The sequence below is a fragment of the Bidens hawaiensis genome, unplaced genomic scaffold, assembly GCF_021521415.1.
Source record: "Bidens hawaiensis isolate Kalapana, Puna unplaced genomic scaffold, B.hawaiensis_p1.1 tig00023792_1, whole genome shotgun sequence".
Taxonomy (NCBI): domain Eukaryota; kingdom Viridiplantae; phylum Streptophyta; class Magnoliopsida; order Asterales; family Asteraceae; genus Bidens; species Bidens hawaiensis.
The window spans coordinates 101,958-174,046 of NW_027493736.1; the positions used below are offsets into that span (position 1 = coordinate 101,958).

The 72,089-nt window shown below is 37.1% G+C and overlaps 2 protein-coding genes and 5 pseudogenes across 3 annotated transcripts in view; 6 read left to right on the forward strand and 1 right to left on the reverse strand.

Annotated features, from left to right (window-relative positions):
• LOC143568021 (malonyl-coenzyme A:anthocyanin 3-O-glucoside-6''-O-malonyltransferase pseudogene) overlaps positions 1 to 3,163 on the forward strand; it is a 19,220-nt pseudogene extending 16,057 nt beyond the window's left edge. Inside the window, exon 2 of the transcript XR_013141511.1 lies at positions 2,971 to 3,163. The product of XR_013141511.1 is annotated as a malonyl-coenzyme A:anthocyanin 3-O-glucoside-6''-O-malonyltransferase pseudogene (transcript). The remainder of the gene's footprint in view (positions 1 to 2,970) is intronic.
• On the forward strand, positions 1,583 to 2,975 carry LOC143568031 (malonyl-coenzyme A:anthocyanin 3-O-glucoside-6''-O-malonyltransferase pseudogene; annotated as a pseudogene).
• A 7,812-nt stretch (positions 3,164 to 10,975) lies between the features above and the next one.
• Positions 10,976 to 31,289, forward strand: LOC143568032 (uncharacterized; annotated as a pseudogene).
• Positions 31,290 to 32,166: 877 nt separating this feature from the next.
• On the forward strand, positions 32,167 to 33,010 carry LOC143568033 (protein FAR1-RELATED SEQUENCE 5-like). Its single transcript, XM_077054284.1, has 2 exons — positions 32,167 to 32,185; positions 32,601 to 33,010. Exons 1-2 carry the CDS (start codon positions 32,167 to 32,169, stop codon positions 33,008 to 33,010), a joined length of 429 nt encoding a protein of 142 aa, XP_076910399.1.
• An 86-nt stretch (positions 33,011 to 33,096) lies between these two features.
• LOC143568034 (protein FAR1-RELATED SEQUENCE 5-like) lies at positions 33,097 to 33,578 on the forward strand. The gene is made up of 2 exons (XM_077054285.1): positions 33,097 to 33,377; positions 33,467 to 33,578. Exons 1-2 carry the CDS (start codon positions 33,097 to 33,099, stop codon positions 33,576 to 33,578), a joined length of 393 nt encoding a protein of 130 aa, XP_076910400.1.
• A 3,967-nt stretch (positions 33,579 to 37,545) lies between these two features.
• Positions 37,546 to 39,020, forward strand: LOC143568017 (malonyl-coenzyme A:anthocyanin 3-O-glucoside-6''-O-malonyltransferase pseudogene; annotated as a pseudogene).
• Positions 39,021 to 55,299: 16,279 nt separating this feature from the next.
• On the reverse strand, positions 55,300 to 56,884 carry LOC143568023 (malonyl-coenzyme A:anthocyanin 3-O-glucoside-6''-O-malonyltransferase pseudogene; annotated as a pseudogene).
• Between the last annotated feature and the right edge of the window lie 15,205 nt (positions 56,885 to 72,089).

Sequence of the window (72,089 nt, forward strand, 5' to 3'; positions counted from 1 at the left end):
CCATCACTATTGTTCTTTCCGTTACTGGGCAATCTTTGGCTCAGTTGTATTTTCTTGTTTGTGTTTATCTTATTTGTTGACAGGTAATTCGGGAAATTAGGGAATTTAGTGATGAGAGTAAAATGAAGTTCAAGAATAAAGACTTTATTTATTTTCTTTTAATTCAGTTTTTAATAAATGAGACTTAGGATTTCTTTCGGTTTGTTTGAACTCGTTGGTTTGGATTCTATTTCTTTCTTTCTAGTGAAGTTTGTTTGGTTTACAATATCTGTAATAGTAACACGTCAGCCTGCTCCGGATTGGGATGTTACAATTATGTAACAGAGTACAAAAACTGAAACCATATAAGTAAACATATTTAAACCGGAACATGCAATAAAGAGTACAAAATAAATAATCTATGCAAGCTACAAATATATATTATATAACATAACTAAACTCAAAATATAACTGACGGGTAACGAAAATCCGTACTACAAAGTAACGGTTTAGAATTTGTATTATGAGTGAAAGAAATCAGAAGCCGTACAATAAAGTAACGGACTATAATTAATATTAAGAGTAACAAAAACAGAAACCGTACCTTAATTGCGTAGATTCTTATTCTCTAATGTTGTGGTAGTTTAAGAATGTGTGTCAAAAACATAAACTCGGAATGACGGGAGATCAAAACATTGGCAGGAGGTCGAAGCAAAGCAAAGATGGGATTATTTTTATTATTCTTATTAGTATTAGCATATGAGTGATTCGTTCAAGAGGGTTCCAATTTATATTTTGAAAGAAGTGTCAACATATTGTTATCTACATATTCGATTTAAAATTTAAAACCTATATTAACTGTATTCATATAATATATCAACTTCTATAGTATATCCATATCAACTTATAATAATATATTTGAATAGTAGGTAACAATTTGTCATTTAAATTAATTGTTTGTTTATCATTCTTTAAAAAAAAAGATTAAATATTTAAATCCACTATCAAACGTAACTGTATATATCTACACTTATAAGTAATCTAACCCAAGAAAATGCTTCTCGAACTTTATGTTTAACAAACTAGTGAAATCAAATACGATAACTATTACTATTATAATATTTATTATATGATACAAATTAAAAGGTTCATCCCATTGTAGTTATCATTAAAGTAACAAATTACAAAACTATAACTAATACAAAATACGTATATATTAACTAACATTTCAAAATGATGATTTTACCTTTTTTTTATTATTATTAAACATTATAATTTTATTTTAGAAAAAGTTAGGGTGTTATAATACTACCCTTCTCTCTTTCTATATATATAAATATACAGTGTGACGTTATAAAAAGGGACTTCGAACAGTTTCCTACGTGGCGATGATTTGAAGGGGACATAGCCCCTCAATAGCGAACAACCAAACTGACTTTCCTATTATATGTTTAATTTATTTAATAATTAGACACTATTTTATTTAAAACACGTACATCCATACAACGTACAAGGCCAAAATGTAGAAATCTTTTATTCTCACCGACCATTCATAACTACATAAAAGTTAAGACCATTCATTTTTTTGGGGTATCCACAAGATATGGATTTCCATCCTACCTTGACTCTTCTTGAACAGTCACAAGTATCGCCACCACCGGCCACCGTAGGCCGGAAATCGCTACCACTAACTTTCTTCGACATTGGATGGTTAAATACTACCTCCGATCCGATACACACACTCTTCTTTTATGAGCTTCCGATCAATAAAACTCAGTTCACTGAAACCATTGTGCCCAATCTTAAACAACCTTTATCCATCACCTTACAACATTTTTTCCCTTTTGTTGGAAAACTCACCATATTCCCTAGTGGTGATAAAAACCCGGAAATCCGTTATGACGAAGGTGATTCTGTCGTGGTTACATTTGCAGATTGTAACCTTGACTTTAATGATCTTGTGGGAAATCATACACGTGAATGTAACCTTTTGTTGGAAAACTCACCATAATCTTATACCGATACTAGGACGCACTACTAGAGTGTCTGATTACATTACAATCCCAGTCTTCGCGGTTAAAGTGACGCCTTTCCCAAATTGTGGGATTTCTATTGGGATGACAAATCATCATAGCCTTTGTGATGCTAGCACCAGGTTTTGTTTTTTTAAGGCGTGGGCGTCGATTGCTCAATCCGGTGGTTCAGATGAGCCATTTTTGGCTAATGGAACTTTGCCGGTCTATGATAGATTGGTCAAGTTCCCGGAACTAGATGAAAGTTATATAAAGTATGCCAAGGTTGAAAAATTTAACGAAGAATACCAACTTCGAAGACTTTCTGGACCAACTGATAAGGTTCGAGCCACGTTTGTTCTGACTCGAACCACTATCAATGGGTTGAAAAAACTGGTTTCAAATCAACTTCCAACGTTAGCACATGCATCATCTTTTACCGTAGCATGTGGGTACATTTAGAGTTGCATAGCAAAATTATAAGAAGATGAGTTATACATGTTTGCATTCCGGGTAGATTGTAGGTCACGAATGGATCCACTTATCCCGTCCACTTACTTTGGAAACTGCGTCACGCCATGTTTGAATTTTGCAAGAACATCTGTTTTAAAAGGAAAGGAAGGATTCTTGACGGCTGCTAAATTGATCGGAGAGAATCTACACAAGATGTTAACCGATAAAGATGGAGTCGTTAAAGATTTAGGGCCTATTGAGAATTTGTTTCGTGATGGGGGGCCAACGAAGTTAATGGGAGTCGCGGGAACACCAAAGTTGAAGTTTTATGACTTAGATTTTGGATTCGGGAAGCCCATAAAGCACGAAACAATATCGATCGATTTTAGTGGATCAATATCTACTAGTGCCCGCAGAGAATGCAACGAAGATTTGGAGATTGGAGTGTGCCGTTCAGCTACTCAGATGGATTTATCACATTGTTGTATTTGGTGTCTTGTTCAATGGTTTGTTTTACTTCCTCAAGAATAATTATGTTTATGTGTTTGCAATATCTGAAACTATTTTACTTTATATATATATTTATTTACTATTAGAGATGACAAATGAATCCAAACCCGACCGATTGACCCACACACGACAAACAAACGAATGAGACATATTTTCGGGTATGTGCATGACTGGATATGAAATTAGTTTTAACTTTTTGAGGGTGTGGGGCAAGTATAAGAGAGATAATATCTGGCCCAATTACGAGGAACATGTGTACTAATTTACCCTTAAACATACACAGTAAACATTTTTTTTTGTCATTGAGTAATATAATAATCTACTAAATCATTAATTTTTATATTTTATTTTTCAATTTTTATTGGTTAAAGTAGTAAGGAATTTATCTAAAAATTCAACTAGTAATTTTTTAGCAAACTCACACCTATATACGATATTTGAGGGTATTGAACCGGATAAGCAACATGATACTATACTCAGATATAAGATTAAGATTAACAATACCCTACCAGACCTGACCCATTACCATATATAAACATTGGTCTAGATAGTCAACCACACCAAAGATCGAATGCAAACAAAGCTTTTCAATAACAACACGTCATGTGATAGTTTAAAGACGAGAAATAGTAAAAAAAAAAGATTCAATATTCAACCATAGCCCAGGTTAAAGATATTTAGCTACTCATAGTGTTTGATAGAGAAATAGACATGAAAACAATAGCAAACATCATGATGGACAAGTGTAAAACAAAAAAAATAAAGCAATAAGGAACCCAATTAACATGAACCCTATAAATCCAAACTTTAACAGGTTGGCTTATAATAGGTGAGTTTTTTTTAAACCCATCTAAACCGAACGGGTTGAACCGATTAACACCCCTGGTCCTCACTATAGTTTTGCGTCTTAGAAAGACTTGGAATGTGGTTGTTTTCGATCATAGTCCGATTAATATTTCAAAGCTTGTAGAAGACATCAATGTTTTCGGTTTTCTATTGATAAAAGCATGTCGAAGAGGTACGCTTTATCGTGGGAAGATTGGAGGTCTTTTAACTTATTTGGTTTGAGTGGTTAGTTTTGTTTTGTCTTTTGGTGTAAGTTTATGGTGCAATTTTGTTCGGCTTAGTATTTGTATGAAACATGTTAAAGTACTTCTCAAATCTGTAACTATCAAGAAATAAAAAATAGACCCCTCAAGACACTTTTCTTAAAAATATCGTGTAGGTCCCGAACTAACCGGATATAATATGTGATTCAAGAGCGCAATATACAGGCAAATCATGAACGCGCCGAGACCGAACAAGATAGATATAGTAGAAGAAGGAAGTCATGATCTTGAATGTGTAATAATAGATGAAACATGTAGAAATATTGATGGATCCCAAAACTCCTTAACGTGTGTGTTTTGTATAAATGATTATGAATCCACACTAGCTTAAAATAAATCATGCATATTTATAGTCTAGAGTCTAATTGAAACTTAGCGCCCAAAAAATTCTTGTACAACACTTCGACCAGCCAAATCTCTTTCTTGCGTTTTTATCTTGATCATGTTGTACGCTCGTTTGATATATGCGCAATCTCAATAATATTGGCCTTACAATCTCTCTTACATTGATGCTATAATAAACTCTTCAATTCGACATGATGAAAAACTTCGGATTTCAGAATCGGCATCCGATGCTCTAACAATAATGCCGACAACGAACCCACCACAACTGGTGGCCCAAGAGGAAGGTGAGATCAAGATGGGTTCCGTGGTCGGTGAACAAACAATAGATATGGATAATACATGAAGGGTTAATAAGAAACCCAAGTATCATGATACCAACAAAGCATGAAGTACAAAAAATATGATGCATAAAATGGAAGTAACCTCATTACCTCAACACACAAACTACATTTCATAATTGTTATTATATATACTTTGTGTATATTGAAGGCTTTGCAATACCCGAAACTAGATGAAAGTTATCTAAAGAACGCCAAGGTTGAAACGTTTAACGAAGAATACCAATTTCGAAGACTTTCTGGATCAAGTGATAAGGTTCGAGCCACGTTTGTTGGCTCGAACCACTATCAATGTGTTGAAAACACTGGTTTCAACCTAACTTCCAACGTTAGCATATGTATCGTCATTTACGATAGCATGTGCTTATGTCTTGAACTGTCTTGCAAATTTACACAACAATGAGCTAGTAGTATTTGTATTCCCACCGATTGTAGGTCACGAATGGATCCACCTATCCCGTTCGCTTACTTTGGCAACCCTGTCATTCCGTGCATGAGCATCGCAAGAACATCTTTTTTAAAAGGAAAGGAAGGATTCTTGACGGCTACTAAATTGATAGGAGATAATCTACATAAGATGTTAAATGATAAAGATGGAGTCGTGAAAGATTTAAAGCATATTGAGAATTTGTTTCCCAGCGGTTGGTATAGAGGTAGGGTAGCAAAAATGACTCATAAACCCTTGGAATATCACTCGCAGATGACTTCCTCAGAGGTACCTGCAGACGATGCGTAGTACCCGCATAATATATGGAGGGTACTCACCAAAAGGACACAAGTTCAAATAGCTATCCTAAAGGATAAGAACCTCCCGCAAATGCGAAAGCCTCACAAGCGCGGGAACGAAATTGATGACGTCAGTAAAGTCAGTTGTAACCAATTTCATTTTAGAAGATTGATTGAAATATTCCCTAAAAAAGACATTTCCTCCTTCATGAAGAGCACGTGATAGTGCGGCCAATCTGAGGACGACAACTAGACAGTTTGTTAGAATAATGGACATGGCTAGTTGTCATCAACTATAAAACTTCACCACGTGTCCTTTCAGGTAGAAGGAGCATCTTCTAGATAGTGACAGCTACACCAATCACATTCCTCTAACCACCGGCTATAAATACCCAACTTATGATCATGAGGTATTCATTCACTCTTCACATATTACATCAATCACTTAGTACTTTATATCTCATAAAAAATATATTTATTCTTACGCTAGTGGTGGTTATGGGAAGACCCCCAATCCTGTCCTTCTCGTAATGAGCTCATGGTGGTTCTGTTTTGCAGGTCATCTTCATCGGAATTGATTGGATATAGACTTAGTTAACCTAATTCTCATTTCATAACCCTTACCCCTATGGAAATATAGATCTAACCTATTCGGGTTCGGATTCGTGTTTCTTCATTGGCGTTATCCGTACTTTTTGCTAAAACAATGTTTTTCGTTGTGTTGGTTAACATGAGTCAGCACTAGTAGATTCCGGTGGAAACTCCTACGATGGTGGAACGATCTGCCGGTCCAGTTGGTCCTACTCCAGACGATGGTGGGTGAATAACGGTGGAGACTCGTCGAGGTCGTCGAATTCCAGATCTGGAGGAAAAATTTGGAAGTTCCTCTCAGCCGAGATATCAACGTCTTTTTTCAAGATCTGGAAGGATTCAAACTCTAGAAGAGTGGTTACATATGCAGTAAGACGATTTGCTGCAGAGTACGAGCGAATGTTGTGGGAGAATCGAGTTCGCACACGAACTTTGGCATATGAAGAATCTCCTCCTCTGCCTCCATCTCCCCATCGACAATTCGTCATAGTCAACTTCACGATAGTGTTAGGACTATGGCGTATTCTGATGGCATGGAGGAGGATGGAAGTCGCGATAGAGGTCGTAGGGTTGTGCTGAATATCTCCCACCGAATCGCAGATGATTAGCGCCGTGCTTCCCGTAGTCACCGAGATGTCACAAATCGTCATGATGATGATAGTTACTTCAACGAAGATAGTCAAGTCCATGGACGTGAAGAGACCAGTCGTCTGCGGGCAGTAGTCAGGCAGGCAGAGTACTGTAGAGATGCAGAAGAAGACTTCACTAAGACATACCGGCCCGCAGCCTTTGCAGAGAAATCTAAGTTCATCCCGCGAATCTCTACCGCACCATTTCCAGTAAATGTGAAGATTCCAAACTGTTTGGGTAAGTATAATGGAATGACGGATCCCAATGATCATCTACTTAATTTTACTACGGTTGATGGGGTTAGCGGTTGGAGTTTGCCATATTGGTGCCGTATGTTCATCCTCACTTTAACAGGAGCCGTTCGCGAGTGGTTTGAGAATCTGCCTGATGGGTAGATCCAAAGTTGGAATGATCTAGTGGCAAAATTTTCATATCACTTCAACCAATAGAGGAAACATACGTTTAATCCCGTAGAGGACTTGGATGCTATGAGGCGTGAAAATGAATCATTGATGTGGTCTAAAATATAAATATTATTATATAAATATTTCCAACACTTTTATGTACTTTTAAGTCATGTTTTTATTGGTTATTTTATTATTATTTGGTTCATATGTGAGGTTTTAAAGTTTCAAGAAACAATGAGCTAAAATAAGAAATTTTATTTACTAGATACGAGGACAGGTGAACATGTCTATTTAACCTATGCATTTTCTAAAGATTTATTTTAATTGTCACACTTGATATAGAAATTTAGTTATCTTTATTTGTTTAATAAAAACAATAATAATTTATATCAAAAAACAAAAAAATGTCGGGAACTTATATAAAATAAATTCTAAGCCATTATTGACATATATGAAAATTGAAAAGTTAATCAAAATAGGTAAACTAATAATTCTATGTTGTGGCAGGCAATATTAACGTACTAGTGATGGATATTAATTTTTATAGGCTTTTGGATGCAAGATTAGTTTTTGAGGGTGGGCCACCCTGTTGGTGTTCAACGAGAGAAGATAGAAGACAATGTAATATTATTATTGAAAAGGGGGTCGGCGGGGGGATACGAAGTCAAGGGTCTGCCCCCCCCCCCCCCCCCCCCCCCCCCCCCCCCCTTATGTGGCCATTGTTAATTCAAATAGAACAAGCAAGCAAGCTGGTCTAATATTCACGGCCAAAAAGAGAATTATTCAAGCAAGCAGGCTGTTCAATTAATTTAAACAGGCTAGTAGCTCAATCATATTTATTTCTTTTTACGATGAACCATAATACATATTTTATATTTGTTTCGTTCATAGTTATGATTGGCTAAACTATTAGACTGCGTGGGTTTGATGAATATTTGTTTGACTCGTTTTATTTTTGGTCTTGGATTATTTTTGATTGTTTCATGCTTTAGTAAAGTTTTTTTATTTATTTGATTGTGATGCATATGCGTATTTGGTAGTAATTTATTATCAATTTATTGTTCCATATGCGTCTTTGTGAATGTCTTTCATGTATGGATGCATATTAGGTTGTTTGCTGTGTGTTTACAACTAGTTTATGGTTTATTGTTAACGTATTCCATAGGAACGGTAATTGAGAGTTTAGAGATACCTTTTATTCAGTCACTTGAGAGACCGGGAGTTAATTAAGTGTCGTCTGTTTTGGTTTTTTGTGGGTTTGGGTAGTTATTGCACTGGAGTGAGTTACCCTAGACTTCTTTAGATTCTTACACATCCGAGTTTTAACCGAATTCAATAAGAATACTCTTTACGCCTTAGGGTGTTTTGTGATTAGAGAAACCGGGAGGTGATTAAATCTTTGGGTACCTTAGCATATTTAGGTAAGGTGAGACCGGGAGGTGATCTAGCATGCTTTAGTTATTCCTTAAGTTTCATATGTTTAGATCGGTTACCAATCATAAATCCAATTCCGAGAGTTTACGAGTTAGCTAGTAAGATTTTTTACCTAGGTAGTTGTTTCCCCTATTTGAGTTTCAGTCCGATTTGTTTGTGTCTAGTTTTCGTGTCATTTTAAGTGTTATTTAATTTATAGTTAATAATTAAAAAACACAAAAATCAGTTAAATCTAGTTATTTAAGTTATTAGTCAAAATCTAGTTAGGTGTCGCTAGTGTCATTTGGGTTCGATATCCGGACTTCATTAGGATTTACTACAGTCGATAGGTACACTCGCCTGTCTAGTGGTCTAGCATTAGGAGAGTCTAGGTTTATAAATTTAAAACTAGAGTGTCTAGGTTAGGTTATTTTTTTAATAGACCGTTTTGCACGTCAATCAGTAGAGGACTTCATTACTTGCTTTAATTATGAGAGTCTAAACACTGTCGGTATCAGTGAAGATATGTTGCGGGGTACTTTTAGGAAAAAATTTCGAAGTAAAGATTTGATTAGGTGTTTCACGTGGAGAGATGGAATGCCAAGAATTGGGATAAAATCATGTCAGCCACAAAATTTTTCGCGTCAATGGAAAAGGTTTTAGGACGTGACAATCCTAAACAGGCAACAAAAGCATATTTTAAAATGCCCGGTCAAACAAGCAAGTGCGGGGTTCTATCGGGTCTCGAATTCAACCACCCAAAGACTCTTCCAAACAGCTAGACGCAAGAAAATTAATTGGTCAGAAAGTAAAGACCGTAATTGGGGGAAAGACAAGCATAAGGGGACCCATTGACAAAGACTCCATGAGAAATTTTAACGACCGAAAATGTTGATTTCAAGAAATCACAACCAATTGTGCGAAGAACACATTTGAACTCAAACAAACAGTGCTTGCTTCATAATGATATCGGCCAGCATATCGATGATTGTGTAAGCTTCAGAAACGAAATAGAACATGCATTCAAGTCAGGAAAACTAGAGCATTTGTTGAAGAACGTGAGAGAAAGGGTCCGTAAGTAGCCCGCGCAAGCGGATAATGGCCCGCCAAATAAACAAGTGAAAGATATAAACGTTCACATGATCCAAGGAGGAAGACTCCACGGAAACAAAAGACTAAAATAGAAAATGATGAGCGGAAGGGTGAACCAGTAGTCTTTCCCAGGATTAAAGGCGGACCGTGCATGAAATATCATTCGATCATCACTGCACTCAGTATGTCTTCTTTATACATGAAGCACACGTGACATTATGTTTGAACAATGCTTTGAGCAACTCTACTATGAGGATAAAGCCCCGGTTGAAGCCTATTCATGTGCATGTCACGGGTTTTGGGTATGAAGTTATGCACCCGCGGGGTGTAATTTCTTTCCTGGTTACCCTTAGTGATGGAATTCATTCAAGAATGGAGGGTGTGGAATTTTTAGTGCTTCCCGCACGATCAAAACATGATGTGATTTTGGGAAGGGAAGCCATGCATTGGGTATTTCAATGCCAATCTTTCTGCTGCACATGGTGCGATAGGGATTCCAACGTGGACATGCACAAAAATCATTCATTTCAACAAACATTGCTTTGAGACCGAGAGTTCTAAACCAAGTAAGTCGCCAAAGTTGGTCACACACAGAACCTGGAAAGTGGGTGTTAAACCCAAAATTTCCTGAGCAGACAGTAACAATTGGGCCTACCATTTCGGAAATTATGAGAACATTTTTAAAACAGTTGCTTACTAAGAATGATGATGTGTTTGCCTGGAAACCCACGGATATGACCAGGGTCCCAAGAGAGATTGCAGAATATAAGTTACAGGTAAATCCAGTGTTTACTCCAATAGTTCAAAAGAAGCGAAAAATGGGTCCAGATCAAACCAAGGAAATGAACGAACATGTTCAGGATTTATTGCACGCGGGGATTATTAGAGAATTTCAGTATCAAATATGGGTCGCAAATCCGATGATAGTTCCCAAGAGCGATGGGACTTGGCGCATGTGTATCGACTTCAAAGATCTAAACAACGATTGTCCTAAAGATTGTTATCCTTTGTTAGAATTTGACCTGAAGGTCGATGAAGTAGCACCTTTTAAATTCAAGTGTTTTCTAGATTCGTACAACGAATACCACCGGATCCGCATGGCGGCTGGTGATAAAGACAAAACAGCTTTTCGTACCGATCAAGGAACATTTTGTTACAAGATGAGGACGTTCGGTTTAAAAAATGCGGGTGCAACGTATCAAGTTGGACAACGCATTTAAAGAATAGATTGGGCATGAGTTGGAGGTGTATATGAATGATCTGGTAATCAAGAGCATTGAGGAAGACCAAATGTTGCGGGACATTGAAGAGACATTCAAGACTTTGAAAAAGATAAATATGAAGCTTAACCCAATAAGGGCTCGTTTAGCATGGAAGAAGGGACGTTTTTGGGGGTTATAGTTACAAGTGAAGCTTTCAAGGCTAACTTAGATAAGGTTCAGGCTATCGACCCCATGCCTTCCCCTTCTTCCCTCAATGAAGTACCGACACTAAACGACATGTTGGTAGCTTTGAACAGACCATGCATCCAAGTCATTACCATTCGTTTCAATGATCCACAGCTGGTTAAAGAAGACACATTACAAGTGGACTATGGAAGCTGAGCAAGCGTTTGTAGTAGGTAAGAAGTGTTTAATGGAATTGCCAACATTGCCCGCACCTCACACAGGAGAACTGTCCAAACACCAATTTATTATGTTAGTCGAACATTAGCGGATGCTGAAACTCGTTATTCCATGTTAGATTAATTGGTGTTGGCGTTGGTTTATGTGTGTGACAATCGTCAATTCCAGGTTAACTCCGTTAACTCAACTCCGTCAATTCAAACTTTAAGATCGTTGAATCTATAACGCACACTTCATTACATTTAAACTAGGGTTTAAATGACGCTTAACACTCACTACATGGGTAGTCTTTCGGGATTTGCACCGAAACGCAAACGAGTTGACGCAAACGATTGATAAATAAACGACAAACGTAAAAACAATAATTATATGATTATTATGTGTTAGGATTATGTGCTATGTGATAATACTATGGTCATGTTAACTTATTGTCCAAGTATGATGGAATGTTCTAGAAAAACAACACTTGAAAGTAGAAGGACTAGAGTGTAACTTGTTTGCTTATAAATATATCCTAAACTAAACCCTAACCTATTATTATTATTCCTTCCAAATCCCGATCGGAGCTCTCACCTCCCCTCTCCAAGGCTGCCGTCACTTTCATACACACATACAAACCCTAATCAAGTGTTTAATCCAAGAACTAGGTGCTAGGAAGGTATAATTGATCATCCTTTACCTTCTTGTTGTTTAATTTTGATGTTTAATGGGTTAATTAAGAACCCTAGGCAGCCGATTTTGATAAGTATGTATGAGTTAACATGATGGTTGTTGAATTCATGATGATTGATAAACTAGATTGATATTGATACATGATTGATTGTTGTTCTTGATTTGAATTAAAACACAAACCCTAATCTTGTATGTATGGTGTGATTGATATGCATGGATAGTAGTTATAGTGTCTAGAGGGTTATATGGATGCATAATAGTTCATAGATTGTTATTTTGTTGAGTTTTGATGTGAACAGATTCTGGACAGAATGTATATACGATGTTTAACTGACTGTAACGAAGTGTAAACGTGAAAATTGATTGAGATTGTGGGTACTGCAGTAAACTAGGTTGAGTCTAGTTTCTATGAAGTATAAATTCGTAATTTTTGGATAAGTGGAAGTATACTTTTATGAGTTTACAAAAACGTGATGCAAAGCTGAGCTGTTAGACCTGCTGTTAGGTTATGTTGTAAATGTTATATCTCATGAACCACGAGACCAATTGGGTTGGTTCCACTTCTGGAAGTTGACTCACTGAGTTAGGAACCAAACCCAAGTGGTCTTGCATTTATTGGATTTTTCGTTTAACGGGAATTTCAAATAACATTCTGTTGCGCATGAATCTGACTGATATGAGTTTACTGTAGTGTTTTGATCATTATGAGCAATCTATATGGAATAAAAATAAGATAAAACATGTTCTGGAAACCTAAGATATGTATGCTTCTGTGGTAATTTTTGGTGAATTAATTGAGACGTTATAATCGGTGAACTAGTGTAATCTTTCAAGTAGAAATTCTGTCATAACGAAACTAGCTGCTGAGTTGTGTAGGAATGCATGAAATATGATAGTTTTTATATAATTGTTGTATTTTGACCAAAATACCCTTGCGGGGAATAGTTGCTAGTTTGATTGCCATGAATTGACCAAATTGCCCTTATGGGGAATAATGGTTAGTTAGTCTTTGTTTGTTGACCAAAATGCCCTTACGGGAATAATTGCTTGTAAGTATGTTATTAATTCATGACACGAAAGTAATTGCTCACTCGTGTATCGTATCACAATTGTACTTGTTTAAATAACACACGGTTCACAAACGAAACACGAAACATGATACGTGCATAGGTATTATGTGCCGAGTCTAGAGACTCGTTAAACGTTCCGATACTTAGAAAATCTCTTTGTTATTTTAGAACGCTAGAGAGTTTTCTACGACGCGCATCACTCGGTGATCTAATTTGGAATATTCTTCGCAAACAGTGAGTTCACTTACCCCGCTCTTTGAACTGTTTTCAAACGTTTTTCACTTGGGGGAGATAACATACTCCGATAAACGCATTTTTGAGATAAACACATATTTAAGATTTTGTTATAAATTATATATATCACTTGTAGAGGCTAAGCGGCACGTAACCCTTGAAGTCCCACGCATCGAACCGGTTAATATTTGGAATAGCGAGTCACTGTTGAGTAGTACTACTGGGTTTGACAAACCCCACCCGACGCTAAGCTCAACTGGAGGTTGAGTGGGTGTAATTTTTGGCTAACACTTACCATGGTCTGGGTTGACCTGGTGACGGGCACTTGATAAACAGTCAGCTTCGGTCTCGAACCACCTAGTAATACTTGTTGTATAGATTAGCTACCTATCGATATATAATTTGACATAACATTATCTGGTAACACTTAAACGCTGTAACGTGGTTACACACTTAAACGCTGTAACGTGGTTACACACTTAAACGCCGTAACGTGGTTACGCAAAACTTTTAAACGCCGTAACGTGGTTACGCAAAACACTTAACGAAAACGCTGAACTCAAACGCTAAACGATTTGTCTTATATAACTTGTGAACTCACCAACCTCGTGTTGACCCCTTTTAGTATGTTATTCTCAGGTAGCCGAGGCGGGCGCGCGGTTTAGGAGCATGCATTAATGAAAACACTTTTATTCTGCAAACTTAATTTTAACAGTTACATTTGGTTTTAAGTCGTCCTGCGTGACGCAACTTTTGAATTAAGGTTTTACGCTTCCGCATTTACTTTCATTTAAACGTTTTTCTTTGGTTTAGTTATAACTAATGAATCCGATCCTGCCAGTTCACACCCTCTGACGGTAAAACTCCGTTAGTGGATTTTGAGGGTGTGACAGATTGGTATCAGAGCCATTGGTTATAGCGAACTAGAAACTGCATGCATACTAGACTATAACCGCGACGACCCATTAGTTATAATGATACGCACTGCATAGGTTTGTGTAGTCTTGAAATCTTATTCCCTTACCTCCTTTACTCATACGCGCGCATATACACGGCTTACCTGTAGAAATGTCGACGCCACCCTCATCATCATCCGATTCGATGACGCATGCTCACGGGAAGGAACCGCAGTTACCTACTGCCTCGCCACCCCCGCGTAGTCCCGGAACTCGAAGCTCCTGCACCAAAGAGGTACCGCCTATCCGGAGGCTTGTATGACAACGACGTTAGCTGGGAGTGGTACCCCAACATGATCAGACGTATGGTCTACCGTGAACAAGTTCCCCCATTGCCTCACCCGAACCACCCTGCTTACCCTAACACTCTACCACCTATACCCGAACCTGTAGAGCGAGTTCTCGCAGCTGTCGTTTCTTGTTTGGAGCGTGATGTGGGTTACATGCGCTACACTAGAGAAAATGTTGCCAGACTGTTTAAAGATGGAACCGAGACTCAGGAGGAGATTGCCCGCATGGCAGCGGCAACGAAAGAAATGAAAGAGACTAGTGAGCAACAAACCAAGGTTATGATGAAGATGCAAGCCGAGATGATAGACTTGCAAGAGCAACTCCAAGAAGCAAGGACCCGAACCGAAATAGCATTAGAACGTTGCGATATCCTACAAATGCAACTTGCCCAGAACGCAGCAGAACCCGAGGCAGAGCCTGAAGAGGAACCTGAAGAAGATCCCGAAGAGGAGCCTGAGGAGGATCCCGAGGAAGATCCCGAAGAGGAGCCGGAGGAGGAACCGGCTGAGGAGGAGGCACATTCAGAGGTGTCCTCCGATGACGACATCTAGTGATGATGACACTTAGATGGAGGGGAAATGGCCGGAAGAAACGCTGGACGAGGACGTGGTAACATCAGCATGACTGCAGCTGAACTCCAAACCCTGCTGAATGACCATGTTGCTGCCGCTTTAGCTGCACACGTTCAAAATCAAACAGGAGGTCCGAATGGAACATGTACCTTCAAGAACTACCTTGACTGCAAGCCCAGTACGTTTAAGGGCACTGAGGGAGCTATAGGCTTCCTGCGTAGGGCTGAGAAGGCCGAGTCGGCCTTTGAGATGTGTAACTGTCCCCCTGCCAGTAGGGTCAAATTCACTGCTGGGACACTTGAGGATTCCGCCCTCACTTGGTGGAATTCGAACGTCCAGATCCTTGGATTGGAACTGGCTAACGCGATGAACTGGGAGGAGTTCAAAAACATGATGCGAGAGGAGTACTGTCCGAGGGAAGAAATTTCGAAGTTAGAGTCGGAGTTTTGGTCGTTGAAAATGGTGGGTTCAGAGATTGAAGCCTACACTACTCGTTCGCACGAGTTGGCAGTGATGTGTCCGCGGATGGTGGATCCGCCGAGCAAGAGAATAGAGATGTACATTGATGGGTTAGCACCACAGATTCAGGGTATGGTGACGTCTTCCAGACCAGCCACGATCCAACAAGCGATCCGTTTGGCTCACAAACTGACGGATCAGGCTGTGACCCAGGGTGCGTTACCACCGAGGGGTTCGACTGCTAAAGCCCGTGACAACCCGAGTAATGACCACGTCAGCAACAGTAACAACAACAGCAACCCGAACAGCGGGAAGAGAAAATTTGACAACACCAGATCTTCATCCTCAAACCTCCCACCGCAACACCACTACCGTAAGCCCGAATTTACTCGGAGTTTCAACACTCAGAATCACAACAACAACAACAACGGTAGCGGGCAGGTTTCGAGCGGATATGTTGGGAAGTATCCAAAGTGCAACAGGTGCAACTTTTATCATGTTGGTCAGTGTGACCGTGTCAAGTGTCAAAGATGTGGAAAGATAGGTCACCTAGCGAAGGACTGTAGAGGAGACCTTGCGGCAAAGGGTGCTCCTAAACAACCGATGACGACTAAGGGATGTTTTGAATGTGGACAGGAGGGTCATTTCCGGAAGGATTGCCCCAAGCTAAAACATAATGACAACAATGGGGGCAATGGAAGTGGCAGTAACGGTGGAGGAAATGGCAAAGGAAGAGCGTTTGTGATTGGATCGGGTCAAGCCCGCAGAGATCCACATGTGGTGTCTGGTAAGTTCCCTATAAACGATTGTTTTGCTTCTGTTTTGTTTGACACTGGAGCTGATAGGAGTTTTGTGTCAAAGGCCTTTAGCCAACTTTTAAACCTTACTCCAACCCCGTTAGACGCTGAGTTTCCTGTTGAATTAGCTAACGGTAAAACTGTAATAACAACTCATATACTTGCGGGATGTAAGTTGAAACTGTCAGGTCATGTCTTTGACATCGACCTTATTCCTTTTACGCTTAGTAGTTTCGATGTCGTTGTCGGCATGGACTGGTTATCTGAGAACCGAGCGGAGATTATATGCCATGATAAGATCGTCCATATTACCACCCCTTCTGGCGAGATCATTTCGGTCCGAGGCGAGAGAGGCGGCATGACCACCAGCGTCATTACCCTTATGAAGGCACAGAAGTATTTACGAAAGGGTCATCCGGCAATTTTGGCGCAGATTGTTGAGAAACCCGCGGAGGAGAAACGAATTGAAGACATACCGGTTGTGCGAGACTTTCCGGAAGTTTTCCCGGAGGATTTACCTGGACTCCCTCCTATTCGTCAAGTCGAATTTCAGATCGAGTTGACACCCGGTGCAGCACCCATAGCACGAGCCCCGTATCGGCTCGCACCGGCGGAACTTCAGGAGTTGTCCACCCAGTTGCAAGATTTGTTGGATAAAGGTTTTATCCGACCTAGCTCATCGCCATGGGGAGCCCCTGTCTTGTTTGTCCGAAAGAAAGACGGGACTTTCCGAATGTGCATCGACTACCGGGAGTTGAACAAGGTGACGGTCAAGAACCGTTATCCTTTACCCCGAATTGATGATTTGTTTGACCAGCTTCAGGGATCGAGTTACTACTCGAAGATCGATCTACGATCCGGTTATCACCAGCTGAGAGTGCGCGAAGAAGATATTTCAAAAACGGCTTTCAGAACACGGTATGGTCACTACGAGTTTTCGGTTATGCCTTTTGGCCTAACCAACGCACCAGCCGTATTTATGGATCTCATGAATCGAGTATGCAAGGCGTACCTCGACAAGTTTGTGATTGTTTTCATTGATGATATTCTCGTCTACTCCAAGAACGAGACTGACCACGAAGAGCATTTAAGGATAATTCTGGAACTACTGAAGAAGGAACAACTGTATGCTAAACTCTCGAAATGTGAATTTTGGCTTCGCGAGGTTCACTTCTTAGGACATGTGATCAACGAGAATGGCATCCATGTCGATCCCGGTAAGGTAGAGGCCATCAAAAACTGGGAAGCACCTAAGACTCCGACTGAGGTGCGACAATTCCTAGGATTGGCCGGCTACTATCGGCGTTTCATCGAGGGATTTTCAAAGATTGCTCAACCCCTCACCGCTTTGACTCACAAGGGCACTAAGTACAACTGGGGTGACGCGCAAGAATCCGCTTTCCAACTATTGAAAACCAAGCTTTGTAGCGCCCCTATTTTAGCCCTCCCCGAGGGAACGGAAAACTTTGAGGTACACTGTGACGCATCTATACAAGGTCTCGGTTGTGTGCTGATGCAACTCGAGAAGGTTATAGCCTACGCCTCTAGACAACTACGGGTTCACGAGAAGAACTACACGACCCATGATTTGGAACTCGGAGCTGTGGTGTTTGCTCTTAAGATATGGAGGCATTACTTGTACGGTACCAAGTTTACCATTTACACCGACCACAAGAGTCTCCAACATATCTACGATCAGAAAGAGCTGAACATGCGACAGCGTCGTTGGGTCGAGCTGCTTAAAGATTATGATTGTGCCATCAAGTACCACCCTGGCAAGGCCAATGTGGTGGCCGACGCCCTCAGCAGAAAAGAAACAGAAAAACCCAGACGAGTAAGAGCATTGCAACTTACGATTCATGCCAGCTTACCCGATCAGATTCGCGATGCGCAACTGGAAGCTTTGAAAGATGAAAATCTTCCATCGGAACTCATGCGGGGCATGAACAAGCAACTTGAAACCAGATCGGACGGGGTCCGATATTTTGAGAACCGGATTTGGGTTCCACGATACGGAGAGTTGAGAACTCTAGTGATGGACGAAGCTCACAAGTCCCGATATTCTATCCACCCTGGCTCAGATAAAATGTATCATGATTTAAAGGCACTTTACTGGTGGCCGAACATGAAAGCCGACATTGCCACCTACGTGAGCAAATGCTTGACTTATGCCAGAGTCAAGATTGAATACCAGAAACCATCTGGTCTACTGCAACAACCGGAACTCCCAATGTGGAAATGGGAGCACATCTCAATGGATTTTATTACGGGTTTGCCTAAGACACCGACGGGATGCGATACCATCTGGGTGATCGTTGACCGTTGACTAAATCGGCACATTTCCTAGCGATTAAGGAAACGGACAAAATGGAAAGACTGACTCGAGTATACATGAAAGAAGTGGTGTCTAGACACGGAGTGCCTGTCTCGATCATTTCCGATCGAGATTCTCGTTTTACCTCACACTTTTGGAAGTCGCTGCAAAGCGCACTGGGCACACGTCTCGATATGAGTACAGCATACCATCCTCAGACGGATGGGCAAAGTGAACGGACTATTCAGACCCTGGAGGATATGTTGCGTGCATGCGTCTTAGATTTCGGAAAGAGTTGGGAACCCCACTTACCCTTGGTAGAGTTTTCGTATAATAACAGCTACCACGCAAGTATTAAGGCAGCACCGTTTGAAGCGCTGTACGGACGGAAGTGTCGATCACCACTCTGCTGGGCAGAGGTGGGTGATAGCCAAATCACTGGTCCGGAACTGGTACTCGAAACCTCGGAAAAGATCGTTCAAATCCGAAATCGCATGGCAGCAGCACGAGATCGCCAAAAGAGTTACGCCGACAAGCGCCGAAAACCTCTCGAATTTAAAGTGAACGATCGGGTGTTACTCAAAGTCTCACCTTGGAAAGGTGTAGTTCGCTTTGGTAAGCGAAACAAACTCAACCCACGGTATGTTGGTCCGTACCGGATAACTGAGCGCATTGGTCCGGTGGCGTACCGACTGGACCTACCAACAGAACTCAGTGGCGTACACGATGTATTCCACGTATCAAATTTGAAGAAATGCCTATCTGATGAAACCCAAGTAGTCCCTTTGGAGGAACTACAAGTCGATGAACAGTTACGGTTCATTGAGGAACCAGTTGAGGTTTTGGATTGGGAAACCAAAACGCTCAAACACAGCGAAATTCCAATCGTTAAAGTTCGTTGGAACTCGAGACGTGGACCGGAGTTCACGTGGGAACGCGAGGATCAAATGATGAAAAAGTATCCCCACCTTTTTGAAGGGCTAACCAAACACCGAAAACCGCGAAACCCGGCAAACCGTCAAACATCACCGGAGGTATGAATTAAATTTCGGGACGAAATTTCTTTTTACTAGGGGATGATATGACAAACTGAAATTTTTCTTCTTACTCTTTCAGACTCTCATCACGACTTGACTCAAATTTTCGGGACGAAAATTCTTTAACAAGGGAATGATGTGACAATCGTCAATTCCAGGTTAACTCCGTTAACTCAACTCCGTCAATTCAAACTTTAAGATCGTTGAATCTATAACGCACACTTCATTACATTTAAACTAGGGTTTAAATGACGCTTAACACTCACTACATGGGTAGTCTTTCGGGATTTGCACCGAAACGCAAACGAGTTGACGCAAACGATTGATAAATAAACGACAAACGTAAAAACAATAATTATATGATTATTATGTGTTAGGATTATGTGCTATGTGATAATACTATGGTCATGTTAACTTATTGTCCAAGTATGATGGAATGTTCTAGAAAAACAACACTTGAAAGTAGAAGGACTAGAGTGTAACTTGTTTGCTTATAAATATATCCTAAACTAAACCCTAACCTATTATTATTATTCCTTCCAAATCCCGATCGGAGCTCTCACCTCCCCTCTCCAAGGCTGCCGTCACTTTCATACACACATACAAACCCTAATCAAGTGTTTAATCCAAGAACTAGGTGCTAGGAAGGTATAATTGATCATCCTTTACCTTCTTGTTGTTTAATTTTGATGTTTAATGGGTTAATTAAGAACCCTAGGCAGCCGATTTTGATAAGTATGTATGAGTTAACATGATGGTTGTTGAATTCATGATGATTGATAAACTAGATTGATATTGATACATGATTGATTGTTGTTCTTGATTTGAATTAAAACACAAACCCTAATCTTGTATGTATGGTGTGATTGATATGCATGGATAGTAGTTATAGTGTCTAGAGGGTTATATGGATGCATAATAGTTCATAGATTGTTATTTTGTTGAGTTTTGATGTGAACAGATTCTGGACAGAATGTATATACGATGTTTAACTGACTGTAACGAAGTGTAAACGTGAAAATTGATTGAGATTGTGGGTACTGCAGTAAACTAGGTTGAGTCTAGTTTCTATGAAGTATAAATTCGTAATTTTTGGATAAGTGGAAGTATACTTTTATGATTTTACAAAAACGTGATGCAAAGCTGAGCTGTTAGACCTGCTGTTAGGTTATGTTGTAAATGTTATATCTCATGAACCACGAGACCAATTGGGTTGGTTCCACTTCTGGAAGTTGACTCACTGAGTTAGGAACCAAACCCAAGTGGTCTTGCATTTATTGGATTTTTCGTTTAACGGGAATTTCAAATAACATTCTGTTGCGCATGAATCTGACTGATATGAGTTTACTGTAGTGTTTTGATCATTATGAGCAATCTATATGGAATAAAAATAAGATAAAACATGTTCTGGAAACCTAAGATATGTATGCTTCTGTGGTAATTTTTGGTGAATTAATTGAGACGTTATAATCGGTGAACTAGTGTAATCTTTCAAGTAGAAATTCTGTCATAACGAAACTAGCTGCTGAGTTGTGTAGGAATGCATGAAATATGATAGTTTTTATATAATTGTTGTATTTTGACCAAAATACCCTTGCGGGGAATAGTTGCTAGTTTGATTGCCATGAATTGACCAAATTGCCCTTATGGGGAATAATGGTTAGTTAGTCTTTGTTTGTTGACCAAAATGCCCTTACGGGAATAATTGCTTGTAAGTATGTTATTAATTCATGACACGAAAGTAATTGCTCACTCGTGTATCGTATCACAATTGTACTTGTTTAAATCACACACGGTTCACAAACGAAACACGAAACATGATACGTGCATAGGTATTATGTGCCGAGTCTAGAGACTCGTTAAACGTTCCGATACTTAGAAAATCTCTTTGTTATTTTAGAACGCTAGAGAGTTTTCTACGACGCGCATCACTCGGTGATCTAATTTGGAATATTCTTCGCAAACAGTGAGTTCACTTACCCCGCTCTTTGAACTGTTTTCAAACGTTTTTCACTTGGGGGAGATAACATACTCCGATAAACGCATTTTTGAGATAAACACATATTTAAGATTTTGTTATAAATTATATATATCACTTGTAGAGGCTAAGCGGCACGTAACCCTTGAAGTCCCACGCATCGAACCGGTTAATATTTGGAATAGCGAGTCACTGTTGAGTAGTACTACTGGGTTTGACAAACCCCACCCGACGCTAAGCTCAACTGGAGGTTGAGTGGGTGTAATTTTTGGCTAACACTTACCATGGTCTGGGTTGACCTGGTGACGGGCACTTGATAAACAGTCAGCTTCGGTCTCGAACCACTTAGTAATACTTGTTGTATAGATTAGCTACCTATCGATATATAATTTGACATAACATTATCTGGTAACACTTAAACGCTGTAACGTGGTTACACACTTAAACGCTGTAACGTGGTTACACACTTAAACGCTGTAACGTGGTTACACACTTAAACGCCGTAACGTGGTTACGCAAAACTTTTAAACGCCGTAACGTGGTTACGCAAAACACTTAACGAAAACGCTGAACTCAAACGCTAAACGATTTGTCTTATATAACTTGTGAACTCACCAACCTCGTGTTGACCCCTTTTAGTATGTTATTCTCAGGTAGCCGAGGCGGGCGCGCGGTTTAGGAGCATGCATTAATGAAAACACTTTTATTCTGCAAACTTAATTTTAACAGTTACATTTGGTTTTAAGTCGTCCTGCGTGACGCAACTTTTGAATTAAGGTTTTACGCTTCCGCATTTACTTTCATTTAAACGTTTTTCTTTGGTTTAGTTATAACTAATGAATCCGATCCTGCCAGTTCACACCCTCTGACGGTAAAACTCCGTTAGTGGATTTTGAGGGTGTGACAATGTGGCTTGACGTCTCCACATATATTTTCAAGGTCAACCAATTAACGTTTTAACAGGATATAAGTTGAAATGTGTGTTGAGCAGACTTGAGTTGTCTGGCAGATTAGCAAAGTGGGCCATTGAGCTGCGGAAACTCACCATTGAGTATAAACCAAGACCCGCGGTAAAAGGACATATTCTTGCATATTTTGTCACAGAAGTGCCACAAAACAAAGAAAGAGAATGTTTAGATGAGCAACAACCTCCGATACCAAGATCAGATATGGTCCTTGTTCACAAAATGTGCGTCTAGCGGGGAAGGATGTGTTGTGGGTCTACAGTTAGTTAACCCAGAAGGTCATGAGTTCATATATGCTATCAGATTAGATTTTAAAAGTACCAACAATGAGGTAGAATATGAAGCATTTTTGTCGGGACTACGAATTGCTAAGAAACTTGGCGTGCGACATCTTGAAGCACGCGAGACTTAATGTTAATCGCGGGTCAAATCAATGGGGCATATGAAGCTAAAAATGAAACAATGGCCTCATATTTATCCCAAGCCAAAGAACTTATTCTTCATTTTGATTCTTGCAAAGTAATTCACATCAAGTGAAGTGAAAATAAACCTGCGGATGCATTAAGTAAATTGACATCAACATGTTTCGATCACTTAGCCAAAGATGTTCATATTTTCTTGACAGGCCTTCGGTCCCGCAGAAACAAGTTTTAGCATTCAGACATTAGTCATTTCTTGGATGACACCAATTATGGACTACCTATCCTCAGAAATGCTCCATGATGAAAAAGCCGCGACTCAAAAATATGTCACCAAGCTTTGAATTATCAACTTCAATACGGAATTCTTTATCGCTGATCTTTTTTAGGTCCACTTCTTAGATGTGTTGATGCGGAAGACGCTAATTACATGATCCGAGAAGTCTATGAAGGCATATGTAGATTACATGTGGGACCAAGAATGGTGATTTACAAGCTAATGAATGCGGGATATTACTGCTCTGGAATGCATGTAGACGCAATGCAAGAAATTAGAAAATGTGATTCTTGTCAAAGACATGCACCAAATATTTTGCGTCCTCAAAATGAACTAGTACTAGTTTCATCCACATGGCCGTTCTAAAAATGGGCAGTTGATATCGTGGGTCCATTCCCTGAAGCTTCGGGACATGCCAAAATTTTGAATTTTTTGAGGGGTTTTGAAAACCCTTTGTATTCTAACATTTACATGGGTCAAGATGGATTAACTTAACCTATACCTATCTTGACCCATCACCTCAATCCAACCCAACCCATTCAAATTTCCACCTCTAGTCATAATGGGCCGACAACCACCAAAAGTGTATTTTTAGTACACCAATCATCCTGAATTGTTTTATCATATATTTTTTAATCTTATTTGACTCATTAGCGTTTAGTTAAAACATAATAACTTTGTACAAAAAGTGTTTTCTGTCTACCCAACCCCGTTAAAGCATGCTTAAGCCTTCTTTTTTCAGAGACTCCTATTGCATGGTGGGCACCATTTATGTTTTAATGGCCCTTCAGAGTTATCTTCTTTTTGTATTCTTTTCTATATTACATGTAATAAATCATAAATTCATAACCTTTATTGTATGCATGCATTTTTGTTGGACCAATTTGATAACATTTACAATTCTGCCAGGTCATCTCATTGTTATACTACGCAATTTCCTACTTTCCTGGAGGATTGGCAACCATTACCATTACTATTACTTCTTCAATTCTATGATGCTTACGGGAGGTGATGTTTGGTATAACCCGATGTTTATAAATTTTAAACGCCCCGTTTTGTTTTACTTGTTATGTTTAAATGAAACTTTAATTCTTTTGATATGTCCCGTTACCTACTTACCGTGCACAGATCAGAACATATGTTTTAGAAGCGTTCCTATTTTTTTATTAGAAGCGGTGGCTTATATAAACCGCTTCTAAGTGGACTCATATGACAATTAAAAGCGGTTTTAGTAATAAACCGCTTCAAAGCCTTCTTCCAATTTGATTTTTAAAAATTACCTCCAATGTATGTACGCCTCCAATGTATGTACGCACAGTAACGGCTCTTTAATATATATGGGTATGTGTATGAATGAATTAATAGCTTTTACTCTCATCCAAATCTTCCCTTATTATACTCTCATTCAAATCTTCCATTATAATCTCAACCAAGTCTCTTAAAAGCTTTCAAAGCAATTTATGAGGTACCAAAAACTTTGATTTTGACTTGGTACTTATTATTTTGATATATAAATTGTTTATCTTGTCTAAAAATAGTGTTTTTATTTATTTTTTAGTTGTTTTAGTGTTTATATATCTTGTCTAAATTGTTTATCTTATTTTTTTATTTATAAATTGTTTAGTGTTTATATTAGATATGTGTGTATCTATATATACATATATATTAGGTGTGTGTGCGGTTTGATGCTGTTCGATGTGGTTTTATTGGGATTTTTTGGTTCGGTTTAGAATTCTTGGTTTTTAATTCTGGTTTATATATATATATATATATATATATATATATATATATATATATATATATATATATATATACACATATGTATGTAGGGGATGGATCTTGTGAGAAGTGATATTACAGTGAGAAGTGCGAGAAGTGAATGTATAACTTCATTAATCCCTAATTTCACCCTCTTTCATATGATGTTACATACATATATGTAGGTTGGATGTATTTATGTCTTAATTACACATTCAAACCAACCAACAAACATATAAATGTACCGAGCCACATTCAAACCTATGTACCTACACACATACAAACATATATACACATATACAAACATACGCACACATATACAAACATACGTACCTACACACATACATATGCACCTACACATCGCACCTACACATAAGAAAGGGAGTGAAATTAGGGATTAATGGAGTTACACCTTCACTTCTCGCACTTCTCGCTGTAAAAAAACTTCTGAAATGATCCAATACATATGTATGTAATTTATATATATGTATCAGTTATACATATTGTATGCATTCGTATAGGATAACCCTTTAGAGTATATACCGGTCCAAAATTTATTTAACAGAGATTAATTTTGGATTGTCCCCTTTTGGGACTGCTTTTTGGATATTATATCTCGTTTAGGATATGCGTACATTTTTACAAGTTGACTACTTAAGAAAAAAAAATCAACAGTTATTTCCTCCTAATCTTTCGAGTTTGCGTTTTATACGCATACTTGGGGAGTTGAGGGAAATGCTGTCGATTTTTTCTTAAATAGTCAACATGTTAAAATGTATACATATGAGATATAATTTTCAAATAGTGGGTTAGGATCAGCCGCCTTAGCACCGATTTACACCATATACATATATTTATTTGTTATTTTCTTTTCAGATGGATCGTAAAGACGGGATGTACAGCCTTCCAACTACTAGCAAAACATATATAAATGGCGTTCAAAGTTTTCTTAAGGCTGCCAAAGATAATTAAGTGAAATGTGGAGATGAAATGATTTGGTGTCCTTGTAGGGAATGTCAAAATTACAAAAGATTTGATAATATCAATGAAATAGAGTTTCATTTGACGACTCGTGGTTTTAAGCCTAGATACACTTGTTGGTCAATGCACGGGGAGTCACTTGGTGATCGTGGCATGTCGTCATATAATTTAGAGAATGACGATAAACCCAATTCAATAAATGACATGTTTAACAATTTAGAAACTGATGCTGGTGATGATGAACTAGACAAATAAAAAAATCTTTTTGATGATTCAGAAAAACCATTATATACCGGTTGTTTTAAATTTTCCAAACTTAGTGTTGTGTTGAGATTGTTTAACGTAAAGACTAAGCATGGATTGAGTGATACAAGTTTCACGGATATATTAGAGGTTGTGCATGAAATGCTTCCGGAATATAACGAGTTACCAGTTTCGTTATATGGTGCAAAAAAATGATGTGTCCGATGGGATTGAAAGTAAGAATACATGCATGCCTAAATAATTGTATGTTGTATAGAATAAAGTTCAAAAATGATCACAAGTGTTTTGATTCTGGTGTGTCGAGGTATAAGCTTAAAACCGAAACGAGTGAAGTTGACAATGATGTGAAGAAAAATGGACCACCGGCTAAATTGTTGTGGTATTTACTAGTTATACCGAGACTAAAACGATTATTTTCAAATGAAAAGGAAGCAAAATTATTGCGTTGGCATTCAGATGGCCGTGTAGATGATGGAAAATTAAGACATGTGGCAGATTCACCTCAATGGAAAAATATTGATAATATGTATCTAGAGTTTGGCAACAAGGTTAGAAACATACGATTTGGACTTATTTCAGACGGAATCAACCCGTTCGGAACCATGAGTAGTATTCATAGTACGTGGCTAGTTCTTCTATGCATCTACAATCTTCCACTATGGTTATGCATGAAACGAAAATACATAATGATGTCACTGTTGATTCAGTGCCGAAACAACCTGGTAATGACATTGATGTTTACTTGTCTCCGTTGATTGATGACTTAAAAACTCTATGGGGGTACTGTTGTGGAAGTGTATGATGCTTATAAAAAGGAGAGATTTAATTTGAGAGCTATGATTTTTTGAACTATAAGTGATTTTCCAGCATATGTTAATTTTTCAGGATACAGTACTAAAGGTTACCTTGCATGTCATGTTTGTGAAAAATGAGACAAGTTCAAAGAATTTGAGAAAATGCAAAAAAGTCGTCTACATGCGACATCGAAGATACCTTCCTTGTGATCACGTTTATCAAGATAAGAAGAACGAGTTTGCCAGGAATTCAGAACATGAAGTAATAAGGCAACAGTTTGATGCATTTGACCGAGTTAAAAATATAAATACAGTGCTGGGAAAAGACCTCGCAGTTAGAAAACCTCGCAGCGAGTAAACAACTCGTGGCGAGAAAACAACTCGCGGCGAGAAAGCAACCATTTCCACCGCAGGCAATTGGAAAAAAAAAGTCAATATTTTGGGATTTACCATATTGGAAGGAATTACAAGTTAGACATTGCCTATATGTTATGCATATCGAGAAAAATGTATGTGACAGCCTTTTGGGCTTATTGTTAAACCTTCCAGGGAAAACTAAAGATGGGTATAGTGTTCGTCAAGACATGGTAGAAATGGGAATACGTAAAGAGCTTGCTCATGTTGAGACGGCCAAAGGTTTTTATCTACCACCTGCATGCTATACTATGTCGAAAGATGAAAATAAAAATTTTTGTCAATGTTTACATGACATTAAAGTTCCATCTAGTTATTCTGCAAACATTAAAAGGTCGGTGTCGATGAAAGATTGTAAGTTGGTTGATATGAAGTCTCACGATTGTCATGTTTTGATGACACCTATGATTCCTATATTTTAGAGCGAAACTTAAAATGAAGGTCATGCTTTTTGTTCCGTCTTTTCGTTTATGGGTTAGTTTTGGATTGGGTTGTTTGTCGGTCTCTTATATATAAGAGTGTGGTTTTGTTGGTTATTCTAACTTTATTTATTTGTTTTTATGTTTGGCTTGAATCGGTATTTGTTAAGCTCAAGGAAATTGATGATACGATAATGGGAGTAATGCCGCCGCTTTTTGATAGATTGTTTGCGAACAAGCCCGCTTTAATTAGATTTGTATGCTTTTGATGTTGAATTTTGAAAACTTGTATCCTTAAGTACTTTTGATCTAATTTGGAAATGTTGTATGATTTTTGGAGACATTATATATATATGCAGCAGATGTTTGCTTTGCTTAATATTGTTCTTGAGTTAGATATCAATATTTGTTTTTAGAGTCTCAGCTGTATAATTTTGGTATTTAATATATGAGTTGTATAAGCTTGATTTTGGTATCTATATAATATAAAAGGACTATTAAAAGCGGTTTTAACAACAAAACCGCTTCAAACACATGTAAAAACTAAAAACCGCTTTAAATGATAACAATAATCCATTAGAAGCGAGAAGCATAGAAGCGGTCCAAAACCTCTTCTAAGAATAATATAAACCGCTTCTAAGAGTCTAGGTTTGTAGTAGTGTACATTGTAGCCGGATTTAAATCCGACCCGTTAATGAGTAATGAAAAAACCGACGGGTCCGGTTGGGCTGGGCTAGGTGTGGTGATGTGGGGTAAATGTATGTGCATTAAGCGTCTAATTTCGTGTGTTTTAATTAGTTAAATATTGTGAACACGAGTACTTTGAGTACCTTTGTGGTTACAAGTGTGCGGAGCTTAACGGAGCTTAAAGGCGCGAATTTGGAGAATTCATGATGGTGTGGAAATGAAATTAATGATATATGATATGATAGAGAATTAAAATACGAAGACATGACCGCAAACGGGGAGGAAAACGGAGTTGAAATGAAGATTTTATGAAGAAAACGGTGTTTTGGCCTGACAGTTGGCCATAAGGACCCTAGGACCCCGATGCCCGTAGCTTACGGCTCAGAGGCCGTAGCTTACTGCCTAATCTGACGGAAAAGGGTTTTTTTGGAATTTTTCTTCCATATATAAAGTCATTAAACCCTAAGGTCGAGATTATTCAAAAACCACCAGTTTTGGGACTTCTTGGAGGTTATCTTACAACAACACAACACACTCTAATCACACGATTGATCCATGAATACTTTCTTCCACACCATAATCAAGAGCATGAAGATCGATATGTTAACTTTGGATTTGTAATTGATTAATCATTTGGTTGATTAATTTTTTGTGTTTGCTATTGTGCTTAAACGGTTTTTATTAATTGATTGCTTAGTCTTTTGTCAGTTAATTGATTTATGATCATCAAAAATTAGGATTAAGTTCTTTCGTCATTGACCCGTTTATCGTTAACCATATTATTGGATTTTGTGTTTCAACAAGTAAAACCGACTATCAATTAGATTTTCATTAAGCCGTGTCAATTATTGGATTTTGTGTTTCAACAAGTAAAACCGACTATCTGACGATCAACACAGCCAATCGTTAAGTCTTTTGATTTACATAGTTTATAAGAAACCATCCAAAGATGTTTATCAATTCCTTAACTTGCTTCGAAACCCGAACCATGGAGTTTGGTTATTTTTATATAATTGTTTACAAACTAATTAACTAAACCGCTTGACATCATCTGCCCACTTTAAATATTTTTGTAATAAAATTTGAGTTTCACTTGCACTTTCCACTGATTCCCTATGGATTCAACACCTTACTTGCCCTAGCTAGTAAAGGTATTTTATAAGTGTTTTTAATTGACCTTTCGACATCGATCATGTGGTTGCACAGGTAAAACCACATGCCTCTTCAAAGGGTAGAGGTAGTAAAACTGTTTCAAGTATTTTTAAACGGCAGCTTACTTCTACAAGTTCTAGGCTCATTTAACTTCAAGCTTGAGCTCAAACTCACCTTCGCTTAACTCGTGAACAACCCAAGGCCTGTATGCCAGAAGTATCACCTTGACTCTTCTTGAACAGTCACAAGTATCACCACCACCGGCCACCGTAGGCCAGAAGTCGCTGCCACTAACTTTCTTCGACATCGAATGGTTAATTAAGTATTACGACTGATCCGATACACCCACTCTTCTTTTATGAGCTTCCAATAACTAAAACTCAGTTCCTGGAAACCATTGTGCCCAATCTTAAACAGTCATTATCTGTCACCTTACAACATTTTTTCCCTTTTGTTGGAAAACTCACCATATTCCCTAGTGGTGATAAAAACCCGGAAATCCGTTTTGATGAAGGTGATTCTGTCGCGGTTACATTTGCGGAATGTAACCTTGACTTTAATGATCTCGTGGGAAATCATCCTCGTGAATGTGACAAGTTTTATCATCTCATACTGATATTGGGATGCACTGCTAAAGTGTCTGATTACATTACAATCCCAGTCTTTGCGGTTCAAGTGACGCTTTATCCCAATTGTGGGATTTCTATCGGAATGACAAAGCATCATAGCCATTGTGACGCTAGCACCGGGTTTTGTTTCCTAAAGGCGTGGACGTTGATTGCTCAATCCGGTGGTTCGGATGAGCTCTTTTTGGCTAATGGAACTTTTCCGATATATGATAGATTGGTCAAGTTTCCGAAACTAGATGAAAGTTTTCTAAAGGATGCCAAAGTTGAAACCTTTAACGAAGAGTACAAACTTCGAAGACTTTTTGGACCAACTAATAAGGTTCGAGCCACGTTTGTTCTGGCTCGAACCACTATCAATGGGTTGAAAAAACTGGTTTCAACTCAACTTCCAACGTTAGCACATGTATCATCTTTTACCGTAGTATGTGTGTACATTTGGAGCTGTGTAGCAGAATTATACGAAGATGAGCTATATCTATTTGGATATAGGGTTGATTGTAGGTCACGAATGGAATCACCTATCCCATCCGCTTACTTTGGAAACTGTGTCATGCCGTGTTTGAATTTCAAAAGAACATCTGTTTTAAAAGGAAAGGAAGGATTCTTGACGACTGCTAAATTGATCGGAGAGAATCTACCCAAGATGTTAACTGATGAAGATGGAGTCGTGAATGATAAAGGGCCTATTGCGAATGTGTTTCATGATGAGGAGGTAACGAGGATAATGGGAGTCGCTGGAACACCAAAGTTGAAGTTTTATGACTTAGATTTTGGATTCGGGAAGCCCATAAAGCACGAAACAATATCAATCGATTATAATGGATCGATATCTATTAGTGCCGGCAGAGAATGCGACGAAGATTTGGAGATTGGAGTGTGAATTTTAGCTACTGAGATGGATATTTTTGTTGGTATCTTCCATTCTGGTCTAAAATCATACATTAGCTAGATTCATCACATGTTATTTTGGTGTCTTGTTTAGTGGTTTCGTTTACTTCCCCAAGAATAAATGGTTTTGTCATCATTTACCTTGTTTCAATGTGTGTGCAATGTCTAAATATTTTATGCATCTATTTTATATTTATAACATTAGAGATGACAAATGAATCCAAAGCCGACTGATTGACCCGCAAAAGACAGAAACGAAAAGCCTAAAACATTGGGACAAGTAATTAATGAGACAGATATTCAGTATATACATGTGACCGTATATGAGATTAGTGTTAAAATTTTGTGAGTGAGGGGACGAGTATATAATAGATGATATCTGGTCCAAGTATTAGGAACATACATACTCGTTTACCTAAACCATAATCGTAAACGTTTTCTCTTTATGTTTTTACTTTGTTATTGGGTAATAAAATAATCTACTAAATCGTTAATTTTTAATTTTTATGTTTCAAATTTTTCTTGGATAATAAAAATATGTTCAAGTTAAAATAGTAAGAAATTTATCTGAAAGGTCAACCGGTTATCTTAAGCAAACTAACTTTTATATATATATATATATATATATATATATAGATAAAGGATCCAATACAAAAATTGGTTATCTTACATTATGTACGCGAGGCTTCCTATCTTTGATTTCCAATTTCATTAATTTGATCGCGTAAGTTAACAGAAGGGTGTTTTTGTCTTTTTACATTATTTTTAAAAGTTCATCGCGCCTGTATAATAAACGGTTTTTGCATATACCCTGTTTTATTGAATTTGATCTTTGTATCCGAAAACTGCTTAACAATTGGCGAGTTGTTGTTCGATTAGCTTTGATGGTCTTCGTTGATTTTTAGCGTCATGTATTACGATAATCAAAGTAAGTAGTTGTAGGTTTAATTCTAATCAATTGTTATTTATTTAGCTGTATACTGTAGGTTTAATTGACAGATAAATTAAGTTTTTCAATTTTTAGGTTGTGTTTCTGTTGATTTTTATGATCGATATTGTGTTTTATAGTTTTTCAAATAATTGTGATTCGGTTAGACTTCAAATTATGTGTTTTAGTAAATCGTGGATAGGATTGTTGATTTTCTATTTAGAACGTATTAGAACGTATAATTGGTTAGTAATTGTGATTAGGTTAGAACATATTATAATGTATTAGAACGTATTAAATTATTTTTGATGTTTGATTATATTTTAAATTATATTTATTTTCGTATGTATTTTCTAAAATGTAATTAGTTTTTATTAGGCGAATTTTTTGACTTAAATTGCTTTTTGTTTATCAGATCCTTCATCAGATGTTGTTATACCACATGTTAATGCATCTTGTAAACCTGTAAAAGGAATGATTTTTGAATCTGTTGATCATGCATATGATTTTTATTGTGAATATGCAAAGAAAGCTGGTGTTTGTGTTCGTAAAGGAGGTTCGTATATGAATGACGGTTTATTAAAGTCTAAATATTTTACATGTTCCAAAGAAGGTCATAAACCTGCAAACAGTTATGATTCTATGGCTGAAAAAGATGGTTCCAATAGACCGTATTATAAAAGAAGGAAGAGACTAACAATTCGGTGTGGTTGTCGAGCTCAAATTTTTCTAAAATCTGATGACGGTTTGAGGTTTGAAATAAATGATTTTGTCGAAGGACATAATCATGAACCGGTGGATGCAAAAGATATGCATTTTGTTTGATCAAATAGGGAGTTGACTCATGTACAACAAGATATTACATATGAGTTGTCAACATTGAATTTGGGCCTGTTAAGGCGTTTAATATTATGAGAACAAAGTATGGAGGATTTGAGGAAGTTGGGGCTACAAAAGACGATTGTAAGAATTTCATACAGAGTTTAACTTATTATATTGGGGAGCATGATGCGGAAATGGCTGTACAAAGATTAAGTGAGAAGAAAAACTGTTGTGATGGTTATTTGTTTGAGTATACTGTTAATTTTAATGGTGAATTAAATCGTTTATTTTGGGCGGATGAAATTTCAAAGAAAAATTATTTGGCTTTTGGAGATATTATATCATTTGATGCAACATTTAAGACCAACAAGTATGTCAATTTAATACATTTGTTTTTTAATTTTTTATTTTTTTTACATATTTTTTTAATTCGTTTTCTAATAATTTTGTTTTTTACAGGTACGATATGGTTTTTGTACCATTTACTGCCATTGATAATCACTGTCGTAATGTTACATTTGGTGCTGCGTTATTATCATCTGAATCTATTGAAGCTTATTCATGCTTTTGAAAGTTTTTCTTGATTCTTTCGGTATTGCCCCAAAGGTGGTTGTTACTGATCAAGATCCAGCAATGAAGCAAGCAATCTCCTTTGTTTTACCAAACTCGAGACATCGGTTATGTATGTGGCACATTAAGGAAAAACTTGCTGATAAGGTAACTTTTTTTAATGTATTCAATGTACTATGCATATGTTTCAGAACGTATTAAAATGTCTAAACATATTAGTATCCATCATTATTTGATAGCTGCATATTTTTTAAATGTGTTAGAACGTTTAAGGACGTATAAACATATTACTGTTTTAGTATATTTAGTTCATATTTGTATTAGTGTTAGAACGTTTTAGAACGTGTATAACAAACTAGCATGCATCAGTGTGTTTTACGTGTGTATTTTTAACATATAAGAACGTGTTTTTTAATTGATGTTGATCTTATTACCAAATTTATGTAACAGGTTGGTGCTACCCTTTGTAACAATGAAGATTTTAAACGTAAAATATGTGACATTGTTTGGACAGATGCAATTTCTCAATCTGATTTCGAAACGCAATGGGCTTACAAGGATTTGGCCTAATACATTGAGTCGTTGTCTTCTAATTAGATAGTATCTCTTCACCTTCATTCCAAAATAATGCTTCAAAATTGGAGATATTTGGAAGGAAATGATTCTTAACACATAGAAACTTACTTTTCTTTCTATTTCCTCTTAACTCAAGAACACGATGGTAAATTAAATTAGTCGTTTTCACTCATTTTCTTTTATCTCCTTAATTTTCGTTTCATTCTTTTCTTTCGTTTATTAAATTCGGAAACACAATGTAAGAGCTGTGGAATAAACACATCACAGGTGTCATGAAACATGTATCAAATCCTATGCATATGGACTACTTGTACCCTATGCAAACTATATATATCCAACACAAGTTATCTATAGTTAATTTTGTGTCTATTGAAGGCTTTGCAAATTAACATTGAATAAATATGCAGGCTCACTTATGCTTTCGAGTCAAAGTCAAAAGTTATAACTGACTCGTACTTAGACTGTCTTCTTTCAGTCCAATTCTTTGAAGATCCCGACATGCAAAATTCTTCATTCCAATGCTATCTCATTTAACGGGACGTGTTATCTTGAGGCCAGTCTTGTACAATCAGTTCTTGGTCCCTGTCACCTTCATCAAAAGCTTATCTGCATCATCATTAATGTTTGACAAATCGTGTTTTATGTGAATCTCACATCCACATTCCGTTGCCTGACAAATACTTATGATATTTTATTGTAAGCTCTAGATGTAGTAGACACGGTGTTGCTCCTATGTCTTTCCCTCAATTAAGACTGACCCTTTCCCCCCGAATATCAATACAAGATTCTTCTCCAAACTTCACTTTTCCTGTGACTCGATCATTCAATTCATAAAAATAAGCTTTATTACCCATCATGTGATTCGATTCAGTTTCGAAACGCTTTTGAATCACCCTGTCTTCATTCAGAAAATTGTTTCTTGATCATCTCTTGCCATAAATAAAGTTGGATCCAAACTCTCGGTTCTGTTCAAATTTGCTTCTTCCTTTTTCTCCTCTTTCTTCATACGTTCTGGACACATAGACGCAAAATGACCGAATTCATCACAGCAATAACACTTAACCTGTGATCTATCCTTTCTTTCTATTTAACGATCATTGTTCTTCGTTGACCCGTTTGACTTGACCCTTGATCTTGACCACCTCGGTTTTCACAACAATCGTGGTCCTCATCATCACGGTCTTTGCCTTGCTCTTTGTACGTATTCTAGTTTCGATAAAAAAGGTTCGTAACTAGAAAACATTTAGTTACCTGGTTGTCAGTTTGGGTCTCCTCGTCTCGTATACGCTCCTCGTATGCCTTTAGACATCCCACAACATTGTCAACCCAATGGTTTTCAAATCAACTGTTTGCTCAATCGAGGCTACCATATGAATAAACTGTTTTGGTAACTTATTAAGAAATTTCTTTACTAATAGTACTTCTTCGATCGTAGACCCTAGTGATGTCGCCTTAGAAGAGATTCCTAATAACTCGCGAAGTTATCAACTAAACTTGATTCTTTCATCTTTAAAGCATAGAGCTCCGATAATAGGGTTTGGAGTCTCGCTTCCCGTACCCGTTCGGCGCCTAGATGTCAGATCTTTATCCCTTCTCATATCTCTTTAGCTAAACCAAGATTGCCAACTTGCATAACCTGCTCTTCAGGTATCCATTGAAACAAGAGTGCAATTGCCATATTATCTTTCTTTACATCTACCTCTGTTCCCGGTTCCATGGCATCCCACACGCCATAAACATTAAATGTAGCCCAGGTCCGCATCTCCCAAATCGTATAGTTTACGAAGTCAACATCGGACATTGGAGCGCCATCAGGTTACTACTAACACTGCCCTTCTCAGGTTCAGATTTATCGCCCATACTCGTCTGATAAAATAAATCAAACTTTGATTAAAACCTGACTCGTTTAACCCCAATAAAATTCAAACGAACTAATAAAGAAAAATAAATCAAATCAACTTGTTTTATGATTTTCTTTTGAATTCTTTTTTCGGCAACACAGTATAAATAAAAAATCAAAACCTCCTACAACCAATCAAAGAAATCATTTTCTTTGAAATCTGAGACTTGCCAACTTTAGAAGCTTGTGATTGTTCAATTCCCTGTCGCAACAAACTGTTTCCCTTTAATTGAATCGCCGCCAATATATCATAAAATAGAAGTATAGACCACTCTTTATCGATCACGACTTTGATTGATAAAAACTCCGGAACATAGCCGCTGTGATACCAATTCAAGGACGAATTGATATAGCTCATCAAAACGTAAGCGCACACGAAATAAATATTGAATAACTCTTAATATATTATAGAGGAACTATAACACAAAAACCCTATTACACATAACTCGAGTACCTCTTAATGAACCCTAACTTAGTTGCATATATTTATAATGTTAATTCTAACTTAGCTAACAACAAACCTAATAACCATAAGTTAGTCATTAAACAAACCAATTAATAACCCCTTTTAATTATGGGGTTAGGCCATATTTTTTAGGCCAAACAACAACTGAGCCAACATGAATTAGATGATGATGTTGATCTTGGTAGCGTAGCTAAAGATAACTAAGTTCTCTACATATGATTTGAAAATGTGTAGATTTTTTTTAATGTATATTGCATCATTTTAGTATGTTATTTGGAAGATTTTCTATATACTTGCCACTACTTATTAGTACTTTAAGTAAAAGTTTTTGGTCATTGGCTGTTCAAAGTTTAGGTTTGGGTTGGATTATACACAAGGGTAATTTGGGAACAAATTTCAAAGCTATTGTTTTGATAAAGTTGGCTACCAGGTCAATAGATCGTTACGGGTTATTATAAAAATATCTGACAGTTTGACTTTAGAAAGCCAAACAACAGATTTGGAGCAGAATTATCAGATTCAAGGATAAGTTGCCATTTAACTTTTGCTATCAATAAAATTATTTGCTTTGTTTGTCAAGAATGTTAAATCATTACTGTTTTTTTTTTGTCAAGATGTTAGTTGGGTTTTCTTGATGTTAGGTGTGTCTTCTATGTTTACGCTGCATTTTTAAAGTCTCATGACAGAATCATGACACTTAAATCTTCTTTATGGTGGCCATCTATCACATTGTTGTCATGTGCTAAAAAAACTTTGGACATGAAATAATTAATAAAACCTCAATGGACACAATTTCACATCCAGCAAAAATGTTCCAAAATGTAATTGATTTTCTAATATAGAGGTGCCAAATTGGGGTGTTGGGTAATAAATGGAAACATGGTCGGATAGTGGATCATCCCATGTATTACACATATTAGATCTAATGGTGAAAACATATTTTCTACACTTCTTAGGAAACATGGTCGGATAGTGGATCAGACCCTATATATTTATCATCCTCCTGGCTTTAATATATTATATATACCACTCATGTTTGAGGCCTCAAACTATCAAAAAAGATGAACCAAATGGAATCCGATTCTACCTTAACCGTTGTTGAACACTCCCAAGTATTCCCACCACCTGCCATCAAAGGCTTCAAGTCGCTGAAACTAACATTGTCCGACATCATTTGGTTAACTTCACAGCCTATACATTTCCTCTTCTTCTATGAGCTCTCCATCACTAAAGCCAAGTTCATTGATACTGTTGTTACCAATATTAAACAATCGTTATCAATCACCCTACAACATTTTTTCCCTTTTGTTGGTAAACTCATAATATTCCCTAGTGGTACTAGAACTCATGAAATCCGTTACGTTGAAGGTGATTCTGTCACTGTTACATTCGCAGAATGTAGTCTTGACTTTAATGATCTGACCGGGAATCATCCTCGTCAATGTGACAAGTTTTATCATCTCATACCGATACCGGGACACACTGCTAAAGTGTCTGATTACATTACAATCCCGGTATTTGCGGTCCAAGTGACACTTTTTCCTAACTGTGGGATCTCTATAGGATTGACATGTCATCACAGCCTTGGTGACGCTAGCACCGTCTTCGGCTTCTTGAAGGCGTGGATGTCGATTGCTCAATCTGGTGGTTCGGATGAGCTATTTTTGGCTAATGGAACTTTACCTGTTTATGATAGATTGGTCAAGTACCCAAAACTAGATGAAAGTTATCTAAAGAAAGTGAACGTCGAAATCTTTAACGAAGAATATAAACTTCCGAGACTTTCTGGACCGACTGATAAGGTTCGATCCACGTTTATTCTGGCTCGAACCGTTATTGATGGGTTGAAAAAGTTGGTTTCAACCCAGGTTCCAATGTTAGCACATGTATCCTCATTTACGATAGCATGTGCATATATTTGGAACTGTGTAGCAAAGTTACACAATGATGAGCTAGCAGCATTTATTTTTGCTATCGATTGTAGGTCACGAATGGATCCACCAATCCCGGCAGCTTACTTTGGCAACTGCCTCCATCCTTGTATAAGTGTTGCAAGAACATCTATTTTAAAAGGAAAAGAAGGATTCTTGACGGCTGCTAAATTGATTGGAGAGAATCTACATAAGATGTTGACCGATAAGGATGGGCTTATGAAAGATGGAAGGGAGATAATGGAGAATTTGTTTCGGGAGGTGGGCCCAACGACGTGTTTGGGGGTCGCTGGATCCCCCAAACTTGGGTTTTATGGCTTAGATTTTGGATTTGGGAAGCCTGTAAAGTTTGAAATGGTTTCTTTGGATTATAATGAATCGGTGTCTATTAACACATGTCGGGAATCCAATAGAGATTTGGAGATCGGCGTGTGTCTTTCGGCTGCTAAGATGGATGTTTTTGTTAGTGCCTTCAATAATGGTATAGAATCATATCTTTAGATTCATCATATTATATCGTTTGTTGGTTTCATGTTGTATGGTTTGTTTAGTTCCACAAGAATAAATGGTTTTGCCAGGTTGTTGATTTATGTTGATCAAAGGGTACATTGTTAAACAAGCTTATACATATCTCTGTATTATGTATTATGGTATGCTTTATGCTAAATAAGTTTATATATTGTAGACATATTTTATGTTAAGTTTTATTTTAAAGCAGTCACACACGAATTAACACAATACGAGAAACCGTTATCTGACTTAACACAATACGAGAAACCGTTATAAATAATTCTCATTTAAAGCGGTTGGACTAAGATGGCTTATCTTTCATAGTGGTTTAAAAGGAGCTGCTTTTTTTAAACACATCACTTACAACATTTGACTTGACCGAAGCATTGAATTTTAGTTAGGGGTGTGCATAGGGTGGTTCAGTGCGGTTTTAGGCTAAAACCAAACCAAAATTTCGGTTTTAGAATTTTTGAATCTATTCAGTTTTGGTTTTTTCGGTTTTGGTTTTTCTATTTTGGTTCTGGTTTTGGTTCGGTTTCCTTTTTTTCGGTTTCTTCTATTTGGGCTTGAAAATTTTAGGCCGTAAAGAAAAGTTGGGGAAAAATAATGAATATATGTATAAATAAGTTTTTTAATTGTTAACTATTTGATAATTATACATTTGGTCAAAAATATTCTAGTTACATATTTATTAAAATCTTGTTAATTATTTAAAATAAAATATAAAATTTTGGAAATTCGGTTCGGTTCGGTTTTTTCGGTTTTTATTTCATTCAAATACAAAACCAAACCGTAAGTTCAGTTTTTACAAAAACATAAAACCAAATTGTAGTTTTTTATTTCGTGGTTTTTTCGGTTTGGATTATTTGGCTTTTTCGGTTTTAGATCTGTTTTTTCAATTTCTTGTGCACCTTAGTTATGATTTTATAGCGGGTTTGACCATCCCAACATTTGAAGGAATTTGTTCCTAAAAAAATCATGTGAGCCCATATTTCACTCGCTGCACCAATAATATCAAGTAATTTAACACAATATGAATTCAATTCAAGATCGTTTATCATTGGGTTAATTTTATGAAACTTGTTATGATCTTGACTGATCATCAAGGTTTACAAAAAGCATCAAGATGATCTTGTTATATTCATCATGCATTAGTGAATCTCCAAAATTGTGAATCTCCAATTGAATATATATAACGTTAATTTCGTAATTGAAAATATAGCCGTTTGAAGGATCACATAAGGAGGGGACATATTTAAAAATCCCGAGTTTTTTCTACATGGTTTGGGATAATATTGGGAGTCCAATGTGAATGATCTCAGTTCAAACCTTTGAATCGTGATTTAAGAAAAAATTATGCTATTACAGGTATAGGATTGGTTACATAGTAGACACAAACTTTTTTAATAACCCAAAGGTCTTGTGGGTGTTGAGAATTACAGTCATCCCTCTCTTTTTTTTACTGTATATGGATTTCTTGGAGTGCAAGTTGATTTGTGTGTAAGGCCCATTTCAAGATTATACTTTCATATTTGTATTATGTATCTTGTTTATGTATTTGTCGGCTAGTTGGACTTGTTATCGTTTGTATGTTTGGGCCCAAGGCCATTTGTATTTGAGCCAATTGGGCCGTTCATAATGAAATAGACGTGCATGAGCACACACACTATATAAACTTTTTGCAACATAACCTTGTCTTAAACTCACAAACTCTCTCTTCACTCTCTATCCCTCACGACAATAACACACACAAACAAGATCCGAGATCTCGGTTCTCACTAGTTATTTCCGCTAACTAGTGTAGAGGCTGATCCAAGATAACTAGTAATAGTTGTTGTGTTGTTAGATCCGGTTAAGGGACCTACAATTGGTATCAGATCTTTCGGGCTCTACTAGTTGTAGATCTTGGGTCACAACCTTGGGTTTGGTCTTGTTTGTGTTAAAGACGGATTTTCAAGAGCCTTTGTGGGTTACGGGTTCATAAAAGTGCTCAAAAAGTTCATAAAAAGTATGTTCAAGCTTCGGGTATTCAAGTTTGCGTGTTAAAAGTTCAAGATTTAAGTGTTAGTGTGCTTCAAATCTTCAATTTGGTGTTAGAAGGTGTTAAAATATCGAGGTTCTTGAAGATCCATAAAGGGTTAAACTTGATTGAAGTGACTTTCATCAAAAGGGATATCTTGAAAAAGGTGGTTGGAAAGTACACATTGTACCTTCCTAAAGTACAGATTGTATTCGAATCGAGTGTGAATTCAAATCGAATCGTCCATTCGATTCGAATCAAAGTTGTGATCTAATCGAATTCAAGATTAAACGAATCGAATCAAGTCAGCCTAATCGAATTGAATACCAAGTAACCTAGTCGAATCTCCAGAATAATCGAATCGAGTCCAGATTACATTTTAATCGAATCAAATCCCCATTTGATTCGAATAGTCCATTCGATTAGATTATAATCTCATTCAATTAGTTTCATCCATTCGATTAGAGAATTAAGTCATTCGATTACTTTATACTTAACCATTTTCAAGAAGTTGCTTATCCGTTTGATTACTTTGCATTCATTTACATTACATTCGATCATCCTGTATTCGATTACATTTAATTCGAATACTCTGTACTTGTGATTTTCAGCAGAATCAAGTTGTGTTTGTGTTTGATCTTGAAATTGTTTGAGCAATGGCCAATTCAAATGAAGAAGTTAGAAACGAAGCCCTACGAAGTTGTGTGATGTTTGAAAACGAGGCAGGAACTACGACGAAACCTCCAAAGCTAATGACTTGGGAAAGTGACTTTGAAGAATTCAAGTGGAGATTTCAAAACTACCTTAAAATCATTGATTATAATCTTCTTAGACCAATTAAAGAATGTCCATATCGTCCCACAACAACACTGTTGATGGAGAAGTTACAAAACTCGTAAGTGCTTATGATGATACTGACAGAAGATTGCTTAATGAAGACAACATAGCCTTCGGTGTTCTTAGTGTGTGCCACTCACGTGAAATTGCACTAACCTTAAGGGATTACACCACAGCTAAGGGTCTTTGGGATGCATTGGTAAACAAGTTTTGAGGGAAATATTGAGATGAGAAACAGCAAGAAGGGAATGTTGAAGGGAGAATTCAACATGTTCAATTATGTACAAGGAGAATAAATTGCTAGTCTCATTAAGAGATTTATAACCTTAATTACTAAGATCAGAAGTGCTGGCATTAAATATGATCAGATTGAAATCAACGATAAGTTACTCAATTCCCTTCCTTATGCCTGGAACAGTAGTGTGATAACAATTAAGAGAACCACTAACCTTCAAATCACCACCCTTGCTGACTTGACCTCCATTATCAAGTCATTTGAAATGGATGAAAAATTAAGGATGGGTAATCACATTAATTCTCTTACTCAAGCTGGTATAACTACTAGATCCGGTGTAAGCTCAGCATTCCTAAGTCAAGCTCATCCTGCTGCTCACACCGCTAATTCCGCCTTTAAGACCACTGCCATACCCCAAGCACTATCAAGCTCAAGCTCTTTTCAAAATGCAGTTGACAAAGTAGTTGCACAAGCCTTAAAGGCTCATGGAATCAAGGCATCAACCAGCAATCAAGCCTATTCTGCTCCTCAAACCATCTCACCCGATGACTCCAATGTGGCACTGTTTCATGCCTTTATGGCAAGCTACGAGGAGTTATTGCAAGGAAAGCTGCCCACTTCTTCCTTTCTTTGAGCAAGGAGATCTTCCCGAGATCAACAAGAAAGATCTCAAGAAAATGGACATCAAGTACCAGATGGCCATGACCATTCACCGAGCTTTTGCTTCATGAAAAAGTACGAGAAGAACGACTTCAAGGATGTTTGACGGGAAGAATATTGGTTTTGAGAAAGCCAAGCTGCGTTGCTACAACTATAACGAAACTGGCCATTTTGCTAGAGAATGCACCAATCCACCGATGGTTGTCAATGACATCAAAATCACCGAGATGTCTGATAATGAAGGTGCTAAAAGACCCGACAAGAGTCACGTTCCAAGTTACTCCTCAAAGCCAAGTGTCCCAAGAATCGGCCAAAGAAGTGGATCCAAGGGAAACTTTGAGTCGAGCTCAAAGGCCATGATCATAAGAATTGCTGAACCAACTCAACCAGATTGGGAGGGTGACCAATTTGAGGAGTTGAAGAATCCACTGACATATGCTTGAATGGCCTTCACTGATCAAGCAAGCACCTCGTCAAGCTCTACTGCTGGAACACCTACACCTGCATCTCTCATTCCCGAGGTACACAAACTCTGCTCACAAGCTTGCATTGATTAAGTTGTGCACTATAGAAACCATAATGCTACCATTTTTAGATTAAATTTTTAGCATTAAGTGTCATAATGATGAACTTAAGAAAGATGAAAAGATCTACGCCACTAGGATTAAAACTCATAGTAATGACATGGCTAAACTTAATGAAAAACTTTTTCAAGCTGAACATTATGAAAAATGTGTGATTGAGTTAAATAAAAAGTTTAAATAAGCTTAAAATATATTGATAAATCATTAGGGGGTCGGAGTCAATTCGGGGTGATACTGATAAACACAAACTATGCATGTGGTATGATGGAGTTTGTAACATGTCGGATTAACAGGGACCACACAAGTATCGTGCCTAATTCATACCTTAACGTATCACAGTGAAATCAAAATATTTGTTAAGTTTAGAGTGGACAAATATATCTACAATCGACCTTGGGTTCTTGACATAACAATATCCAAATTGAAGTGTGATCTAAGACGTTATAGACAATGTGATTTCATGTCGCGATCTTTCTCACCAAAAATATGTGCTGCTTAAATTATATAAATTAATTAACTCTAAGATTAATATAATTAATATAATATCAATTTCATCTTTACTTCAAATTCTTTTGATTTCTAAAATTTTTCTTTTGTTTTCATTTACATCTTAAAATTATTTTAACTTGTATTAATTTTAATGTTATTTTTATCTTCATTTTTATTTCTATTTATTTTACTTTGTTTTATTTTTTATTTTACTTTGTTTTAATCTTACTTTTTAGTGTCTAGTTAAAAGGGGTTAATGTTTCAACAACAAGGTCCTCTATGCAATGTTTGTTAAATGTTGACCCGAAAAAAATGTATCTTGTATATATTTTAAAGTGTTTGAATTCGGTGGGTAAATATTTGCGGGTTTAAATTTGTAAATATTTTCAGAGTTCGGGGTTGAGAGTGTAAAATCGTTTATAACTCGAGATGCTTTGACCCTATCGTGAGATATGTTGACCCTATAAATAGGTCAACCCAAAATATCCCTCACTTTAATCACAAATCTTATCCACACACTCTTTCTCTTACTTTTTCTCTCAAACCTCCACCGCCTTCCCAAGATCTTCCAGATCTTCAAACAAATACAAGATCTTCTTTCATAATCACCCTTAAATATTCATCAAACATGGATATGTTTCCCGTGGTATAATATCTTTTATGTTTTGATTCATGTTCTTGTTTCTAGGTTTAAGAACAGTTCTTGACGGAACTGTTCATGCTCGATTGGGCCTTTATATGTTGTTCTTTGTAAATTCTAGTGTTATAATATTGTTGTCGATATCATTAGGATCCTTCACGTTGATTTAATTGAGTTTTTATAAAGTTTTGCATGTTTTTATATTTTTAGGTTTATCGGACTGTTCTTGGGCTAATTAACCTAGAAAAAGTGTTTGAAAGTGGGTCATGATTGCCCAGATCTTCACACATGATGGGCATGAACTCAGAAAGGTGTTTTGGGATTGATATATGCATATATGATAGTTTGAGTATTGTATTCGAATGGAAAGAAGATGTAATCGAATGAGGATTCGATTAGATGTAATCGATTGTTGGTTGGATGGAAAACTGTTTTAGGAACATATAATAGTTGGGATTCGATTGGAAAGAAATGTGAATGATATATGCCAAGAACTGAGTAATCGAATATCCATTCGATTAGAAAGTTGAAAATGTTCAAGAATCAAGTAATCAAATGAGCCATTCGATTAAAGAGAGAATCCCAGTGACCATGCATTCGAATTGCCATTCGATTAGACATAAGTTTTGAATGAAATCTGCAAAGTGCCAAGTACTAGAATGTCCATTTGATTAGAAAAGAAAAACTCAGAAAGTTTCTAAGTCATAAGTAATCGAATCTCCATTCGATTAGAGAATCAGAAATAGAAAAGACAAAGGACATTCTAGTCGAATAAGAGTTTTATTTGAATCGAATTAAAATTCTAATCTAATTAAATGACCATTCGATTCGATTAAATCATTTGATTCGATTAGAACCCACATTCGATTAGATCAATCAACACTTGTAAAAGTTAAACTAATTCATATTTAATCAATCTAATCTAATCTATTAATCAACCTAATAGAATGCTCATTCGATTAGATTACTTATGCCTTAACCATATTTCATATTCATTTGATTCGATTGTTTGACACTTAAAACTTTTATTTGAATCCTTAACCATTCGATTCGAATACTCCAGACTTAGACAATTTTCTGTTTCAAGTCCAAAACTTGTATATAAATTTGTAAAGTTTTGTTTTGTTTCTAATTTATCTTTAGTTTATTTTTGTATATAGTTTGTACTCCAACACTCAATTATCAACACTGATGTTCCTCTTGTGTCTTATAGGGTCATAACAACTCTTGTCCGGTAGAAATCCTGAAGAGGAGAAGGTATAAAGTGTTTATATCTACGATCAAGGGATTATGGGATTGTCCACTATCCTATGCCATCCCTACTGATCCTGAAGCTCACACTTCATGGGTAGAGCAATTCTGGACCACGGAAAAAACAAAGAAGGGTAGTTCTAAGATCACGTCCAAGATAGATGGACTGGAAGTGGTGGTAAATGAGGAAGTTATACGACAAGCCTTGGAGATCAAAGATAATGCTAATAACCCGTTTCCTACATTCACCAAGGAAGACATTGCCTAGTATTTGGAGGAGATAGAGTATGATGTAAAGTGGTTTACTTGTGAGAAGAAGCATCTGCCCGTTTTATTGGAAGCTTCTGTTTCACATAGTTGCAAACTGCCTATCATCTCAAAAGGGCAGCTTTGACAAATTAAATGCATATCGGGTGGGTGTGATGTTAGGCTTAACATGTAAAGTAAGTACAACTACTCGAATATGTTTTTCAAGTATATGTAGATGAATGTACTTGCCAAGAATAGACGAATGATGTATCCAAGATTTGTTCAATTGAACTTGGATTACTTGCTTCCTGACACACCCAAGCCTGTTCACACTAATGAAGTTGATAAAGAGGGAAATGTTATTGAAGCAAATGAACAATTTCATGTGAAGATGGTTCGACAGTCTGCTTTGAAGGCTATTCTTGAGCTTACTGGGAGGAGTGTGAATAAGTATAAAGGTGAGGAGCTCAGAGTAAAGTTTGGTCAGTTTGCTGAAACAGAGACTGATAGTGATGAGACAGAGGTAAAGGAGGAAGGTGACGATAGTGGTGATAATGATGGTCAGGATGAAGGAGGTGATGAAGAAGAGGAATAGGATGAGCCTGTTGATGAACCGGCTGCTGAGACTGAGACTGAGCCAGAATTCGATGTTGTTGTGGAGCACAAGTCGAAAAAGAAGCATGACAAGGGTAAGAGAAAGCGGGTGAGTCCTCTAAGAAATCTGATGCTTCTGCTGAGGAGGAGGAAGAAGAAGAGCCAGAGCATCCACTAAAACGCTTGAATAAGGCCAAAGATTCCAAGAAGTCTTCTCCTTCGAAGGTGCCTTCCATTAAGGTACGTTTTCCTTCGATTTCAATTATGATTAATGAATCCGTAGCACCCACAACCTTAGCCACACAAACTAACACACCACAAACCACCACCATAACTGAACCACACATAGGATCACCTACCACTTTGGCCAAGACCATAGAAGCCCCCAAAGCCCAAACCTTGACCTCACCAAAAACCCAATCCAAAACCAAACTCAAATCACCAACCAAATCTCAAACAAAAACCAAACCTAGGATTATCCAGAAAACCAAACCCAAAACCAAAACCAAACCAAAGAAACCATCTCTTAGAGACGAACCCATCATATCTACCAAAACCTCACCAACCCGACTAGATGAGCCCATGCGGCCTATGTTTGAAAACATTCCCTTAACCACCCAAGCCTAAACCTTAACCTCACCTAGGACCACCGCACCCGTTACCTCACCAACTTACCAATTCACCTCACCAATTACAGACACAACATTTTGGTCCTCTACATTCACATCATCCATCTAATCCCAAACCACCACACCCACCAAAGAAACCACAACCGCACCTACCAGCCTACCCTTAGCCTTAACCACATCATTCCCACCCTTATCCCTAACCCTACCTATACCAACCACACCACACTCAACCATATCAACCACACCTATCTCAACCCAAAAGGGCACAATCATAGCTGCCACTTGATGTTCGGGTATTTTGTATATATATTAGTGTATTAATTATGTAGTTTTATTGAGTATATTGTTAGAACTTTGGTACTTCATATGTGCTTTTGTATTTCAGGTAATTGATCGTTAAAAGATGCTAAATGTGAGACCTGTACGAGCATGGAATGATATCTCAGGAAGATCGAAGCATGATTTGATGTCTTGGGAAGTGTTACAAGGATTCGGGAAGAGTATGGATGAGAAATCATAAGCCAATGCTAAAATTGAACAAGATGAGTCATCAAAATGGCGCCGTTGCGGGGGAGTTGGTGCGCTTAGTGTTTTCGTGTTATTTGATTTCTTTGTTTATTTTAGTTTAGTTTATTAATTTTTAATTTTATTTTTGGGTTTTTTTTTTATTTTTCCATTTTACGCGGGGTGTGTTGTTTGTGCAGGTAACAGGTTTTTACACACCCGCCACTCAGACAGACAGTCACCGCTTATGGGTCAAAACCAAAACCCATCCCGAAACCCGAGCACACAACTGTCACTATGAGCAATTATGGTGATTTTTGCTATTGTGAAGGCCCGTATCACTATCTGGATTGTCCAGTAGTTGCACAAAATCGGCAAGAGCGTTGCCATGGGCAAAGATATATGACGACAGGCTATGAAGATAAAGAGATTTTGTCATATTATTCACACTCTGAAAAACACACATCACCAAATTATGATGAAGATTATCAATCAGACATGGATAACCAATATGATCAAGAGCCGTATTATTCCAACTGCGAACCGGAGATGCCCTATTCCTCAAGTTCCCAAGACACGGTGGAATCCAAACTTGACAAATTGATAAATATTATGGTTGAGCATAACAAGGAATCAGAACAACAAAGGAAATCTCTCGAGGCTAAGTGGACCAATCAAATTAATGAAGAGATTATACACACTGAACCAGATTGGGATGAGGTTGATTATGAATATTCTCATGAAGAAGATGATTATGAATATTCTCATGAAGAAGATGAGTATGAATATCCCCAGTCGTTTGATGAAGAGCAACAAAATATTCTGCATTCTAAGCTCGATGCCATCATGAACGTGTTAATGGAACAAAAGAAACAGGTGATGGAAGAAGAAAAGGAATATGAGCTAAGACATGAAAGAATTTTAGCCTCGCTCAATCCGAATATTGAGGACAAAACTGAAATCAAACGAGACCAAGACGAGTTGGCTAGTGGTACTATGTCTGATGGTGATGAAGAGATTGAGGTTGTTGATCTTCCAAAGCAAGAAAGTGAAACTGTGATTCAAGTAGAAGATACAACTCATTTAGAGTATGAAGAGCCCAAGGTATCCATTGTGAATACTATGCCTTCTCCAGTACTTATTATTCCAAACAACAAGTGTGGGGATTAAGGCTTGGTAAACAATGAACAGAATGTAAGCATGCAAGATATTGGGCAAATAATTACAAAGCGGCCTCACAATAATCATTCAAGTATCATGCCAATCACTGTAAAGCGGTTATGGACTTGGCATGTAAGCTACCGAGCGCATATTGGAAACTCGGTGGGTAAGTGTGCACTTCGACCGCCGTGAGGAATTCAGGTATTGTCGAGCTGTAGACATCAATTCAGCGCTAACCGGGAGGCAACCCGGGGTTTGTAAGTATCTTTCCAATTTGTTTTTATTTGAGTTATAATCTGTTGTATTTTGATTTATTGTATATTGTGTTGTATTTGAAACTTTGTGGGTGTAGTTCACTATAAACCCTCAGGAGACCTCACTCATCCACCCGGGCTACCGGGGGGTTTAAAGGGCTTGTTGCATACGCTAAATGCAATCGTGATTCCTACGAAAGTGAGTTAGGTCTTTTAATCTTTTTAACTTGTTTAACAATATTTATTATGAAACGACTTAATTCGGCTCGGTAATTGTTTTAATAAAACTAACAGAAATTCATGTTCATAACTCTTAAAAGACCTATGTCTTAAACTTGTGAGAAGCTTGCTTCTACACATCTCGAGATTTTGCAGGTTCGGTTATCAGTTTTGGTAATTGGTTGAGACGAGTGTGTACGAGTGTTTACAAGAGTTCGCGAGCCGATTGTTCCATTCTATTGTCAATGATATCAGGTGATTTCAGCTTCATAATCTATTTTGTTTTAATTAGTTTAAATGTTAAAAGTGTAATTGTATATTTGCTAGGAGAACCATCACATTTGAGCCCGAATTTTTAAAATTGCTTAATAATCAAAAAGTCAATTTCAACCCCGTCCCTCATATGTTCATTAAGTGTTTAAATATTTTAACATTGAGGACATTGTAAACCTCAAGTGTGGGGATAGGGGAAATTTGAAAATTTTAGCCCGATAGTACCTCGAAGAATGTACAGAAACCAAAGTTGTTAACTGTTAATTATTGTCATTAATGCCAAGTTATAGGTTTCTGGTCATAGTTGGTTTTTCAGCTTCTCGATAGTCTTACTCACAAATGCTTTCAAAAAGAGAAGTTGAAAATGGGGTCGTTTAGGCGGGGATAACGAGTCAAGGGGACGGGATACATGTTTCATATCGGCAGCCCATTATTCCAGACATATTGTGAGATGGCCCCCTATACTTAATACACATACTATATAATAGATATAAAACATGTCTTACACCATTGATTGAGAGAAACCAGTATGTTTTACAGAGTTAGAACTTGCTTGTCACATTCTTATCGAGATCTTAATACCACCACCTGTATGGAGATTAGGACTTTAGAAAACCCTTACGTACAATTTCCCCCCACTATATAAATTTCCTTACCCGACATTATTCCCCTAGGAGCCCATTTGGACTATATTCCTTTTCATTTATTAAACTGAACATTACACTCCATTTCAGCCTTGGCCTTCACTTTATTTTAACCCTGTGTGATGAAATCCAGTTCGTTATCGAGTTGTATATAGTCAGTTGTTGAGCATAGTACACAATGTACGTATGTCTCGGTTGAGTTGTAAATATGTGTTTATCAGAGTTGTATGTTTATTTGCTTCAGTATATTGTCTATCAGCTGTAAAAAAAAAGGTCAGTTCTTATTCAGTTATGTAATTAGCAGTATGTTTATTTTTGATTTGTTGTTTGTGTATTTGTAAACTGGGTTACATCCACCTTAGTCACTAAATATGCCTATTCAACACCCAACCTAAGCCCCAGCAAAACCTTAGTCTAAGTCTTTATGCAACCGGTGGGTAATGGGTGGAGATAAGACTGGCCTGCAAGCTTATTAAGTTGTGACTCATATTTGGTATTTGAGGGCAGAGACATATACTACTGGCACATCTTTTGCTAGTCCAGATATTAAACCGAGAGGAGTGTTGATAGTGTGAGGGGTATGAACATGTATGCTTTAACCGGAAACAAAGTACACTCGTCTGGACGGCTCTATTGTTTTTATTATAGCACTTAACCGTATTTGTGGGATGTCAATCTAGAAAGTGTCAGTCTGGGAAACTGGGTATGACCTTAAACCTTACTAGTATTAATGGCAATAATTCACATACCTAAGATGGAGGTTAATGTTTACTTTAGTGTTTTGCTTGAGGGCAAGCAAAAGATAAGTGTGAGAATGTGATGGTCGGGTATTTTGTATATATATTAGTGTATTAATTATGTAGTTTTATTGAGTATATTGTTAGAACTTTGGTACTTCATACGTGCTTTTGTATTTCAGGTAATTGATCATTAAAGATGCTAAATACGAGACCTGTAAGAGCATGGAATGATATCTTGGGAAGACCGAAGCATGATTTGATGTCTTGGGAAGTGTTACAAGGATTCGGGAAGAGTATGGATGAGAAATCATAAGCCAGTGCAAAAACTGAACAAGATGGGTTGACAAAATGCGACCTTGAAGTAAAACGAGCATATCCTGAGCTAGAAAATGAGTTACGGAAGGTATAATATATGAATTTTGGGTTTCTCGACGAGAGGAATCCAAATATGAGGTTTTCTTAGGTCGCGGTACGCGACAGGTAGGGTCTATGGCCATCGCAATACGCGATGGTCTTAAAAAACGTGAAAAAACGGATTTTGACCTATATCTTCTATTTTCCGAACCCTAATCAACATTGATGACTTCCAGCAGCTATTAGGCGATTTTGGGTGAATTCCAAGGCTACCAATCATCTCTTGGTCAATTCTAATGGCCTTCCTCATCATAATTGAAGATCTATCAATTACGATGCTCGGCTAGTCTTCTCCGAATCATACCCCGGATGTATAGTTTGTAATCTTTACAGTTTTTCTCATGTGATTAAGAACACTATGTATAATTGTTTATGGTTGATATATGATTATTGATGTTTAGTATTTCTGTGTGTTCAGTCGGTTTAGGTTTACGTTGGTCTGAACAATTTGTTACCAGTTGCTAGATAATTGATCATATGATTCTTTGATTAGATTGAATACGATAAAACATATAATTGCCCTTAACTGAGTCACACTGGCAAGGACCGTTTGATAACCAGTGCCATGTGTAAAGCGATTATTGATGTCTAAGGTTTTGTCTGATTGATCAGTCCGTAGTTAAACAGTAATAATTAATCTGTTAGGTTGCATGAGATTACTATAGGTTGCTTACTTGAATTCCCGGGTGTGATTTGCTTTGTTAATTGATTGAAACTTGTTTACTTGTTTGTTTGTTTAACTCTAAATTCAAATCATTGCTTGTGTGATCAGCACTAAAAATCAGTTACTTCATAATAGTAAATCTATACATGAATTACATTGACCACATACTCCTGGTGGATACGATACCTTACTTATCCTATTTATATAGTTTAACTAGGTTTTTGATTGACTCAAACGGCGGTCATCACCACTCCTATTTCAAGTGGAAAATCGAAGAAGTATCCAGTGTTCCGGGATCTTGTCCACGATAGGATTATGGCATTGGGGAAAGCAAACGAGAATAGAGCCAAGCGTGAGCTGATGTTGATTAAATTCATCAAGGATCAACAACTGTCAATCAAGAGGTGACAAAGCAACACGACGCTCTGGCTGATTGAGTGGCAACTTTACAAGAGAAACGGGACTTAGACCAAGTCTTGATCGTGAGTCAGCGGGAATGGATACGGGATCTACAAAGAAGAATTGACAATCAACAGAAGTTGATAGAACACAACTTCTTGAGAAATGCTAACAACATGACAGGCTAGAAAGAATTGAATCAAGGGTATCTAAGCTGGAGACTGATCTTCCTTCCTCCTCTAACTTTGCAAGCAACTTTAGGAGGGAACTTGAATCCACACTTGATAAAGTTTGTGTTGACTTTGAGCGACTGAGCTCAAGAGTTGGTTTATTGGAAGGTGGAACCAACAGGGATGTAGACAGGTTAATTGGTGAGAGTGTGGAGCTGCGTGACATGATTGAGCGGATAGAAGGCGAAATGGAGGATTAAGGCGATTCTCAAGGTCGCATAAATGAATCGTTGGTGAACAGCTACCTTGCAGTTATTTAACTGATGAAGATGCGGAGAACTTGAGAATGCATCTCATGGAGAACTTTCGTGGGTTTCTACGTGTAAATGAGCCAAGGACCAAGCAGAGCAATAGACGACAAACCGCTCTTTCTAATCTGGTCCTAATGCCGAAAGGGTCAGAGCTCAAGGAAACTTATACGGTTTCCTATACACGGGTGAACCAAGAAAGGATGTTGGTGAAGGTGTTTCAGGTGTGAAGGCTAGTGTTGACGAGCCTGCTGCTGTTGTTGGAACTGTTCTAAGCACTAAACTTCTGGGGACTACTGCTGCTACATCTGGGCATGTTAGTCCAACAAGTTCACCACTTGTTGCACCCACTACTGGTGTACAAGTCAGTGCCATCTTTACAACTGCTTTGATTGAATATGTTCCACAATAAGTAGCTCAAGGTGGTGGTGGAAATCATGGATACAGTGATTACAATGATGAGTCTAATGATGAAGACGATAATGGTGACAACGACGATGATGAGGAAGATGATGATGACGACCACGAGTACGATAGTTTTGATGATACTCGTGGTAGTGATGGAGATAATGATGATGATAGTAGTAATGGTGACGCCACTAAAAGAAATAAGGCGGGAGGTGAAGATCCGCCACATGAGGCTGAAAAGACTCGTGAGACCGATGCTGCAATCGAGGTTGAAATCGCCTCTTTATTTAACGTTTCGTCTGTTGCAGGTACCGAATCACAAGTTCAAGAAGCCGTGGAAGAAAACAAATTCGATAGTGATGATGGAATAAGCTACTCACCTAATCCAGATACTCCGGAAAGAGTGACTATTGAAAATGCTGATCAAGAACCCGTTGCTGATCCAGCTACCAAGCCTACTTAACAAAAGTCAATAAAGTGCGTCAAGCATTACTGTGTAAGCCGCATGGAAAGCCTAAGATGGAGGTCGAAGTTGTACCACGATGCTGATCCTATCCTCTACGAAAAATGGCACCATGATAGCGGAAGATGGGCTATCAGACGTGCCAAAGGCGATCTCACATATCTGTCCTATGCAGATATGCACACACTGTCCATTCTTTATATGAACTACTTCAGAAGGGCAGTTGGTGGAGGAGATGAAGAGAAGACACTACAAGGCTGGTTTAAGCGCTTCCTCAAGAATGAATGGAGGAAAGGATATCCAAGATTTGCTCTCAATCCAGGAAGAGGATACAAGTCAAAAGAAATCAATCCAATCACCAACAAGCCAATTAAAGGATGGAGGTACAAGATGCTTGAAGACCATGGAGAGCCTATCATGCATGGGATGTCGTTTGATGACAACTTGCTCTACGACTTCATCTCTTGGGAATTTGGTAATGACACAGGTGAGGTGATAATTCATTGCAAGAGTATGCATCACCTCAGATTCTTTGATGAGCATGAACTATCGGGTTTTGGAAAGGAAGATCTGCTCAAGCTGCATGGATCTCCTTTGTGCATCGTTGAAGACGTGCGCAAGAACAATACCGACGACATTGTGGGCAGGTTCAACAAGTTTGTCCGTCTACTTGTTTAAAAACAACCGTTTGATGAACACGAGATGTTTGAGTATGAGTATGAGTCTGAGTCTGAGTCTGAGTCTGACTCTGACTCTGACTGAAGACTTAAGCTAACAAAACAAATACCAAAGACTAGAGGAAGATTGTAAGGCCCATTTCAAAATTAGTCTTTCGTATTTGTATTATGTATCTTGTTTATGCATTTATTGGCTAGTTGGACTTGTTATCTTTTGTATGTTTTGGCCAAGGCCATTTGTATTTGAGCCCATTGGGTCGTTCATAATGAAATAGATGTGCATGAGCACACACACCATATAAGGTGTGTGTATCTTATGCACAACATAACCTTTTTGCAAAAACCTTATCTTAAACTCACAAACTCTCTCTTCTCTCTCTATCCCTCACGGCAATAAACACACAAAAAAAAGATTCGAGATCTCCGTCCTCACTAGTTATTTCTGCTAACTAGTGTAGATGTTGATCCAAGATAACTAGTAATAGTTGTTGTGTTGTTAGATCCGGTCAAAGGACCTACACTGTGATTAATTAATTATCTAATTAGTGGATAATTATCTAGTATCCTCTATGATTTATGATAGGGTTTTAGCCATTAAATTTTTAACGGATGTTTGTAATCAAAAGTGTGTACGGACTAATTTGTATTCTAACCGGTTTTGGACTTAAATCATTTTAGGTTGACAGTTGAGACTTCATAGTTCATACTAAGTGTGGGTGGCGTTCAGACTTGTTCCATAAAGAAACCATGCATGATATATAAATATATATCTATGAATTTGTGATGATACATAAACATAAGAGTAGATGTATGAAATAATTTCAAATATCGTAACGTCACACCGTACAATTAACATAAACACTTAAGACGAGAACCAAGAAAGATCCCAATTATTCTTAGGGAAGTAAATTAACCTAGCATTCAACAAGACAACAGAATCTAGATGTACGATTCAAGACCAGAATTGAAGTTACGAACGAAAACATCCATCTCACTAGCTGAAAGGCACACACCAATCTCCAGATCTTCATCGGATTCTCTGCATGCACTAACAGATATCGATCCATTATAATCTATCGAAATGGTTTCATGCTTTACGGGCTTTCCAATTCCGAAATCTAACTCATAAAACTTCAGTTTTGGTGTTCCAGCGACCCCCATTATCTTTATTGGCTCACCGTCGCTGAACACATTCCCAGCCGGTCCTAAATCTTTCACGAGTCCATCTTTATCGGTCAACATCTTATGTAGATTCTCTCCCATCAATTTAGAAGCCGTCAGGAATCCTTCCTTTTCCTTTAATATAGTGGTCCTCGCAAAAGTCATACACGGCATGAGGCAGTTGCCAAAGTAAGCGGCTGGGATCGGTGGATCCATTCGTGACCGACAATCAACCGCGAAAGTAAATAGCGCTAGCTCATCATTGTGTAATTTTGCCACACAGTTCCAAATGTAAGCACATGCAACTGTAAATGATGATACATGTGCTAACGTTGGAAGTTGGGTTGAAACCAGTTTTTTCAACCCATTGATAACAGTTCGAGCCAGAACAAACGTGGCTCGAACCTTATCACGTGGTCCAGAAAGTCTCGGAAGTTCATACTTCTCATTAAAATTTTCAACCTTCACTTTCTTAAGTAACTTTCATCTAGTTCCGGATATTTCACCAATCTATCAAAAACCGGCAAAGTTCCATTAGCCAAAAACGACTTATCTGAACCACCGGATCGAGCAATTGACGTCCACGCCTTTATAAAACAAAACCGGGTGCTAGCGTCAGCAAGACTGTGATGATTTGTCATGCCTATAGAAATCCCACGGTTTGGAAACAACGTCACCTGAACCGTGAAAACTGGGATTGTAATGTAATAAGACACTTTAGCCGTGCGTCCCAGTATCGGTATAAGATGATAAAACTTGTCACATTTACGAGGATGATTACCCGTGAGATCGTTGAAGTCAAGGTTACATTCTCCAAATGTAACCGTGACAGAATCACCTTCAACATAACGGATTTCGGGTTTTTTATTACCACTAGGGAATATGGTGAGTTTTCCAACAAATGGGAAAAAATGTTGTAGGGTGACAGATAATGATTGTTTAAGATTGGGAACAATAGTTTCAGTAAACTGAGTTTTAGTGATTGGGAGGTCATAAAAGAAGAGTGTGTGTGCGGGATCAGCCATGATTAACCATATTATGTCGAAGAATGTTAGTGGCAACGCCTGGTGGCGTACAGTGGCGGGTGGTGGGAATACTTGGGACTGTTCAAGAACTGTCAAGGTAGGCAAGGAATGCATATCATTCATATCTTTTCGATAGTTTGATATCACAAAAAAAGTGGCGAATGACTGAATGTGATTTGTAGGCTATATTATAGGCGTAGAATATTGAATAATGGTACTCGCTCAACACTGACTTGGCTCTATTTAATGGATTGGTCATTGATTTGTTGTGATAGTTGCAATTCTGTTTCTATTTACTGATCTTAATTATTGTTGATACATAACTAAATATAATTTTTTTTTCTTTTTGGAGTTTGAAGGTAAATAATAATCCTGCTGGGCGCAATAAAACATTGATAAAAATAAGTATGGTGTGCTAAGCAGCAAAAAAATTACGGCATTCACATCAATACAATTAAGCACGTCACAGTGGCAAAATAAAATAAAATAACCGTTATAACAATTTACGTCCCAACGTTGGTAAATATAAGCTCCTCGCTGCGACAAGTTGTAAGAGAAACAAACAGTAAAAAACTGTATACTATGAAGCAACTTTGAATCTTTGATGGTTTATATGATTATGTTTCGATGATTTGTACATTACGTTGATATGTGTCATATTTACTTTTTCCTTTTTCACTTAAAGAATAAGTCAATCACTCTAAGAAACAGGATTATTGAGTATTCTAGTCTCACGGGTGAGGTTAATATTATTATAAAATTATCAAGTGGACTTAGCTATTTTTGTGTTAGAACTTGAGTTGCAACACCTAACCCGTTTGAACATGACTTGGGTGCAAGCCTTTTAGATGAGATGTCTTGGGTGTAAAGAGTAATACAAATATGGTGTTGTTTAGAAGTAAGTAGGAGTAGAGTTCCAACATTTAAAGTTATTTAAAGTTGACATTCATATCTTTTGGAATCCCAAAAAATGAGTGATGTGAGAAGACGACAAAGATGCATTAAATGTTTCTACACAAAAAATAGCCAAGTCAAGGTACGTAGGAGGTGGATGGTTCTGGTACTTTCACTTCAGATATGGAGGTTGAGATTGTCCTTTCAAAATTACCGGTTTTTGGTTTATTCACTTTGATTTTTTGGTTTTCCATCAAATAAGCCATTTTTTCTTTTACATATTTATACCGTTATATGTTATGGAAATGAGCTACGCTAGTTATGGTTGGTTAACAACTAATGCAAATATTGATCTAAATTGCAAAATTTAATTCCTTGAAGGTCGTCTTTCTGTAAGTGTCTTCTTTCTATCTTAGGTCATGTATAATGATAACTAAATATATAGGAGGTATTCTCACAAGTGGTGTCCTAGTTTGTAAAAAAATGACATAGTGATAAAATGAGATAGTGATAAAAGTGACATAGTTGTAACTAAACTACATGTATAGTGGTAATTAAACATATAAGGGGTATTCTCACAGGTGGTGTCCTAGTTTGTAAAAAATGACATAGTGATAAAACTGTGTCATGTAATCATTACTCAATTATTATTTAAAACTGTTTTTAATAAAAAAGAAAAAAAGAATTACATATATCCCCTTACTAACTTAACTAATTATATATATTCTCAACTCAAAAACCTAAATTACATATATACCCTTCACAAGTAAAATTACATATTATAACCAAAATACCCTTTTATTAATGTTATGAAACTGATCGACAACTCTTCATTCTCCATCCGTCCATTGAATCCTAATCAGGCGATGCAAAGCCGACAACTCAAAGGGCAGGAAGCCGGCGATTTAAAACTAACTGGTGATCTAAACAAGTTGGGTGATTCAAACATCGAACCATGCGGGAGTTACTATGCTAAATTTGATGTATAAACCCTAAAATTTATTTTAAGTGAACTCTTAATGAGAAGCCAAATTATGCATATGCCTATCAATTCAAGCACGCATTTACTGACTAGGCTTAAATCGATTATGTATTATAACATCCTAGACAAATTTCACATTGGGCGCGAACAAGAGTGATCCTTGATTCATAAGTAAATGTTTCGCCACTTAAATCACAAACACATTTTGGGCTTAACGTAGTGGACGAGAAGAGAGATTCACAGTTAAGCGTGCTCAGGTGGGAGGTCTCTACCTCGGAAACCAAAAACAAATCTGTGAGCTCTTCGTAGACAAAGCGGACAAATTTGGTGGTGCGAGAGGCCAGATATTACAAGTGGTATTAGAGCCACTCTTGTGGTCTTGTTCTGTTCGGGATGGTGGAGCAAACCTCATGAAAGACGGTGAGTCCTCGAGGGTGTCGTGAGGTACACCTTAGGCAAATCCCACATCTTGGATGGGATGGGGGATAAACCTCATCGAGGACGATGAGTCCAAAGGTGGGGGTGTTTGTAACATCCTAGGCAAATCCCACATCTGCCATCGACAAGATTGATCCTTGATTCATAAGTAAATTTCCCGCCTCTTATATCATCAAGGCGCTTTGGGCGCTTAATGGTAGTGGATGAGAGAAGAACTCAACAGTTAAGCGTGCTCAGGTGAAAGTACTATCAGGATGGGTGACCTTCTGGGAAGTATTCACCTAAGCAATCAAAAGCAAATCCGTGAGGCGATGGTGGTACGTCATGGCCAAAGCAGACAATATTATGGTGCGGAGGTAGCTGGGCTGTTACAAATGATATCAGAGCCAAGGCCGGACCGGTGGTGCCATGTTCCGCGAGGACGCTGGACCTTTAAATGAGGTAGGATTGTGACATCCCACATCGATTGGGGAGGCATAATGAAACCTTCTTTGTAAGGAGGTTGATACAATCCATCATAACGCGTTTGGGCTCTTAATGGTAGCAGATGAGAGCAGAATTCCACAATTAAGCGTGCTTAGGTGGAATTAGTAAGAGGATGGGTGACCTACTGGGAAGTTTCCACCATGAGCAACCAAAAGCAAATCCGTAAAACGATGGTGCTACGTCTTGAATAAAGAAGAAAATATTATGGTACGGTGAAAGCTGGGCTACTATATGTATTGTTCAAGTTTTAACCCAAATCAAGTAGAGTTGACTGTTTTTGGGTTTAATTTGACTATTGAAATTGGTACTAATTATTTTATAGAATTTTTGTGAAATTGGGTCTTTAAAGTTGCATATTATACTATATATTAAATCAAACCTAACTGCTATAGTGTTTTAGAGGAGGTCCAATAAGTGGGCAGCCACTTAGTTCCTTTTCTTTAAAGGTTTTTTTTAAGTATTCCAAATAATAGTTTCTATAATTGGTGTTGTTTGGTTCCACAATTTCATCAAGGCCGCTACGGACTGTAACACCTCTTTTGGAGTGTAATCAGTTAAAACCTTTGTAAGGTTATATAATTGGTGTTGTCATTTTAAAGGATTGTTTTACCCTTTATTGTATTCAGATTAAGTGTTCAATCCATAAAATAAACAATTGGGTGTAAGCAAATAATAATCATGCATTCCAATTTTCTCATCTAGATTAGTTTTGAGTCAATGAATCCCGAAATTTAAATGAAATAAAGTAAACATACATGTAAGCATCAAAAGATACGTGGAACAATATAGAAGTAAGCGGAGACATGGCAAACCAAAATGAGAAAACCTGCATCATACAAACACTAAAGCAAAGGGTACAAACAATGACTACACAACTTAAGTGTAAATGTAGTATTATAAATAAAATAAACATATGTGTAAGCATCAAAAGATACATGGAACGATATGGAAGTAAGTACACATGGCAAACCAAGGGTACAAACAATGACTACACAACTTAAGTGTAAATGTGATTATATAAATAAAATAAACATGTGTAAGTATCAAAAGATACGTGGATATGGAAGTAAGCAGACACATGGCAAACCAAAATAAGAAAACCTGCATGATACAAACACTAAAGCAAAGGGTACAAATAATGAGTGCACAACTTAGATGTAAATGTAATTATATAAATATGTAGAAGAAAGATAAGTTGTTTTCCTATAAATTTTCAGTAAATTTTAAACGAATGTCTGTAATCAAAAGTGTGCATGGACTAATTGTCTAATTTGTATTTTTAACCGTTTTGGACTTCAACCATTTTAGGTTGACACTTGAGACTTCATAGTTAATACTAAATGTGGGTGGCGTTCAGACTTGTTCCGTAAAGTAACCATGCATGATATATAGATATGTCGTAAACTTGGTGATCAAACAAATTTAATATAATAACAATAATTGAATAAGAACAAGATGATGATGTATAAACGAATTCTGATTATTGTAATTTTGTCTGAACCAAGTTTACAACAGTGGCATCAGAGCAGGTTTTATCAAAATCGTTATGGCGAGTATTATCAACATCAACATAAATCAATCAGCGGTTATTAAGAAAATCGATTAAAGGAGGAACAAGGAAGGGTTTAAGAGAATCGCCCGGTGGAATTCAAATCAAAAATCGTTTCTGAACAGAGTCAGATTTGGGTGTTTATTTCAAAATACTGGGTGATTGGGGCTGTTTATTATCGAAAAATTGAAATCAGAAACATAGGCATCATCATTCAGAAATAAAGATTTGATCATTGTTTGATTTGCAATTGCATCAGTCTTATTGGTTCATGAATAAAGGAATTGGCTATTGATAGGCAATCAAGAATTTAAGTATATATTATTGCACTTTGATATTTTCAATTCCAAATTCACAATTTCTAAATTCGGTGGGATTAAGAAATAGGCAGAAAGTTAGTTTGGTTTAGAAGCCATCATCAAAATTGTTATTTCTTGTTGTTGATCGTTTCAATACACAATTGTGTAAAGAATTATTAAAGGATTAAAGGGTTTATAGTTTTTTGGTTTTGTTTTCTACAAATTCGGAATATTAATTGGGTAGAAAAACAAAATTGATAGGACAGGAAAACAAACGGTTAAGTTATTGGTCAAGGGGAATTGTGATCAACGGCGGAGAAGCGGGATTGATTGTCAACGGCAGAGAAGCGGGTTTGATTGTCAACAGCAGATTGGCGGGATTGGCATCAACAGCAGGCGGGTTTGACTTTCAACAGCGAAGCGGCTTTGATCAAATTTGGGAACCAAAAGGATAACCAACTTTTGTTTTCTTAAATCTTGTACAAATATTATCATGGTTGATTATTACTTGTGGGAAGATAAGGAAAAGTTTTTAGTAAAAGGGTTTATTAGTTTAGAATAGAAAGTAGGCACGCACTATGGGGGACGAATCATCTAACAAAGAACCGGTTGTGATTATGGAAGGAGGAATGCCAATGACTTTCCAATGTCCAATTCTAAATTCCACAAATTACACAATTTGGGCTGTAAGGATTCGAGCAATTTTTAATGTCCATGGAATTTGGGAAGTAGTGGAACCGAATGCGGAAACAGAAACGAAAGTGGATGAAAAGAAAAATAATATAGCAATTGCATTATTATATCAAGCACTTTCAGAAAATATCGTTTTGCAAATTGCAAATCTTACTTCAGCAAAAGATATTTGGGATGCTTTGAAGGTTCGACGTGTGGGGGTTGATAGAGTTAAGGAAGCACACATTGAAACACTCGAGTCACATTTTGAATCATTAAAGATGAATGTTAACGAATCACTTGATGTTTATGCCGGAAAGATTAGTCAAATAGCATCACAAGCAAGTAGTCTTGGGCACACTTTGGATGATAAAAGATTAGTTCGAAAGCTTTTGGGATCTGTACCAGAAAAATACATTCAGATAGTAGCAGCGAATGAAACAGTTTGAAAATCTTAACACGATGCCGTTTCAAGAAACAGTTGGGAGGTTGAAGGCTTTCGAGGAATGCACTAAGAAGCAAACTAAGGAGGAAGACGTGTAGGTAAACTTTTATTCACTAAAATTACTGAAAGGGAAATGGGCAAACACCATAAATGTGAGCTTTGCGGTTGTGGGAACTCATATCGGGAGGGCTTTGGACGTGGCCAAGGAAAAGGTCGAGTGTTTGGTAGAAGTCGAGGCGATGGTCGAGTACAACAGGACAAGCGTCACATACGGTGTCACAAGTGTCATGAACTTGGGCATCACATGAATGAATGTCCAACATGGGAAAACAAGGAGGAGGTGAATTTGATCCATGAGGAAGACGATGAACCAACTCTGTTATAGAATATATTGAAGAATGAAGACCTCACTTGAACTATATTTAGTTTAAGGGGGAGTATTCAAGTTAAACAAAATATTAGTTGTATTATAAGTTATAAGGGTTTGTCTGTTATTAGTTAAAAGTAAGTTTAGTTTAATAGTGTCACTATAAATAGATTAAGGGCGAGTCATGTAATTATATTGATGATGGTCGGACAAAAGTCGTGTATATTATTATATTATTTGTTTAATTTTAGTTTAATATTATGTGAACTTTGGTACTTCAAGTATGTTTATGTGTTTCAGGATACTTGACGTAAAGGACGTTTATTGGGATGAATTACGGGCTTGGAACGAAGATATAGAAGACTCATGATGATTGGCACGCTTTCCTATGCAAAATAAATGAAGAAAATAAAGAAAATTTTGTCAGACGCCCTTAGCGCGGCGCTAAAGGGTCCTTATGGTGATTTCAGCGTATCTCTAAGATCATCAGAATTTTGTGTCTTTAACGCGGCGCTAAAGTCTCACCGAAGGGATGTTAGCGCCGCGCTAACATCCTCCTGACGGGAAAAATTACCCTAACTTTGATATAATCAGTTTTTCAGCCCCCATTCGACCTATCCTTCATTCCTCCAACCAAGTACAAGCCCTAGGACGATTTTCCACCACCCCGAAGCCTCCGGTTCGCCCGTTCATCGCATGCTTTCATCCTCTCATCAGATAAGCGAATCCTTCGTGATGCCGATGTCAGGCTAAACCATTGTATTCACTTTAGGAGGGTTTTGTGTAAACTAACTTTGATCAGATTCTATGTTTTGAATGCTTATGAACTTGATTGAATGTTTTTAATCTTGTTTTACATTATGAATTGATTGTTTAAACAGTTATGATTTTGATTATCAAACTTTGCATCACTTTTCTGGTTGTGTTTATCACATGTAGGGTTAGCTCTTATGTCATTGAACCAATAATCGTTAGTCATTGCTTATAACGGATTTTCATATTTTAAACTGGTAATTGGGTAAACCGGAGTTCAGTTGTCTCAACAATTCGGTTAGGGTATCGTTTGTCCTCACAACCCAACTGTTAGGTTTTGTAATTACTGCGCAATTAATCTTTTGAATCTGTGATTAGTCGGTCATCACATTACCTGAACCTGAAGTGAATCGTTTTGTCATTATTGTTTACAAACTTTTCCAAGTAACCGTGTGTTCTTGTAATCATCTTTATAAACTGCTTGACATCGATTGTCCGCTTAGAATAATAATTAATAGTAATGTACTTTACTTGCTCTTTCCACTAATTCCCTGTGGAGACGACCTTACTTACCCGTACTAGTTATAGGTATTTAAGCTTCATAAATACTTTTTTTTATTAGAGCACGACATCTACATAAAAAAATGGCGCCGTTGCCGGGGAATCAACACGCAAAATGCTAGTTTAGTGTTTTGTTTACTTTTAGTTTTATTTTATTTTTGTCAGTTTTACGTTTGGTATTTGTGTGTCTCATGTGTGTAGGTAACTCAAGATGACGTGGAGTCGGGTCTATGACCCACATGAAGGATATAAGGTCGTGGAGGATGATGACTCATACCATCCACATTCATATCATGAACCACCTTCAACAAGCTCTCAAGGCTTCTACAATCTAGATAATTATAACCAAAGGAACCTCAACAGCAGGATCGTAACTGGCAGTACCAGAATTATTCACCACCTCCACTAGATTATCAACACAACTATGAGTCAAGTGAATATGATAGTGATGAACCTGAAACGCCAACCTTTGTAAGTTACCGAGAGGAGGAAGACTACTATTATAATGAGTACCCCCAACCGATATACAAAGAACACCCTCAATATTATAATCATGGTTGTACCTATCAAAGAAATTATCAGCAAGATCAAGAAGATTCCTCGGGAAACAAAGATGAATCTATTCAAGACATTATGGAGTTATTGAAGCAAATGAAGGCAGATCAAGAGACTCAGAATAGAAATCAAGAGGCTCAAAATAAGGCTTTAAATCAGAGATTGGAGCTTCAAGAAACGTGTAATGCTACCCAAGATGAACTGATGAGTCAACTATTTGAAGATGTGGCCCAAATGAAACGAGATCGGGAGCAGTTGGCTAGTGGTGCCATGGTTGATGAGGAAGTGATAGAAGAGGCTCTTGATCTTTCAAAGAATGAATTTGAGGATCTGGTTTTGGAGAATAATACCACACCCATTCCTGTAGTTACAGAATAGCCAATGAATGCATCAGTTGTGGTTGATGATGAGGATATAAAATGGGAGAGTTCGGATCTTCTTGGGCATGAAGTTGAAAGTTTAGACCCGGTTGAAGACATAAAAACCTTTTAAAGACCGGTGATTGATGTAAACTTTGTGAATCCTAATTGTTCTCCCATACTAGTCACACTGATAAATGAAGTTGGGGGAAATAGTACAAGTTCAAGAAAAAGAAAGCTGAGTCTAGAAGACCTTGAGCAAAATTTGATGAAATGGCCTTGTATTCGGTCTACACGAGTATTAACCATGGGAAATAAGGTGTGGGTCCGACATGTCACTTACCGAGCTTACACGGGAAATTTGGTGGGAAAATGCTCGGTTCGGCCCCGATCAATATTTGATGTTTCAAAGATAAGAAAGAGTGTGTGGGCTCGGCGTGTTCGTTACCGAGCATATGTTGGAAATTCTGAAGGTAAATGTTCATTCACACCGAACCGTAATTGTTTATCAGACATCTTGAAAATGAAGGAAGAAGCGAAGACGAGGTGTGTCAACTACCGAGCTTTTATAGGGAATTCGGTAGGGAAGTGTCCGCTTAGATCACCGTAAACGTCATACCAAGTAACGTCCGGCTGAAGACCTTGACAAAAACTTAGCGCTAACCAGGAGGCAACCAGGATTTTATTTTTAATTTGTATTTTATTTTATTTTTTTGTAGTTTGTTTAACCGTTATTTTTCAAGCGTGCCATTGTAGCAAAAGTCAAGTGTGGGGATGCCACACATGGAAAAGTCGGAGTTTGCAATGTTTTGGTAAAAAATCATCTTGACATGAGTTGCAGCTACCCAAGGTGCGTTCATACTTTGCTATGATTGATTCAGGTACGTGTATATATTTGTTGTATTTGAACTTTGTGGGTGTAGTTCACTATATACCCTCACGAGACCTCACTCATCCACCCGGGCTACCGGGGGGTTTAAAGGGCTTGTTGCATACGCTAAATGCAATCGTGATTCCTACGAAAGTGAGTTAGGTTTTTTTAACAATTTTACTAGTTTAACAAATTTAATTATGAAATTTATTTAACTTGGCTTGGTAATTAAAATTAACGGTTTTGCAAACGGTTTATAAGACCTATCCTAATGGTTGTGAGAAGCGTGCTTCTACACGTGTGAGAGTTTGCAGATACTGTTGAGTGAATTGAAGAGCCAGGTTTGTTGAGCGCAACAAGAGTATATTTGAGTGGTTATTTTTCTTATCAGGTGATTTTGTTTTCATAATTCTTTTTGTTTTATTAGTTTTATTGTTAAAAGTGTAATTGTATAGTTGTATAATTTTTAGGACCATCACATTAAGCCCAGTTTTAAAACTTATAATCAGTCAATTTTAACCTCGTCCTCGTTAATGTTCTTTTAAATGTTAAATTTTAAACATTGAGGACAATGTCAACCTAAAGTGTGGGGATGGGGGAAAAACTAAAATTTTTGCCTTAGAGTGCCTTGATTGTGCGCAAAAGCCGGAATTGTAAATAATGTATTGCTATTATTAGTGTCAAGTAGAGGTCTTTGGTCATGGTCAGTTTTTATGCTTCTCGAAAGTCTTACCATGCAAATGTTTTTCAAAAAGAACAATAAAATGGACCGTTTAGATGTGGATAACGAGTCATGGGGACAGGTACACATGTTTATATCGGCAACCTTATTCCTCCGGTACATGTGTGAGTTGACCACATATATATAATACACATATAATACATAGTATATACACTTGTCATACGAGTGCCATTATAGAGAGTAACCAGTATGTCCATGATATCTAGAACTTGGTTGTCTCATGCATTTCGAGATCTTAATACCACCACCTGTATGGAGAAATAGGACTGTAGAAACCCACATATAATGGCCTTTACATGAAAAAATAAATAAATAAATACTCCCAACCCTACATTATCCCCTAGGAGCCAAGTTTGTGCCTTTTCTCTTTCGTTTGTTTAACCCACATTACAAACCGTGTTTGCCTTGGCCTTTATTATTTTTAACCCTGTGGATGAAATTCGGTATGTCAAGAGTTGTATATAAGTTGTTTGTCGATCATAGTACACAATGTACGTATGTCTCGATTCAGTTTTTTGTATATATTGATGTTAGTATTTGTAAAAAACAAATTAAAAAAAAAAGAAAAAAAAAGTTGTAAAATCAAAGAAAAGCTCAAAAAGAGTCGATGTTTGAGTTATTGTTGTTTGTAAATAATAGTGAGTGAGTTGTTTGTTTGTTTGAATAAATTGGGTCTCATCCACCATAAGCTACTAAATATATCTGCTTCCACACCCTAACCTAAGCCACAGCAAAACCCTTAGTTCTATTCTCTATGCAACCGGTGGGTAATGGGTGGAGATATGACTTGCTTCCAAGCTTATTACATTGTGTTCATACTTGGTATAGAGGGCAGAGAGATACTAGCACATTTTTGCTGGTCCAGATATTAAACCGAGAGGAGAAATATTATATTATGAGGGGTATGAACATGTGTGCCTTAACCGGAAACAAAGTACACTTGTTTGGGCGGTTCCATAGTTTTAAATTGTAACATTAAATTATTTGGTGGGTTATTAACCTTGACAGTGTCAGTTCTTGGGAATTGGGTATGACCTTATACCTCACTAATATTAATCGTGGTAATTTATGAATCATCGAACGAGGTGTATGTGTTGCATGAGAGTTTGCTTGAGGGCAAGCAAAAGATAAGTGTGGGGATGTGATGGTCGGGCAAAAGTCGTGTATATTATTATATTATTTGTTTAATTTTAGTTTAAATATTATGTGAACTTTGGTACTTCAAGTGTGTTTATGTGTTTCAGGATACTTGACGTTAAGGATGCATATCGAGATGAATTACGGGCTTGGAACGAAGATATAGAAGACTCATGATGATTGGCACGCTTTCCTATGCAAAATAAATGAATAAAATAAAGAAAATTCTGTCAGACGCCCTTAGCGCGCCGCTAAGGGGTCCTTATGGTGATTTCAGCGTATCTCTAAGATCATCAGAAATTTGAGTCTTTAGCGCGGCGCTAAAGTCTCACCCCTGGGATGTTAGCGCTGCGCTAACATCCTCCTGACGAGAAAAATTACCCTAACTTTGATATAAGCAGTTTTTTAGCCCCCATTCGACCTATCCTTCATTCCTCCAACCAAGTACAAGCCCTAGGACGATTTTCCACCATCCCGAAGCCTCCGGTTCGTCCGTTCATCGCATGCTTTCATCATCTCATCAGATAAGCGAATCCTTCGTGATGCCGATGTCAGGCTAAACTATTGTATTCACTTTAGGCTAGGGTTTTGTGTAAACTAACTTTGATCAGATTCTATGTTTTGAATGCTTATGAACTTGATTGAATGTTTTTAATCTTGTTTTACATTATGAATTGATTGTTTAAACAGTTTATAATTTTGATTATCAAACTTTGCATCACTTTTCTAGTTGTGTTCATCACATGTGGGTTAGCTCTTATGTCATTGAACCAATAACCGTTAGTCATTGCTTATAACTGATTTCATATTTTAAACTGGTAATTGGGTAAACCGGAGTTCAGTTGTGTCAACAATTCGGTTAGGGTATCGTTTGTCCTCACAACCCAACTTTTAGGTTTAATAATTACCGTGCAATTAATCTTTTGAATCTGTTATTAGTCGGTCATCACATTACCTGAACCTAAAGTGAATCGTTTTCTCATTATTGTTTACAAACTTTTCCAAGTAACCGTGTGTTCTTATAATCATCTTTATAAACTGCTTGACATCGATTATCCGCTTAGAATAATAATTAATAGTAATGAACTTTACTTGCACTTTCCACTGATTCCCTGTGGAGACGACCTTACTTACCCGTACTAGTTATAGGTATTTAAGCTTCATAAATACTTGTTTTTTATTAGAGCACGACATCTACATCAATTGAGACGGTTATTGTTGAAACGTCACGATGTATCGATTGGTAGGGTTTATATATACCCCCAGTGATCCCTTTGATTTGTATCGACAATATTTCATTAATCAAAATTCGTTTATACATCATCTTCTGTTCTTTTTCAATTCTTGTTATCATATTTAATTGTTTGATCATCAAAGTTTTCAACAATATATATGTATAAATTTGTGAATTGTAATGATACATAAACATAGAGTAGATACATGAAATAATTTCAAATATCGTAACATCACACCGTATAAACTTAATTAACAAAAGCACTTAAGCCGGAAAAAAAAGAAAGTCCTGATTATTCTTAAGGAAGGAAACCAAGCATTCAACAAGACAACAATCATAAATAATGTAATGAATCTAGATGTATGATTCGAGACCAGAATTGAAGTTTCGAACGAAAACATCCATCTCACTAGCCGAAAGGCACACGCCAGTCTCCGAATCTTCATTAGATTCTCTGCATGCACCAACAGATATCGATCCATTATTATAATCAATCGAAATCGTTTCATGCTTTACGGGCTTCCCAAATCCGAAATCTAAGTCATAAAACTTAAGTTTTGGTGTTCCAGCGACCCCCATCATCTTCATTGGCTCCGCACTGGTGAACACATCCTCGGCCGGTACTATATCTTTCACGACTCCATCTTTATCGGTCAGCATCTTATGTAGATTCTCTCTTATTAATTTAGCAGCCGTCAAGAATCCTTCCTTATCCTTTAATATAGTGGTCCCTGCTATAGTCATACACGGCATGAGGCAATTGCCAAAGTAAGCGGCTGGGATCGGTGGATCCATTCGTGACCTACAACCGACCGGGACAACAAACAGTGCCAGCCCATCATTGTGTAATATTGCTACACAGTTCCAAATATACGCACATGCTACCGTAAATGATGATACATGTTCTAAATTTGGAAACCGGGTAGAAACCAGTTTTTTCAACCCATTGATAATGGTTCGAGCTAGAATAAATGTGGCTCGAACCTTATCACTTGGTCCAAAAAGTCTCGGAAGTTCATACTTCTCATTAAAGTTAATTGTGGATTGGCAATTTATCACGGTATTAGATAAGTTAGAGATCAAAAAAAATATAGAGAATAAGTGAAAGTTCACTCCTTAATATATAAGTGTTCAGTTCTAAAATATATGAAGAATGACAAAATTGTTTTCAAATATGAAGTTTAAATGTGCTCAGTTCTTAACTTGGTCATTCTTAATTTGAATTAAAAATATTTATCATAATTGGCCTCGTTTAGGCTTGCAAGCCTACTCGTTCCCGATAAGTGAATCTCAAACCTGTTTGTTAAACCATATTATTGCTAAACTCGAGTTGAGCCCAACTTCGTTTAACTTTCCAAAGCTCGTGATCATTTACTTATTTCTATCATAATTTATATACAATAATTATTATTCTGTAAATATAAACTTAAAACATTAAATAAAATCTTTTTAAATATTGGGCTCACTAAGGGATTCTCTGGCACGTTTATTATAAATTATAAACAAACTTATTTTTAGGCTCGAGTTGAGTCAAAGTTCGTATAACATACAAAAGCTCAAATCCGGTTCGCTTATCAATTAGTTATTTATATCATAATTTATGTATCATAATTATTATCCTGTTAATGACCAAAACAAATTACAATCATAGAACTCACAGCTTTGTAGCTTGATATGATCCACTCTAGTGACTCGAATTAACTTTGCAATCTCACTTGGCCTCAATGGAAGACGGTACTCACTACGCAAAAACATATTATAATTTTAAACCTAACAGTTAAAACTAAAATCATTTACGGAAAATAAAATATTATATCTTATATAGCTATATCTAACTGAATTATGTTGACAGCCTACTTACCATGTCAAAGTAGAATCTCTATGGTGAACTAAAACCGTGAAACAAACCTGTTATTAGCATTCCATTTTGTTTTTCAATAATCAGAAACCATTAGTAATGATTGGCATCATGCAGGTTTTGAACTAAAACTCATCAAAATCGGAACTTAAACACCCCTAATTTGTGACACCCCGCTCTTTCACGTTAACACAAACTTCGTTATCTTACACGTCATGCATAACATTTACACGAGTCATTAACGATTCACACACATGAGCCCGTCTGTAAGCGTTGGTGATTAATGTCGAATGAAATTTGTTTAAATAATTCGGATATAAGTGTTATGTGCTAGATGGTTTTATGTGTCACACGATTTCGTACATTATGCTCGCTTAACATGTTATTAGTTATTATATAAAAATAATATCTCAAGCATATGTTTATAATATTATCTATGTGAAATTACATGCCAAATGATTATGTGCTTAGTTCGTAGCTTGTTCCGTGAAATTATGATCAATTGAGCGTAACTTATACATTTTTGGCTTTTATTAAATAGTATTTATAAAATGACAATGAGGCTTTATTTTTGCAAACTCGGGTTAGTGTTTTGGTTGTAGTTATTCGTTATGACTCAGTTTGAAATTAAAAAGGTTCGTTTAAGCCATAACTTGTTTCAATAAGGATCATTCTTGAAAATTATGATTATATAATATTAAAACAAATAAACCGTACCCTAACCCATCAAAAATCAGTCGACTCCTTCCCTATCTTCCAGTTTCATGACCTCTCATCCCCCACACACACACATAACTTTCAATTCAACCTTAATTTTTGCAATTAGTGGTGTCTTTGAGAGATTCATATGATTCCTAATGTTAATTGGTAAGTTTTATGCATCAATTTTATGTTTTGATGTAATATTGTGAAACCCTAAATGTTCAATTTCTGTAAATTTGTTGATTATAATGTTAATTGATGAATTAGAACCCTAGGGATAACATAAACATGTTAGGGTTTGAGTTTTGATGACAACAGTTTGCTGACATATTCGTTATCGTTTATTGATTGGCTTGTAACTTGATGTTAAACGATGATTATTGATCGATTTTTGATTCTAGGATATAGTATTCTGAGTCTCGTTTCCAGAAAGGTAAATTTTATAATTTTTGGACATGTTTTGAATAGTTTATATGATTTTCCAAAAAAAAAAAAAAAAAACATGTGTCAAAGTTGATGCGGGGATTCAAATTATGGTCTGTCTTCCCGACAT

Coding starts and splice junctions, on each gene's coding strand:
- LOC143568034 (XM_077054285.1), top strand. CDS start 33,097: ATGAGAACAAAGTATGGAGGATTTGAGGAAGTTGGGGCTACAAAAGAC. Junction 33,378..33,466: donor GCAACATTTAAGACCAACAA/GTATGTCAATTT, acceptor TGTTTTTTACAG/GTACGATATGGTTTTTGTAC.